At 46.1% G+C, this 71,202-nt stretch overlaps 2 protein-coding genes and 1 long non-coding RNA gene across 6 annotated transcripts in view; 1 reads left to right on the forward strand and 2 right to left on the reverse strand.

The window, feature by feature from the left end:
* Nucleotides 1-8,244: 8,244 nt before the first annotated feature.
* CD58 (CD58 molecule) lies at nt 8,245-58,026 on the reverse strand. 3 transcript variants are annotated; one of them, XM_052794240.1, is made up of 11 exons: nt 57,971-58,026; nt 44,818-45,117; nt 43,922-44,176; nt 41,653-41,748; nt 39,291-39,350; nt 37,432-37,479; nt 37,003-37,074; nt 32,655-32,723; nt 32,408-32,476; nt 31,997-32,065; nt 8,245-8,649 (listed from the first exon to the last, which is right to left on the reverse strand). In XM_052794240.1, the coding sequence occupies exons 1-11, from the start codon at nt 58,020-58,022 to the stop codon at nt 8,603-8,605; spliced, it is 1,137 nt and encodes a 378-aa protein (XP_052650200.1). In that variant the 5' UTR covers nt 58,023-58,026; the 3' UTR covers nt 8,245-8,602. The 3 variants fall into 3 exon arrangements, with proteins under 3 accessions (XP_052650200.1, XP_052650201.1, XP_052650199.1); XM_052794241.1 differs by lacking the exon at nt 8,245-8,649 and adding an exon at nt 26,802-27,143; XM_052794239.1 differs by lacking the exon at nt 8,245-8,649 and adding an exon at nt 29,868-31,500.
* Nucleotides 58,027-63,788: 5,762 nt separating this feature from the next.
* The window catches only part of PLA1A (phospholipase A1 member A), a 17,909-nt gene continuing 10,495 nt past the window's right edge, over nt 63,789-71,202 (forward strand). Inside the window, exons 1-4 of one of the 2 annotated variants that reach the window (XM_052793993.1) lie at nt 63,789-64,040; nt 65,874-66,075; nt 67,377-67,554; nt 69,026-69,134. In XM_052793993.1, the coding sequence (XP_052649953.1) occupies nt 63,968-64,040; nt 65,874-66,075; nt 67,377-67,554; nt 69,026-69,134 (562 nt within the window). In that variant the 5' untranslated portion in view covers nt 63,789-63,967. The remainder of the gene's footprint in view (nt 64,041-65,873; nt 66,076-67,376; nt 67,555-69,025; nt 69,135-71,202) is intronic. The other variant, XM_052793992.1, reaches the window with a different exon arrangement.
* LOC128144767 (uncharacterized) lies at nt 63,972-70,549 on the reverse strand. The gene is made up of 3 exons (XR_008236204.1): nt 69,610-70,549; nt 64,241-64,359; nt 63,972-64,059 (listed from the first exon to the last, which is right to left on the reverse strand). It is a non-coding gene; the product is annotated as an uncharacterized LOC128144767 (long non-coding RNA).

Consider the following 71,202-nt stretch of genomic DNA (forward strand, 5'->3'; position numbering starts at 1 on the left):
CCCTTACTTACAAACACCCGTAGGGCCAACGTGCGCTCAGAAAATGCACCTGATCCTGCCGGCAGCAGATCCGAACACAAAGGCATCGGCGCAACAGCTAAACTCTCCCTTTGAAAGGACTACAGAAGCCAGAACAGGGTTTTCTCACAGTTTAAAAGCATCTCTGGACAGGAAAGGCTTAATTGCATTGGCAAAGATGTGCTCCGTGCAAAAACAGTCTGTGGCAGCAACACACAGAGTGCTGTGATGGCAACAGCCCAAGGCACGGTGTCTGGATAGTATGGCCCTCCGTAAGACAGGACCAGCCTCCCCTGCTGCCCTGTCCCCCATACACAGAATATATGAAACGTGGTGGATGATCATTAACAGCTCTTAAAATCTGTGGCTTTTAGGCTATGCTTACAGAAAATGCGTGCAAGTATAGACATATATACGTGCATGCACACACCATTGTTCCTATACTCATGCCCATGCAACCCGCAGTCGTTGCCTCGGGTCCTGCCAATGACTGATGAGATCTTGCCAAAAAGTGCTCTAAGCCTGCCTGCGCTCAGGTTTAACTTTGTGCTAGCCTTTCCCAGCTGAGTCCACAGAGAACGCCGCTATTGTGAGGGCCAGAGCCTTTCTGCCGTGCCAGCGCACGCAAAGGCTGGCGTTTCGTAAGCTGCCTGCCATCAGGAGGACAAAGTCCCGTTGAGTGGGCATTGGCTCTGCCTTCCCTCGCAGATAGCGAGGGATCAGCTGAACGCAAGGCTGGCAGCCTCCCAGGGCATGGCACAAGGCTGGCCAAGCGCGTGAGGCAGAGTCATTATCAGTGCCCTGTTCCTAACGAAGTGAAGACATTCACTTTCATCTCAATCTAATATTTGTCCCTGCTCTTTCCAACCAGAGGAAGAAAGAGGTACACCGTGCCAGATCCCCTGCTGCGATACGTACCTTGAGATCTGTAGCTTGTACGCTTACAGGGAGGCTGCAGGCATGGGAAAACACTTTAACATCTGAATTCAGGAATAACATCCAGTCAAGGTGTAAAGTAGAAACAATAAATAAAAGCTCCTTGGGAAGGAGGGATGACAAAATGACTTAATTCCGTGTGTCTTCCCATCACGACGGGCAAGGAAGCTAAGGTTTGCATGGGGCAAGTGAAGAAGGCTTGTCCATTCCCCTTTAGGAGAAAGAAGGTGCTGGGTGCCCAGAGCCAGTATCCAGAGCCCTGGTATCTCCTCAGTCACATTTAACATCAGAGGCAAGAAAGACGAAGCTCTAGGACCTCTCTCAGCATTTTAGTCCTGGTTTAGGGCACAGACCAGTCAGCCTCACGAGTTAGCCAAGGTCCTCAGCACCTGAAGGGACTTCTTTCTGCTGAGAGCAATCCTAATTCGGCATGACATTTGTACATTTTCTTTATAACTTGACTCTATCCGTGAACCAGATTCACTTGCATTTTGCATAAACAAAATCCATCTGTAAACAGTGATTTATGGCTAAGCTGAGCCTAAGTGATATGACACATACTGGAGACACCCTGCTCCTGCTGGGACGCTGAATATTTTACACAGAGCTCTCCTGGGAAACCGCTTGCACGCCTATTGCCCATGAAGTAGTGGAGATGCTGAGAGTCCTCAAAGCACTGAGTTGCAAGGTCCTGGTTACAGAGGGGTGTCTGTTCCTCTGCGAGGGTTAGACTGAGACTCTGACAATCATAGAATCATAGAATCATAGAAGCAGGGAGGCAGGAGCAGAGGGGAGAGGTGCAGCTTGGGGGGTCGCTGTGAACCAGTCCAGAATGATCTGAGAGCTACCAGCTTGCCCCCGTATCCTCACGCAGCTGAACTCTCAAGAAACCCCAATGGCGAAGGCACCAGAGGGGACTTTGCCACGTGTACTCGAAGCTTTTACCGTCAGCCAATTTTGGAACTAGAGGACCAACGTTCAGTTAACATATTTTGCAGTTAGCTCCTGTCCAGAGCCGGTTGCTCACACACAGCCTCTGAGCTGCTCAGAGAGAGACAGAGAGGAAAAAGAGAGGAAAGCTCCCTTACAGCTCATGGCAGCAGTAAACATTTGGAAGCAGAAAGCACGCGGACTACCGACACCGAGAGGCAGGGTACAACAACTCAGCCACGGGTCTCATGCACCTATGTCTCCCCTGAACCGGAGCTATTTCACATCCAGCCAACTCAGAGCACCGGCAGGGAGATGGGCTTTGTCCCCGCTCCCTGTGGAGATGTGCCCTTGCTTGCTTCCATGAGGAACAAAACAGTGCAGCGACCCTGAAGCAGGTCAGCCTTTCAGCCGTGCCTTTTATTCACGTCCAGGCTTTCCCCAGTCTTTGCAGATATGGGCCCCTTCGTACCATCTCCCCATGATGCTGGCTGGAGAAGGGGATGGGGGAGTGAAGGAGAGTCGGTGATAAAATGCACAACACAGCCTTGGAGCGCCAGGTATCAAACCCCTTTTCTCACCAGCTTTCCTTTCCTTTAGCAGCCCGTTGAACGCTCTTTGCAGGTTCCTCCAGACCTCTCACACAGCATCTGCGTCCCTAAAGCAAAAGCGGCGGACGGCCGGGTGGCTCCGGCGGCGTGAGCCGTCGGTGAAGCACGTGCCTCATGGAAGGGGCTGCGTTGGGCGTGCAAGCTATACCCAGCACCACGCAGGGGATGATGCCCAACATCGCAGCCAAGAGGCTCCAGCGCAGGCTGAGCAGCCACGCGCAGCCCGTGGGGTCACAGGCGAGGAAGGTGGCCGCAGCACGGCACTGGTAAGGGGTGCGATACCTGCAAGGAGGGGGACAGGACCTCACCGTGTGCCTCACGTTCAGCCGTGGCTGAGCGTTAGCAGGCCTGCAAGTGCAGCTAGCTAGCCTGTAGCCAGCCCTGGAGCGTGCACGTTTCTTGACTGCTCGGTCTGCTCCAGACGATCCTGCGTCCAGGGGATGACGAGGGTCGCTGCAGTCCTTTCACAGGGTGCCAGTGAAGCAACGGGGCAAGAGCCAAGGTAAGCTCTTGAAGAAAAGCAAAAGCCACCACAAACGCACCTGACTGAGCCCAGCAGGAGCAAGCGTGTGCTCTGCGTTGTCCCTTTAAACAACATTCAGAGAAGTCATATAAGCCAGTGGCTGGCTCCCAGGAGCCACGAGTCCTGGGTCCCACGGCCAGCCTTGCCAGTCACCTTGCTTTTTGGCTTTGCCTGGGCCACAGGACCTCTGTGTTTCTGTTTCCCTGCTATTACAGCACGTGGCAAAGAGGAGGGACTCCTTCCACGAGACGTCTGCCCTCCTTGAGAAGAGCAGCAAAGGACCAACTCAGCTCTGCACAAGACAGGGCGAGCATAACGCCTGTGTCACGTAGAGAGGCTGCCTGCAAAAGTGCTTGGAGCACAGATCCTCAGGAATTAAATCCCCAGGGAAACAGCCAGTGTTGCCCATCTGATTCCTTCCAGCTACCCTGCAGTGCTCTCCACAGGGCCGCTCTGCTGGGTCGCGAAAGGCAGAGGCTCAGGCACCTGGCTCCGCACAGTACCTGAATGCCACATCATGGATGCGAGCCAAACATCTAAGCAACGCCCAAGTCCCTCGATCTGACAACCCCCCCGCCAGCATCTCAGCTGCCTAACCCTCAGCCAGGGCCCTCCTGCAGCCTGGGGGCACGCCGGACCACCGCAGGGGTCTCAGCCCATGCTTCCCTCCTTCCACAGCACGTGCCTTTCCCAGACCTCCCACCCCTGTCAGGTTTAGCAGCCGTAGAGGAGAGAACCTTCCCCCTCTGAGTGAGAGAAGGGGCTTCAGAGAGGCTTTGAAGCCGAGAAACCAGACCAGTTCTCTGCTATCCCCTCCCAGAGCTAAGGTGACCAGCTATTTTGGCAAAGGGGACCCCTTCCTGAGTGGCTGACATCTGTGGACCTCGCCTGCAAGCCTTTGGTTTTTCTTGTATGTCGGTCAAGTGAAACTAGTCACAGATGGATTTTAAAGTACTGGATGCTATCTCACCACCTCTGTCCCAGAGCCTGTCTCCTCATTTGTGCCGCTGCTTGACAGCCAGCTGGGGCCTCTGCACCTTGTCCAGGAGTTAATATTTTATCTAGAGGTCCAGGGAAGCTCGGTGGAAATTGTGCTGGCCTTGAAATGCCAAAGGTAACTTTGAAGTATTTCCTTCCAGACTCCGAAATGTTGCTAGTAGAAATGTATTCTCTGATAAGGAAATGGCTCTGGACCCAGGCTAACAGCTGGGGAGATTATTCATGGAAATCAGTGCCGCGAGTCTCTGTGTCACTTTCATCTGTCTTTCCCAAACCCCATCTTTATGGAGACCAAGTCCATCACTCTTCTAGCTCCAGGGAGGTGAAGTGAGAGCAGCTCTCCGGCAGAAGAAAGTCTGCTCATCCCGAAAAGGTTTCTTTGTTCTTATTGCACAGGATCATTTTTCTACCGTGCAGTAGATTTATGAGAGGAACAGCAGTGGCACAGGGAATAATGATTCCATTTTGTTTAATAATTAACTCACACGGTCGCCTGGTGCCACACATTCCAGCAGACGCTGCAAGGCAGTCAGGCTGTGCTGGCTGGAGAGCTAGGCACGAGGTGGGCAGCAAGGAAAAACCGATTCTCCTTCTTCTGCTCACTGATGTTGTGCCCTGACCGGCCGGTGCTTGGGTTTTCCTACCTGCAGCGCACTGTCCCAACAGCTCTTCGAACTCTGCAGACTCCGAGTATTTTACAGAAACTACTGACACTGTGGTGTATTATTTCGATGGGAGGGGGTGTATAACAACTATTTCAAAGAGCAAAGCCAAACTATTGAGCAAGAGTAAGAAAGGAAGGCAAAAGAAATTGATCTTGTTGAATTCTCCAGCTGCCATCAAGAAGCTCTGTCTTGCAACCCGTCACTGCTTGGTTTGCAAACGGCTTTACAGCACAAAGATACAGGTTTCAGGAGAATTTGCTGGAAACCTTTCGCCAAACTTTTCTCAAATTTTAATGCCAGTTCCTCACAACCAAATCATTTCTGGGGAAGAGCTTCTTTCAAAGAACTTGTCAGTTTGAAATATTGCTGAGGGGTTCCCTTTTCTAAGTAACATAACATTTAGACATTTTTTAAAGAAAAAAAAAAAAAACCCAAACAGATTTACAATACTTAGTTGTTAAAAACCAGAAGGCTAAATATATTTAAATGGTTCTAAAAAAACATTTTAAGGTTACTGAAATAAAATATTTCAAAAAGAGCTTTTATTTCCCTAGCAAAAGATCAATTCTTTGAAAAGTTAAGAGATTTTAACTTTTTCCCCCAGTTCAAGATACATCTTTTTCCACAATACCTCGAAGCTTTGGGAGAGAGGGAATCTATTTCCCACCCAGCTTGGCTTTTAAGAGAAGCAGAAAGCAATAAAGCAGAAAGGAATGTGGCTGGGAAAAAAAAAAAAATCTCAACCAGAACCCTTTCCTTGAGTGAAAAAATGACCCTAGGGTTACCAGTGACACTTGCAGCCAAGGCTGAGGCAGCTGTACTTTTAGCAGCACTTTCCTTTGTGAACAAACGCCCGAGATGCCAGCAAGTCCATGCTGCCTGGGACCTGAACTCTGTTCCTATATCTCTGTCTATTTTAAGGTATATTCCATATGCGGTCCTTTCAGCTCCTCACGGTCAGGAATGTGGCTCCTCCTGGAAACCATCTGCTCAGGGAGACAGCTGGGCTTTTACTGAGGGCTGAATCTGCACCCTGCAATGCAGCCCCTCCTGGGTGGGTTAGGATGTCCCCAGCATCGCTGTCAGGGCGAGCACCTCCTGGCAGCAGGTTTCCAGGCTTTCACAACCTCAGGACGCGGGGCAGACCAGCGAACACGGGAAGGACTTTGGTTTACACGATTCCCGCTTATTCCCAGTCCCCAGGCATCAAACTACGCTTCGGATACACCCTGACACCCACACCCTCCCTACCTGCTCCACGTGAATTTCCTTTCCAGGGTTCCTCCGTCCTCATCAGGACGCAAGTCCTGCTGATAGCGTGGGCCAGGTGACTGCTGCTTCACGTTCCGCGGAGGCTGCCAGCCAAGCTTTGCTGCTCCGCTAGGCCAACGGTCTGAAACGACCTTCAAGAGATCGGCTGCGAGGTGAAAGTACAGAAGCAGATTGGAGCTGGTTATTTAGCATCCAAGGGTTAGAGCAAACGAGAGAAAACAAAGCTGGTTTGATTGGCTTCGGCGAGGCATCGTTGTCTAAAATTCAGATCTGCGAGCCCCAAAGTAGAAGCTAAGAAGAGCCAAGGCAACTCAAACTCAGGGGACTGGAAGACTCCTGGCTGGGCTACCAGGGGAGAGGACGAGAGCCAGTGAGAAGTGGGAGAATACTATTCCAGACCACATCTAACTGGGTACGGAAGTGTGGATCCCAATCAGTGCCCCATCTCCTCTCCTACAGTCAGTCCCGGGGAAATTCTGCGTGCTGGCATCATCTTTGATTCAAAGTGGGAGAGACAACAGCCCAAACCAGGAACAAACTTTGGTAACGGGCAAGTTTCAGAAGAGATCCTTGAAAATCCTCTCCCAGCTGAATGTCCTAGTAATGTTCTAGTGGTTCCTGAAAGCCCTAATGCAGATTTTATCTGCCCTGTGACCACTGAATCGTACTACGTTCTTCTACTTAGCCCCTGAGTGCTTCCAGAGCAGGCTGGCTGGGGACACACACAACAGCAAATTTGCCCCCCCAGAATCATCTGGTGGTTGCTCAAGTCCTTCAGAGGAGGGGTGAGTGATCTGGGACGAGGAAGGTGGGGAGGATCTCAACAGATCTCAACTCCTTGCTTTTTGCTTGGCACCACCACATGCCTCCCGCAACGCCTAGTCTGCAAAGGTGGTGCCCAAGCTCAGGGGGTAATGAGGATTTATGGCTAAAATTCTCCCTCTTCAGTCCTTGAACAAGCAAAGGGTGGCTCCACATTTCCCCCCCAGCCCCTTCAAGCTCGATGATGTGTGACTAACTCTTTCATTGACCAAAGCCCAACCACTTCCCTCACGTGATCTTACATAACTGCTCATCTATTTCGTTAATGAATGGAGCTTGAGAAAATTTCCATTGCCCAAAGCCCTCAGGGGAAAACGAGTGAGCACTGTCTCCACCTTTTGTATGCCGATGTGGGATTTTCCTATGGATTAACTGAGCACAGTGGTATTATTTTTTGGTTGCCGTCATTGGTGCCTGAAACGGTAAGCGAACAGCTGGGTGCCAAGGAGATGGGGAAAAAAAAAAAAAAAAGGAGTCCCTGCTTGAGCCAGAGGAAACAGGAGACTCCCTCTGCCAGGAGGAGCGGCAGGGACGTCACTGCCGTGGCCAGGGACTGCATCTATTCCCAGGCAAAAGCTGCTGTGTTTGCTCAGCCCTGCACACTTCACTGTGATGCTGCCTAAGATAGAAATTACTTTTACCGTAAAAAGGCTGGGCAGGGGGGAGCTCTACTTTTCCCAAAGCAATGTCATGCAAAGGCGTTTGTAAGTGCTAGAGACACGTGATTTTTCAGAAACGCAATTCGTGCTGTTCTCTGAGGATGTACTTTGGAACTGAGGTATTTGTTGGGTGTGCAATGTGGGCTCCCCATGGCATGAGCTACAAATCTCATGGCCATAAGGTTTAGGAATGCTTCTGAAGATAACAGGATAGCTAGGTTGAACTGGGCATGACTGGACTACCATGAAGGATGGAAGTGGCAGCACTGACATACTGGAGGATGCTCCTTTCTCTTTCAATTTATGATGGGGAGAAAATGCAAATGCAGCCCTAGCCTCTGTAATGCCTGGTCCATGTGCAACGATGAGTAAATATTTAACGGCAGGAAGAACATTCCCTTCCAGAGATTGAAGCAGCTGAGTTAATCAGTTCCAGACTATATTCAAGTCATGGGTGTCAAGAGGACAATACAAGTTCAAAACCTTGAGGATGTTCAAAGTCTTCTACTACGCCTAGGCAGTTGCCATGTCTCCCCTGGGATGCTAAAAAGGAGGATCTTTTCACCTCCTGAGAAAGCAGGATGATTAACTCACTCAAGGACATGCTTCACAGAGAGGGGGAAGGGCTGGAGATGTGGCAAACAGGGAGTTTGAAGATTTTCCTGTTGCATCTGGGTGGTGCTTCAAAAGCTTGGGAGCAGAGGCTGCTGCAGGAGCTGGGCTGGGCTGGGAAAGCCCTCAGGCAGGTCTGGAGATGTTTCCTGGCCTGGCAGCACACTGGATGTTCACCTGCACGGCTGATGACAGAAGTTGTCACTGGTAGTAGTTCTCAGGCTTTGGAAGGTGTTCAGTTTCTGCTGGACCCTCCTCTTACACAACAACACACCTCCAGTTATTCTTTTGCCCCAGTATAGTTCACTTGCCCTCATCTGCCTCTCCCTCACAAAGCCAGTCTGTTCCCATCAGAGCTTATGCAGTGCAGACAAGGTTGTTAGAACTCGTCTCTATAATAAAACAAGCTCCTCCAGACATGATGTAGTTCATATTTTCTTATAATGTCTGTAGCACTCACCTTACAGAGCCTTGGAAAGAGACTTAACCATCAGCGCATACTTTCTCCCACCCACATCACTGGCTGACCGGCTGATGAGCTGGGGTCTTGGCTGCTCATTCATCTCTGGCTTTTGCTGGTGCTTCAGAGTAGAGATGTCTCTCTGTGGAGAAAAAAAAAACCACTCCAAGAATATGTTTATCTTTAGGCCATCTCTCCTCTGGTGTGTCCCCCATAAAACCCCCTGAGGTTCAAGGCAAATGTTTCCAGTCCTCTGCACCAAACACTATTCTTTTCTCCAGAGCCCATTTTGCTTGAAAGGACATCGTTTAAAGCTGGGAGGAGAAAGGAGAGAAGTGATTCAGTGTCCAAGTCCATTTGGATGACTGAGCATCTCTTAAGTACTTCAGCCAAAGCACTCAACATTTACTATTTGGGATATTTTTTGTTAACAGTCAAAAGAGTCAAATGTTTTACCATGCAGCTGAAAGCTTTGTGTATTACTCAAAGCTCAACTCCTCCTAGAGGAATGACAAATCAGAAGCTGTAATAGTAAACTGAATTCTGGCTACAAAATAAAAAAGCAAAAGTCTCTGTTGCTATTTTTCACTTTGGATATAAATCCTCTGGACTGAACAGCCCTCGCCAGGCACTGTGTAAAGTTTTTTCCTAAAATAAGTTGACAGGGGTCAGGGGCCCAAGCTAAGCTGATTAGCGCAGCTAAAGCCGTATCACATTGCCACAGCGGGGTCATATGATTGATCACTGGGGTAAATATTTAGGAAGCTTCCCAGGGAAGGGGAGTAGAGGGGACAGACCATAGAAGCCAGGGAAAACGGGCAACTGGGGTGTCGCTAAGGGAGGGTCTGATACCATCCGCCTGCCGTAACGCAGATCAAAAAAGCAGGGGTAGCTTTGCTTTGACTTCCATCTCCCATCGCCTTCCCCTTTGAACACGCGTTCCGCTCCGCCGGCCCAGGATCACCTTCACCGCGAGGCAGCGTTTTCGACATCAAGGCAGTCCCTGTCACTCTGCAACCACGTCCCACCAGACCTCGCCGGCGCTGGTCAGCCCTTCTCCCGGCAGCTCGGGACAGCCCGGTGCCCGCTGCAGAAGGGCAGCACGCTCATCAGCCGGTCAAACGGGCTCTCCTCCGCGGGCTTTGACTTTCCCGTAGGCAGCACGGGACCCCTGGGAAGTTTTGCAGTCCCTAAACCTTGCCGGCATGGGAGCGGCGTGCAAGGGAGCGATACCAGCCACGTTCCCCGACCCTTCCCTCCGCCGCCGGGGAATAAAGGTGGAGAGAAAACAAGCTGTGCTGAAGTAGATGCTCACGTCCATCTACAGCGGGCACCTCCTGGTGTAACCTGGGGGAGTTTTCTTCCTCTCCCACCTCCGGCATTGGCGCTTGAGGAGCTAGACCCTGTTCTCAGAGCGGTACCCAGCTCGACTCAGCCCCCGAGTCCTCCCCTGGGGCTCCGACTGGCCTCAGGGGCTTTGCCCCATCCACAGCCGCCTTCCCCCACCGGTGGGGTCTGCGAGACGGCCGCCCTTCTTCACGGGCAGACCACAAAGCTGGCGGAGACCCCCCCCCGGAGACGCCATCTCAGGCCCAAGGGGAACACCCCAAGATGGTGCCTGCCCTGAAACGGCACCCAATCCTCCTCCTCTGCCGCCCGACAGTTCGGCGGGGACCAGAGAGGCGTCTGGGCCCCCCTTTCTCCCAAAAATGAGGGGCAACATCCCGGGCTTGAATCCATCCCTTCGTAAGCACAGCCAGGGCCTGGCTCAGCCGCCAACCCGCTCGCTACGAGGCGCCCATGATGCGAAGGGTTTCCCGAGCTCCCTCCGTAATTAACGGCAGCCAAAACGGTAGCTGGGAGGGCTGAGGGGCAGGCATTGCCCCAGGGACCATCTTGGGGCCCCGCTGCAGCACCCCGGGGGGACAACTCCTTCGTCCCGGTGGGTCCTGGGCACCCGAAAGGCACCGGAGCAAAGGCAAGGGCCGGGGATTTAAAAAGATAAACACGAAGGCAAGGAGGCTGCGAGTGATGGAAAGCGAGCGTGCGGCCGTCCTGCAGAACCTGTATTATTAAACAGATGCGAGTGCCAGCTGCCACCCGCCCTGGTGGGGGGGTTAGGGGGGCTTTCCACACATGCAGCGCTTTTACAAACCTTTCCCCCTGTCAAACTCGGCGGTTGAAAAAGAAGCCACCAGAAGTTAACCTTTTTCCTTAACCACGGTTTTAGCAGCTCTCATTTCTTCACTGTTTGTCTTTCCTGCCTTGTTGCAGACCGAGGTTGTTTGCCAGAAAATAAGACAAAGGCTCGTTGCTGCCAGAATCTGCCCTCCAACAACAAGGAACAGCAGTAAGTGGGCAAGTAGGGACACACAGAGCTGCACAGAGAGCAGAAGAGAATAGCTCCTATTATTTTGGTAAGTTGCTGTTGACTTTGAGGCAGGACTCTCAGGGAAAGGTAACAGCTGGTGTTAGACAAATGATACAGCTAGAAAAAACAGAGGAGCTTTTAGACACACAAATCCTTCTTCCAAGCTGAAGCAAAACGCTGTAAAGGTCAGCCTAAGCACAGACTGGAAAAGTTTCCTCTGAGCGTCTCTCTTTCTTTGGGGAAAAATGAGGCTCCACGGGGTAAGAACTGGCCCCTTGGCACACAGCAAAAGAGAGGCATGACTGGATCCCCGATCCCAGCTCTTCTGCGGTGAGATGGTGCTTCCCCACCCGTAGAAGCCATTGCTGGGTCCATCAAACACAACCTGTTATGGTACTGCAATAGCCCCTCTAGTACTTGGGAAGCACCGGCAGATGCTTTGCCCCAGTACGTCGCTGCACAGGAGCAGTTTGTAAGTGCCACTCAGACCCAGCCTTGGAATGTTGAGCTGTGATTTACACTGACTCCAGAGATTTCAGGTCACCTCGTGCAACTGCTCAACTCAGTCTTCACTGCAAACGTTTATTGTATCTTACAAAAAAAGGAGCAGTTTGCAGGCCCTGGGGAGGGGTACCAGCGTTGAGCAGAGCTCAGGAACTGCATCAGCACTAAAAGAAGCCGGTGAGTTCGAGGAGGCACAGCACAAAGACACTGTTGAGCTGCAACTTGACAATGACCAGTGAAGCAAATTATGCTCTGCCAGGTTACAGGGTCAAGCAGCAATAGTATACCGACTAATGGTGCCAAAGTCACCAGAGGACCTATCTCAGATGTAGCAGACAGTTCATATTGCATTCTGGGATCTGCATATCTGCTTTAGGCCAGCACTCTCCATTTGAACTGCAGAACCATTCGTCCTTGGGCAGATACCTTAGCTTCAATATTGCACAATGGGATTTGCACAGCAGAGTCCATGCAAGTATAATCGCCTTGAGTGTCCCAGGAGAAACCCAGCCCATAGGCGGCAAACTGTCCCTGTGACCTGGTGCTCAGCTACGCAATTTCCTATTGCACAGCACGGACGTTTTCCGACTTGCTGTCTCAGGCCTGCCTGCCTCACCCTCTGCTTTCCCTCTGTTATGAAACTCTAGAGATGCTTCCCCAGCAACAACGCTATTTTGTTCTAGAAGAGAAAAATCTAGGACTGATCAACCCTGCTATCAACAAGCAGGTGTCTCCGATAGCAACAAAAGAACCAGCATTGATAGCGGAGAGGGTAGAGAGAGACAGATGCAATGAAGTGGAGAGAGGGAAGCCAATCAACTTAATGAAATAAGGCGCAAGGTTAGTGAAGGGCTATTTATAGACTCCAACTGGTTCAGCCCTGTGCACTTAGAGGCTGGCTCAAACTGGCTCCTTAACAGCAGCAATAATCATTACAGAGAAGAAAGAGAAAAAAAGTGAAAGCTTGGAAAATTCACTGCCGGAGGTAAAGCTTTAGAGCCGGGGCTGGCTGGAGTCAGAAGTAACTGCATTACTGAGAGATTGAAAGGTTAATAGGAAACCAGCTGACACTGAAAGGGAACAATTAGAGAGGTTAAGGGGCTTAATATTAGATTAATGGTTGCCTGGAGGAGCAAAAGCAGACATTTCGGGAAAATGGGAGAACGGTGCGCAGAAGGCTGTTTTTTTCATGGACGGAGAGCCCCAGGTCTGCTCCTGCCACTCCCTGGATACAGTGGAAGAAGGTGGCTCTGCCATTCCTCACCGGTCTTGCTCAGTCTCCTGTTTTCATCTCTCTTCCTCCACTCCCATCTTGTTTGTCTCTTGAAGTCCCTTTGGGTTTGCTCTCCCCCCTTAAGCGCTGTCTGTGTGGTCTTGTCTTAGCGTCTTCCTTGTGTTCCTCCTCCATCCTCCCACTGTCTCCTTAAAGGTCATAATAATAAAATGATGCTTAGCATTCCCATGGCCCTTTCATTCCTCTTCAGTGTGCTACTCTCCAGAGGCAGGGGTGGTGAGGATGGACGCTTTTATCCGCATTACCCGTAACCACGAGTCAAAGCTTCAAAGAGGAAAAAAAGAAAGAGTTGACAAAGATCAGATGACAGGTCTGTTCCCCAGCAAATTCTCCCCAACTAGATGGACAATACTGACAGTGGTGAGGTCCCTGACTACCAGCAGCCATTTTAAAAGACTTTTTAAGAGGAAGATGTTGGACACACTGCAGAGAGTACTGATTCAGCAAGGTAGGAACTGGCATGGATCGATGGCATCTCCACACCCGAAAGGGGGGTTGAAGATACTAAGGAGAGGACATTGAGCACTAGGAACGCAGTCCTACCAGATGAAGGGCCATGTGTATGATGCTGCTGCGTGGTGGGCTGAGCCCTGAACAGACAGCAGGTTAAAACACGCCTCTTACAGGAGGACAACAAAAGCAAGGAGGATGTTCTGCAGCTCAGAGGTGCTGGATGTTCTCCTGAAACCTTGTGCTGCAGAGCGGAGATAAGCTGTTCTCCCTCGCCCCGGAGTACGAGATGGGTAGCAAAGGATTTGGGATGGACTCGCTGCATCTGTACGGTGCAGACTCCCCAGCCATAACCTGACCTGTCCCATTTCCCCACGGTCCCTGCAGTTGCTAACATAGTCAGTCCCCTGAGAGTCCCTGTACCTCGGTGCCGGGAAAGCCTTGTCTCATAGCTGCTTAGGACAATGCTGGGAGCATTGAACTGCTCCCTGCACCACCCTGAGGGACTCCTGAGACCCAGGGAGAAGTTCTCCCCTCCTGCACCACCCGCAGCTGCTGCCCTCAAGGATCTTTCCAAAGGCACGTGCTCCTCCCACGGGACAGGGAGAACTTTCCCCGAGTGCCTAGCCCTTGGCAGTTGCTCGTGGACTCAAACGAGCGCAAGCTGGCTGGATCCATCCGTATCTTACGCGGCTTCCCACAGCACAGCCTCCCCTCTGAAAATCTCCCTGGCAAGATTAGAAAGCAATGCACTCAGCACTCCCTTCTAGGGCTGTAAAAGCCAGGCTGGGACTCCGACACTGCGCAGGCACCTGACAGAAAAGTTTCCTCACTTGTGATAACGACAGTGAATGTCCCAGCCTAGATGAGTTGTGGTCATTTGCGGCGTATGAGCTCCAAAACACTTGAAATGCAGTGCTCTGGCTTAATGCAACCTATGGAGGTCACCCATGGGTTCCCAAGGAGGCTCTGGCTGGCATCAGAAGGCAACTCAAGCTGTTTTCTTCTTATATCCATGACAGCTGAGCACTGACTTCCTTTTACTAGCCGGGACACTGCTGATAGAAAGATGAGAAAGATGGCTAGAGAAGCATTTGCTGGATGTATTATTCCTCAGGTCTCTCTTCCATGCAGCCACATCTGCTTAAAAGCAACGAGCCTGAAGGGACAGGCTCTCTCTCCCACATTCCCATCCTACTTGGGAGCATTTCCCAGGTCTAACATAAACCTCCTCCCTGCGCCTGGATGGCCACATCCCTGGAGCTGCATCTCTGCTTCAAAAGATCTGATATTCTGCCAGTGCTGACCTCTGCCAGAGCCTGGGGGTACCCATCACCTCCGGCCCGCAGTGCCCGGGAGTTTAAAGCACATTTCAGCTAAGGATCTCAAAGTGCTTTACAAACAGCCATTAATCCTCAAGCCACCCCTAGGAGTCAGGCCTGTAATTATTTGGTTCACCATTTATCTCTGGAACTCACTGTGCCCGTTCCCCCAGCCTGGGGATGAAGGAAGGTAGAACAATACCTACCATTTCGTAACAAATTGCAAATTAAATTGACTGAAGCTCAGCCATTAAGGGAAACGTTACCTTTTCCATAATCACCTCCTGCAGGCAAGAGCCTGAGAAAACGTAGCAACAGCTATTCTTTAACAGCTAGGTAAACTTTGACACAAAATTTAAGTGACAAGCTCCGAGTGAGACAGCCAACGAGCGGCAGATTTCCGAGAGCAGAAATCAGGAATGCTACCGCTTGGTTTCTTCTTTTATCGACCGAATTGTCTTTACTCCATGCCCCGCCCCCTCTTAATGATGACCGTCAAAGGAAAAGAAATGCCGCTTATGCCCTTTATGTGCCTTTCTAATAGATTAAGGAGCCTGTAGGATTTCGGTCCAAGGGAAAAAGATTAAGTGTTTTTCCGCTTGTTTTCTTACATTAGAAATGCAGGTCTTCGGGAGCCTAAAAGTCTCCAGTCTGTCTAGCCTAGATCATGACAAAACCAGAAACAAATGAAAGACAAGAGGGCAAGAACGGGGCAGAGGAGTGGAGAGGGGAGGGGAAATCGAGCCAAAGTCACAAAGTGCTGTTTGCAAGCAACAATTGCACAAACACCGTAACACAATGACGCACAAAATATCAGTAAGAAATGATGTGCTGTTCAAGGGTTGACTCTCCCGCAGCTCCAGCCAGGGTGTGAGAACCCACAGAGGTCAAACTCTGAGTACCCCAGGAGATCTGCATGGAAAGAAGAAAAGGAAAAAAGAGAAGGATCCTCATACCTTTTTCTTCTTCTCAAACGGAAACCACAAGTGGCATGAGGTCTCAAATAAGACAGACCCAACCTACAGAAACGGGAAGGACTGAGCAACAAAAGCAGAGCAAGGGCTGTCCTTTTTGTGCCTCCAGTGTTGGCCAGGTTCATGCAGAGGAATCCCTGGAGAGGAGATGCTGAAGGGAAGAAGCATGGGGATGGGTGGGGTAAACCAACAATACAAAAGGCAATTACAAAGTGAAGCGGAGGTGAAGAAAGCGGCAGAAGGACAGGGCTGGAGCAAATGTCAGCACACAGAGGAAATGGTCCCACTTCAGTCCAGAGAGCAGAAAGGTCACTCCATCGGTTTCCAGCTGATAAAGCTGTCCCTTCTCTGCCCTCTTCCTACAACTCCCTCCCCTACCTGTTCCAGGGAGGCAGCAGAACCCCTGCTTTGCTCTAAGCCCAGAAGGCAGTAAAGAAAAATTTCAGTCAGTTCCAGCTGTACCTGTTCAAACTACTTCTGTGGCTGGGAGATTTAATTACCAGCTAGTCTGCAATATGCAGGCTTTGCACTGCTTTAATAGTCTGGGATCGAAACCTGTATGACCAGAGGGTGGAGGGAAGGGCAGCGGGGGGGTTGCAGCTGTATTGAAAGAAGCGCATTAGAACAGGTCGTGTCTGGATGTGGCTGAGGGGTACGCAAACTGTGTTTGCACAAGGGCACTTGGTTCTAAGTCACCGGATATTCTGAGGGCTAAAATCCAATGCACTAAGCAAAAGCCTTTCCTTAGGAAATATATTTGAAAATCCACCCGGGTAGCTCCTCCAGAAACCTCCAAGCACAGCGCATTAAATAATAATCTGTTAAAATTACCTCCCTCCTGACCAACTACCTGCCGGTAACACTTCATTGCTATATCTAGGTGTACCCAAACCCAGGAGAAGTCCAAAAACTGCCCACAGTAACCAAGCGCAAATCTTGTGGAAACCTGTGTCGGTATGCGAGTAAATACATTGACTCCCCAGCTCACAGCCCCCTCGGGCCATGCCTGAGCCTTCCAGGCCAAACTGGTGCCTTGAGCTGTAAAAAAGGGAGCTGGAAGGGACCATGAGAAGCTCTTTGCCAAAACAGATGCCCCAGCAGGCAAGCAATTGCTGATGCTAGAGCGGTGCCTGCTGGCCAGTCCTATCAGAAGCACTTGGAAATATTTCTACAGAGGACGAACTTGCAGTCAAGTTCAGGAAAATATTTCTAGGGAAGAGCTGCGTGTCCAGCTCCACTGGCATCCAAGTTCCCACCCTCTGCTAACGAGATGTCCCAGTTTTGTGAATCAGTCTGGTATTTCTTTCTATCGGGCCTCTAGCCCCATGCTGTTTCTCGTCTTTCTTTACTCTTTAAGGTTTTATGATTTTTAAGCCAATCCCAAGGTAATCGATGAGTTTATTAGCTTGGTACAACTGATGCAGTTTCAATAACGTAACTCCCTGTGAAAGTTCAGATTCTGGATCGTGTCATCCCAGCAAGCTCTTTAACCTGTCTAATGTTGGATGCTAAGAATGTAAGGCACCCCCAAATCACTGAGAGCTTTTGAAAGCTCTGACATTTTACATACCGAAACATGCTCAAAATGCCAGTAATGTCACTGTTATGCAAACTGGGTGGAACAGCTGCCAAAACCGCTGTCCTTTTACTGTCCTTATGATGTGTTGGGAGAGAGAAATGGTGCTGTGGGTGAAACAGCTCTCATCACAGAGGCAGTGTCTTGGATGCTCGCAAAATGATGAATACAAAAAAGATTAAATCCCAAAGAAATAATCTTCAGAGATATAATGTAGGACTGTTATGCTACCTCCACAGATTTATAACAATGTATTATACTAGACTTTGTCCTCAGGCTGAGGATCTGGAGACAATGTGGGTATGAACAAAAGAAAACAGGTTGCGTATCATGTAATTCCTAAATTTATAGTATGAAAGAAAATAGAATTCTAGCAGAAGATTGGGATTATGTCCCCCTGAGCCTACAGCTCTTCTAGGTAACAACACACACCTATCCGTAAACATACACAAATACACACACGAAGCCCTGCTTTAAAAGCCTTGGAGTTTAACTGGGTAAGACTGGTACTAGCAAAAGGGATGCACCCATCTCCACGGGTCTCCCAGGGCCTGAAACAGTACAGTAAACTCTTGGACACCCACAGACCCACGTTTTCTCACTGATGGCAAGTGGTGCCATGTCAGGCAGCCTCAGCTAGAGGCTTCCCATTATTTACATTTGTTTGCTATTTTGCCACACTTGAACTGTCAGGCTGACATTTTACATCCTCAGCAAAAATAGGGCAGACGGAGGTGGGAGGTGGGCAGGCAGACAAAAACAACGGTAAGGCTGTTACATGCCTTTCTGAAGAACTGGATGTTATCTGTACTGCTGTTTGAGCTCCCCCATGCTCTGCATAAACCAAAACATTCAGTTCAACACATGTTTAAGGTAGACACTGGCCAAATGCCTGTGTTGCACCAGCAGCTGCACAGATTTTAACCATTCTACTGTTTCAGCAGATGAAAGCACCCCTCTCCTGACAGCCACTCCAGCACAATTCAGTGGGAACTGCTACATCTAGACAAAATGGATCCCAAACCGTTCACAGCCCCGCACAAGCACTGATCTACTGGCAAATACAGTAGTAACTTAAACGCTTTCTACTCTAAAAGCTCCAGTGCACTAAGAGGCTAATAATTTACCTCTCCAGCATACTTCCCTCCCCTGTACAAGCAGCGCACAATATACAGATGCACACACTTTCATGCACATATACAGAACATAAACATTTGCACACACGCGAAGCACAAGATTTCCACACATCGTTGGTCTTTACTTAACAAGTCAAAGCACCAGCTTGTACAGCTCATTTATAAAGAACTGTTGTCCTGAATGCCCTGTTACTTTTCCTAGCAGAAGGGGAGGACAAGAGCACAGGGAACACCATCTTCTCTGCTGCCTAAACACACGGAGTTTCACCCAAACAGAATTCATACATGGATTGCCATGCTGAAGCTTTTTGTGTGTTCCCTGTGTCCCCATGTGTGCAACAAAAGATCTCGCTAGTAGCTTGTAGCTGCAACAGAAGGTGAACAGGGCTCTACCTTTACCGTACGAAGGCCCCAAGACAACACAAGCATGCAGGAAAGCCAAGACTTAAGTCGTGTAGGCTCTGTAATCCGCGGACACATCTGACAGACTTGGTTGTAATCTCACTGTGCGTCAGTTTGTCCATCTGTAAAATGGGGACCGTACCACCCTCTGTCTTGGAGGGCAGAAAATTTGTTTGTGAAATGGTCAGATGCTATGGTGTGAACGCATAACTCAAAAACATCTGAAAGTGAATTACTTTAAAGTACATCTTGGATTATGCCTAAAAGAGAACACCAGGGGGCTATACAAAGTTAATGCAAAAAAATTAAATGAAATGTGGAAGCAGGATTCATTTACTACCAGTGACAGAAATCTCCTGAAAACACCAGTCTATTTTCAGAATGCATTAAGTACAGGAGGAATAAGGGAAGATTGTGCAGAAAATCTTGAATCCAGCATTCTCTGATCTTTCAGTGTTTGATTTTGCCACTACAATGAACTTCTGTCATAATTTATTTGGCTCCAGAAATAGAGAATTGAAAACCAACCAGATGATAAATAATTATTAATATGGAGCACATTACTAATTATTATAATGCTTCAGTTCACCATATACTTGTTACCACTGTGATACCATAGCTATTAGAAAAAGCGTATTAAATGAGTTCTGGCTGATATACTGCAGGGTTGAACCAGAGGACTTTACATTTAACTGGTGCTGTTGAGCAAAACTCACGATTCAGAACCACGACGGAGCCAAAGAATAGTAAATAGTCTGGCTGCATTCCACGCACTGACATATTTGGGGATCATATAACAGTGGTCCCAAATTAGGTATTATTTCACTTGACCTTTTTTTTTTCCCTGCTAGATTGGCCGCAGCAACCAACCAGGTCCACACTCACTGGAAGGCAGCGAAGCTTTTCTCAGGATGCTGGCATGCTTCAGAGCAGATGTAATTTAGCAACCATGCAAGGACATTGAGCAATAAAACTCTGCACAGAACTCGCTCCACTCCTCAGTGGTAAAATTCTGCTACCCTGGTAAAATTTTTCTCTTCTTGTTGTTGAGGGAGAAAAGAAAAGCGGTGGAGATGGGAAGTAAAAGGGTCTTCAGAGCCCACCACACAAGCACAGGATACCAGCAGTCTACGTGTAATGGAAAATGTGATCCACAGCATCCCTGGGTCACAACATTTTTTTACAAGGAACAAGTCCCCCACCCCCATGGGGTGGCCCTCAGCCAAAGAGGCCTCTAACCTCAAAGTCCCACAGCCAGCTCCTTATAGTTTCCTACTTCTCAAATCCAAACTTTGGCCCACCCTGCCTGTTGGCCTTGCATTACCCTAAATCACGATGCTACTGCTGAGATCATTTCCCCCACGGGTCCAGGCCCCTCTTTCTGATGTTCTGAAGAGAACAGAAAACGTTGCATGTCTTTGTCAATTTCTAATTCCTCTAGAAAGAAAAAAAAAAAAAAAAGAAATACTGGCCCTTGAAAACACCTGCAAGAAACCATCCCACAGGGTAAGCCACCCCCCCCCTCACCAAACGCCCTTTGAGTAAGTGGACAGCAACCTGCCTCCTACAGCTCTTAATGCAAAACAGCTAATCCACAGGTGATTCATCTTCAGGAGCCTTTTTCTCTCCCTCCAAATCAATGGCCTTCCTTAGAAAACTTCCCTCTCCACACAGCAGAGGGAACTTGGGAATAATCCCCTACACTGCCGGGTCCTGCCCCAGAGCAAGTCCTGCCCCAGCAGAGGAACAGCACCCAGACACATGGAGCTTCAGGCTGCCACTCTGGCACCTAAAGCTTCTCGCCTTTTTCTTAAACGTTGTCTCACCAGGGCACTCCTCTGGTTTGAGTGACAGACATCATCACCACCAAGGACTTTCCTTGATTAGTTAAATTATTTAGGTTAGCTTAACATTCACTTAAAACTGAGAACTTGCAACTGGAACAGAAACTTCTGAATATGAAAACTCTCAACCAGAACTAGGGGGGAAATGCTGATATCAATGGAAAGGCATGGGTCTTCTGTTGCCAGGACTGCAAGACACAGACTATTGCAGCACAAGGCAAGCACTTCAAGGGATCATTCTGGGATGAATTTACCCTTGGACCCCTAAAACTCAGTCTGTTTTGCAGTACCGTACACAGAATTTCTGGACCTTATTTGCACTTACCTCCACCTACCATTCATCGCTCAGTTCCCCTCTGCTCCATCTTCCTGGTCCACCTCTCCACTCTCTTCTCCCCGCTCTCCCCCAGGAACCAAAGAAAGATCAAAAATGCATACTCAAAGAGCACGGAATCCCCCAGTGAAGCGGAATGCCAAACAAGCACAACAGGATATGACAGAAGAGGAAAACACAGTCTAAATGGGAAACTTGAGATTTATAAGGCTAGGAATGAATTTTTCTAAGCAGAGAGGCACAGTTTCTCTCTAGCTGCTAGAAAAAATTGGCAAGTTTTGGGACTCACAGGCCCGTCCTCAGATATCCAACAGGGATGAAGCAGAAGTTCCATTATACCCAAGTTTTGACCCAAGTTTTATATTTGAGTCATACAAAACTTGGCAAAGTAGGAACTTAGATACATCCCTGGGCATAGGATACACTGATTTCTCCCATGACTGCACTAGTTAAGACACAGGGGCTCACATGGTGCCCCACGGTCAACTGTACTCCCCACCTTTTAAGGAGGAAAGTCTCCTTGAGGTCAACCCTACGGCAAAGCTCCTCAGAATTTTGTTCACGCGCTCATTAGGGTCTATAGAAACGTTTCATGTCCTTGTACCTATGCCACAGCCCAAACTGCACCTAGAGACAGCAAGAGCACACAAGCTCACCTCCCCCTTGCTGCTTTGGGTGTTAGTAAATTAACCTGCTACTGCTTGAAGACCATTGCAAACTTGTGTTCCAGCAGCAGCATGCCACATAGGGTGTGCATCACCTCCTTGCAGTCTGCCAGGTGTTATCAGCCCCTGATTTTAAGGTATAGACACAAGTCTGCCCAAAAGACAACCGTGTTGCCTGTTGGCGTTCCTGCTGTCCCTGCCTTTTGCTGCAGTCCTGCTCCTGGAGGCCAGTCCTCACAACGATGCCTGTGGAGCTCCATATGAAGTTAGATCTTGGGCATCAACGAAGGCTCTTTCAACTCACACAACTGCTTTCACACTGTAATCTATTAGAGATTGTTCCCAACAGTTGCACAGCCAATGATAAAGTGAGGATGGTGTAACTTTTCAACCAGCACAGCTAGATCCAGGACAGGGTGTTTGCAAACTGAAAGCTTGCCTGTGCATGTCAGCCCAACACAAAGCTGCCTTGACAACTGTGGTTTGAGTTTGATGCCCAAAATCCATCAGATCAGTTCTACACCAGCACTTGAGCTCTGATCTCATTTATTCCGGGATAAACGAGGAGCAGGATTTCCTGCAGGCACTGCTTCCGTAGGATAAAGCTAATACAAAGAAAAGGAGTCAGGACCAAGGAATCAATTGGGATGTGTCCTGTGAGCACAAGTACTTAACAGCAGCTTGTACTCACTGTGAGTTTCTGTTATTAGCAACAATCAGGTCTCAACATCAACATGAGCTGGGACTTCAGGGTGTCGGAGGGCAGGCTCGCTTCCTGGAATACAATCAGCATCTCCTGGACTCAAGTTGTACACAAGCCAGAAGTAACTGTGCATCTCGAGTAAGCTTCTACTCTTTGCTATTGAAAACTGCCTATTTTTGCATTCACTACAAAATAAGATTGAACACAAATTTTCACAGAAAAAAATGTTTATTCTTTTTTAGTTATTGCACAGGAGACGTTTGGAGAGAGGGACATGGGGAATGGCACTGCAAGTGCTGTCACCAAAACTGGCAGGAAGTCAGGCCAATTTGTTTTCCCAAATGTCTGGCTTCACATCCCTACAGGGAAAAAAAAAAAAAAAAATCTACCCATCATAAAAAACAAAGAAAACAACAATACTGATAAAAAAAAGCCCTGAGCTTCACTCTTGCTTTGAAAACTGCAAAGTCTATACTTCTACCAGTGGGCAGAAGTTTCTCATGCACAGCAGACACTTTGCAAAGCGAGTGGGCGAAAGCAAGCAGCAAGACACCGTAGAGCCTGTAGTTCTTGGTCTTACGTCAGCCTGCCATATATGTGGGTTTTTCTACTTCTGATAAAGCTCCAAAATTCCACGAATTATGCTGAAGACTTCCAGCAACTGTTGTTAATTAACCACAACTGCTTACTATATTTAAAGGCTGTTGCTTTTTGCTTTGGAAACAAAGTCAGTATCAGCTGTCAAGGAATTTTCGAAACCACACCCTATGTGAGACTTTTGCTTGCTGTTCAGTATTAAATTGCACAGGATGAATGCAGTGTATTAGATGAACCGGTATAGCTTCTGGGAGCAATTTCAGCCAGTTCCTCCAAACAATCATTTTTTTGACCATTATTTCTTATATCAATAACAGAAAGCAAGCCTTTGTCCAAGCAGGAGAAGAAGCTACAGGTTTACCCTTACCACAGTACATGACAAAGGACATCTTTGTGTGGAAACTTGTTAAAAAGTTACTAAGAAGTAGACAGAAAAAAAAAAAAAAATTGGCAGGAGGAGGCATGAAAGTACATGCACAAATGCATGCAGCATGGAAAGCAAGCAGGAAGAATTTCAGTTCTCCATGAGTTCCCAGAAGTACAACATTGTTGGAGTAACAGACATGGCAAGCCAGCTTGCATGACTGAAGCACTGGAGTGGATGTGTAGAAGCTCTACAGGAAAGTCATGGAGGTAGGAGGAGAAGAGAGGCTGCCCTCTCTGTGAAAGAGTGGGTTGAATGTATGGAGCTCTGATCCAGAGCAGGTGACAGGCTGGCTGCGAGCTCGTGGGTCATGATCCCAGGAAAGGCTAGTAAGGATGTAAGGATGACCAACATGGTTGGAGCATGCTATAGCACCACCAGATCAGGGTAAGGAAGGAGGTAGAGGCTTCTCTAAACAGCTCGAGGAAGTCTCTGACTCACAGACTCTGGCACATATGAGAGAACTTCTGACATCTGCTGGAAAAGCAACGCAACAGTTCAAGCAGTCAGGAAGATTTCTGGACAGTGTCAGGGACAACTTCTTCACACAGACTACCAGATGCTCCAGCAAGGAGTTATGTGTGGCTGTATCTGCTGCTCACTAACAGAGGAGGACTGGATGGGGATGTGGTCACGAATGGCTGCCTTGGCTGTAGTGCCCAAGAAACAGCTCCAGATCCTGAGAAGAGTGAGGAAGGTAAGCATCAGAGTACAGGCCCTGCACTTTCAGAGAGCAAGTTTTCACTTATTCAGGAAGATGGTAGGCAGGATCTCATGGGAGACAGTTCTGAAGAGCAAAGGAGCTCAAGAGAGCCATCAGGCCTCTAAGGAGGACTTTCTCCAAGCATGAGCACAGGCCATCCCCACAGTCAAGAAAACAGGCAGGCAAATCAGGAGATCAGCTTGGCTAAGCAGGGAGCTCCTGACAGGGCTCCAGGGCAAAAATTGCTTATATTAGACGTGGAGGCAGGGGCGGGCAGGCTACAATGGAGGAATTTAGGAACACTGCCAGGGCTGATAAGGATGGTGTCAGGAAAGCCAAGGCTCAGCTATACTTAGACTTGCAAAGGACATCAAGAGCAACCAGAGCTGCATCTGCTGCTACTTCAACTGTAAAGGAATAAAGGAGGAAAATACAGGCCCATTCCTGAACTGGGGGGGTGGGTTAAGGATATCAGACAGAGAAGGCTTAGTTACTTGATGTGTTCCTTGCCTCAGTGTTCATTAACAAGGTCTCACAGGCTCTGTGCTTAGTCAAAGGGCTCAAGAAAAACTACCAGAAGTCAGGGATTACTTGAGAAAACTTGATCCACACCAGTCCACAGGACTTGATCAGATGTATTCAAGTGTGCTATGAGAGCTGGCTGATATCACTGTGAGTGCAGGTAACCTTTAAAAAGTCATGGAGATTGAGGAAGTCCCTGACTAGAAAAACTAGAAAAGGTTCATCCATTTTAAAAAAGCACCAAAAGGTCAACCCAGAGATCTACAGGCTGGTCAGTCTCACTTTCGTCCCTGGGAGAATCATGCAGCATGACCACTTAAGACACATTTCTGGGCTCATGAAGGAGAAAATGGTTGGGAACAGTTAGCATACATTTAACTAAGGGTAAATCATGCCTAATCAACCCAACTGCCTTCTATAATGATGAAATAACTAGATTTATGGATGAATCGAAAGTAGTATTTTTATACCTTGTCTTTAGCAAGGCTTTTGACACCATCTCCCACAGTATTTCTGTATCCAAGTTAGAACATTATGGCTTGAATGGGCAAACTACACGGACTGTTGGATGGATAAGGAATTGGCTGGATGGTCATGTCCCAAGAATTACAGTCGATGGCTCAATGTCCAAGTGGAAACCAGTAATGAGTGGTGTCCCTCAAGGATCTGCACTGGGAGCAATATTATTTAATATCTTCATCAATGGCATAGATAGTGGGATTGAGTGCACCCTCAGCAAGTTTGCAGATGACACCAAACTGAGTGGTGCTGTTGATACACTTGAGGGAAGGGATGCCATCCAGAAGGACCTTGACAGGCTTGAAAAGCAAGCCCACGTGTACCTTATGAAGTTCAACAAGGCCAAGTGCAAGGTCTTGCTCGTCGGTCAGGACAATCCCTAATATCAATACAGGGTGAGGGATGAATAGATTGAGAGCAGCACTGTGGAAAAGAACTTGGATATACCAGTGGACAAAAAATTAGATATGATCTGGCAATGTGCCCTTGCAGACCAGAAACCCAATTGTATCCTGGGCTGCATCAAAAGAAGCATGGCCAGCAGGTCAAGGGAGGCAATTATCTCCCCTGACTCTGCTCTTGTGAGATTCCACCCGAAGTATTGTCCCCAGCACAAGAAAGACATGGACCTGTTAGAGTGGGTCCAGAGGAGAGCCATGAAGATGATCAGAGGGATGGAACACCTCTCCTGTGAAGAAAGGCTGAGAGTTGGGGTTGTTCAGCCTGGAGAAAAGGTGGCTTCAGGGAGACCTTATTGCAGCCTTTCAATACCTAGAGGGGGCTTATAAGAAAGACAGAGAAAGACTTTTTACCAAGGCCTGTAGTGACAGAACAAGGGGCAACAGTTTAAAACTGAAAGAGGATAGATTTAGGTTGGACATAAGGACAACATTTTCTACGATGAGGGTGGTGAGACACTGGAACAGATTGCCCAGAGAAGCTGGGGATCCCCCATCATCAGCAGTGTTCAAGGTCAGGCTGGACGGAGCTTTGAGCAACCTGATCTAGTGAAAGATGTCCTTGCCCACAGCAGGGGGCGTTGGACTAGAGAATTTTTAAAGGTCCCTTCCAACCCAAAGTGTTCTATGATTCTATGGTAGAGAACTGGTTGGATAATTGGGCTTAGATGGTAGTGGCTAACAGGTCGTACTCTTCCTGGATGGCTGAGACAAGTAGAGTACTACAAGGGTCTGTGCAGGAACTGGTCCCGTTTAACATCTCCATCAGCGGTCTGGAGGAGGGGATAAAAGTGCAGTCTTGTCAAGTTTGCAGATGACACCAAGCTGGGGAGAATCAGTCAACGTGCTAAAGGGCTGGGCTGTCAGAGAGACCTACACAGGTTAAAATTAAAAAAGGACAAATGCAAAGCTCTGGGAGAGAGGAACCACTTGCAATGATACAAGCCAGGGTCTGGCTGACAGGGGAGCAGTTCTTCTGAAAAGAAGCAGGGGGATCTCAGTAAGCAGCAAGCCAAATGCGAGCCAGCAGTGTCCCCTGGCAGCAAAGGTGGCTAACAGCATCCTGGGCTGTATTAACAGGAGCTTAGCCAGTAGGTTGAGGGTAGTGATTATCCCTCTCTACTCAGCACACATTAGAACACATTTAGAACACTGCATCCAGTTTTGGACTCCTTCAAGAAGACAGACATCAATAAAATTGGAGCAAGTTCAGTGGAGGGCTACCAAGATGGTCAGAGCACTTGCACTGTGAGGAAAAGCTGAAGGCACTGTACTTGTTCAAGCCTGGAGAAGAGTAGGCTTTGGGGGTGTGCCTAACAGCAGTGTTCTACCAACTCCAGGAGATAGCTATCTTGGAGAATATTTGTCTGGAGCATTGAGCTCCAGCTGGAGAACTGAGACTAGCAAATGCAAACTTCCATCCATCTGGAATGGCTGAAGCATGAGCCGTCTTTCTTCTGACTGTAAAAACGTACTGATCCAAAATTGCACAGAAAGCTGGTTAGGTTTTGATTTATCCACGTTCACGTCAATGAATATGACTTTTTTAATTTCCAAATATCATTTATAAAAAAGACCTTAGCCCTGCAATTTGTGTAAGTAGAACACTGTTTGCTAAAACCAGATACAAAACAATACCAAAGATTTTGTCCATTATTCGACCTATTTCCCTTCTAAGAAAAGAAGAATAGGCACTGGAAACAGCTCGTCTAGTCTTCAAAGCACTTCTTCATGGATGACTTCAGTGCTCATGGAAAACCTCCAAGAGAAAAAGATAGCATCTCCTTCGCCGTTGAATTCTACCACTTCTCTTCCATTGTTTGTTTATGATTTAAGATCTGAAGCAAAAGCAAAAGAAAAGCACACAAGTAAATTATTATGTCTTCTCTTCTAGAAATTGAACTAGTTATACAAGAATACTGCGGGCTTTAAATACTAATAAAGTGTGAAGATGAATTAAGACATTGTCACATGATCCAAAACAATCCAATTACAGCAGCTATGCAACCTGTGGTATATGATAGCCACTAGCTGTTTTACCCAAATTATCTGTTTATGGCTAGACACATTCTTCTGCAACTGGAGCAGGTTAAGAACATTTATCACTTACTGCCAGCCACCGGCTAAGCAGCTGGTAATCAATGAGGCTGTTCTGACTCCATGACTTTAGATCACATAACTAGGCAAAGATACCACTTTCATGCAAAGGTTCAAGTCTATAATCTTAGTATCAGCTGTGCACCACACATGCATGTCATGCTGCTGCTATTTCTCCCACACAGTAATGCCAGGTGCTTTTGGAGCTTTCTCTTTTGACAATTGCAGACAGAGCTCTTATTTGACAAGCAAGGAAACTGAAGGCAAAGGGAAGTTACAGCGCAGGAAGTTAGAACCCATCAAGTTCAAGATTATGTGCACAACTTAACTCACTGCATGCAACATGCATTAACCGCTAACCGGGCTGATTTCCAATAAAGCATACACAAGGTCCACTTACATCAGTGTTTCCATCTTGGTGCACACAGAGCAATAGTATAAGGTGAACCAACAGGACACTGTGTCATTCAGTCTTTGCTCCTATTTTGATAGCACTGCCACTCCCTTTCACTAGTCTCTAGCTCAGCATCACTCCAACCTAGGATAAGACACCGAGGCAGTCTAGGAGAGCAGCATATGGTGACACATGGTACTCATCTCTGTAGACAATGAGAAAGATGTCCCTAGTCTGGTTCTCACAAGATTCCTGGATAGGCCTGAAGTATTTTTATGATTTGTATCCTTAAAATCCAAGCAGGTTTACTGCTTCGCCTACGGCTGACTTACGCCAGCTTGATGACAAGACTCAAGAACGTGATTGAGAAGCCAGTCGGCGGTTTGCCTGTGTCTATGCAGTGAGAAGACCTGAATAGGAAATTAGTGTTCTCCTCTCATTTTAGAGCTATGGCGATAGGCATCAGGTTTCACACTCCCCACAACATGCCAAAAGTTCTGTCCACACACAGCTCGCAAACAGCACCAAGGAAAGCACAGCTATATCTGATGTCTTGACATGATGTAACTACATAATTATTTCAGATGCTAAACCCTTAAGCATGACGTAGGAGCACAGTTTAGCCAAGTGACCAACCCTTGCAAAGCAGCATGTCATGTAGGCCAGGAATCATACGCTGACTTACTTCATTTGATCGTCAGTATTTCTCCTTGGCAACTAACAGGATCTGACTCAGTTATTACAAATTACCACAGCTTCCTCCCCAGCTATACAGCCCTGTTTTAAGTCTGTTTCCCTGTTTCATGACAGTTTCACTGGCAGTTTTCATCTGCATCACAGAGTCATCACAGTTTCTTATACTCAGTCCTAACTCCTTCCCACTGTTTCACTCATCCATGTTTTCTCACATTCGGAGACTTCCCGCCCCCCTCCCTCTTTTCCACATTGTCTTCAGCAAATATCTGAATGTGATTGCTTGGCTGGTAATTCAACAGAAGAATCAAGCCTGGCAGAACAGAAAACTCTGCAGCGGTAAGGTGCCACTAGCTTACACGTTCCTGTGCATTTTGAGAATCTTTAAATGGATTATCTGCATCAGTGGTCTCCGAAGTGGGGTATGCGCAAGGCAATCTGTTGCCGTACAGGAAGAAAACATGTTTGCACCATTAAAAATGCTGTTTACATCATCCCTACCTCACCCTTTTTTAATTTCTATTTTTATGCGTATTTTATAATGTACATAATACTTGAGTGCAGTAGCACATGCATATAATTTATAAATAAACATACATAAATTGGGTGTGTATGTTCAAAATATTTTACTGATGTGGTGCATAATCAAAAAAGTTTGGAGAACACTGATCTACAACACAAGAAGCAGAAACCAGTATGAAATGCCCATATTTACAGCACTTAACTAAGGGCTATATGACAGACAAAACAACATTTTTCCTTTTCTTTTGAGGAAAAGAAAATTGTTTTCCGTCAATCTGCAACCTTCTTTTCTTACCAAACAAAAATGCTTTGATATACATTGGCTTATACTACAAATTTTCTTTTTAAACATTTAAGTCAGACAAAACATTTCAAACCAAGAAGTTTCTGGTGACTCAGTTAATAAATTTGAAAACAAAACCTTTCATAGAATATCTCAAGTTGGAAGGGACCTATAAGGATCATCAAGTCCAAATCCCTGCTCCTCTCAGGACTACCTGAAACTAAACCATATGACTAAGAGCATCGTCCAGAACTCCTTGAACACAGATGTTTTATTTGTCAAATACTTTTAAATTAGCTATGTTCTATTGTAGAACAGCCAGTACAGTCAAAGGCTTCAGCTCTGGGAAACCAGCTCATGCCCTGTACCACCAGACTCATTCTCAGTTAAACTACGGCTGTTCTACAGCATGCTGAAAGCGCAGCAAAGCTTTACGGTGTGAGAAAGTAACAGCTTCATGCAACACATATTTCATATGCACACCTCAGCCTGTCCTGCTATCACCGTGACAGCCCCCCCCAGCCCTTTTCCCTGTCTCCTGCCCTTCCTTCTCCCTTTGAATCCACCACTGACCAGCATCCCACCTCCTCCGGTATGTCAGCCCAGTACTTATCAAAGCCCTTAGTGATCAGATTTAATCTATTAGTCCAGCAGAAGACCACCCAGATTTTTCTGCTGGGTCAGTTTCCTGCTAACATGAGGTAGTTAAACTGGCTCACAGAGGGGTGTGATGAACATCAGAGCCGGTCCAAAGAGCAAGACCTCCACTTTCAGTGATAGTAAGTGACCAGATTGGCTCAAGCCATCCCACAAGTTACAGTCGACACAGAACAATTTTCACCCATCCACAGGAAAGATAATGCTCCCTAGAGTCAGAGTAAAGCATCCTTGAACTACGGTAAATTACAGCAAGTCTCTCAAACCCAGATAAGTTGATTGCTGTCATTAGATGGATTCAAAGTTCAGCAACGGTTCTCAGTATCATCTTAGTCTGTGTAAGCTTTGCAGACACACCAGCAATGAGAAAGTTTTATTACATATTTACCTACAGTCTTAATTCTGAAACTCTTACACAACTCCAGTGAAATTCTTTCTAAGCAGGTTGTGCACTTCAACTATATTCCTTGGGAACTGAGAAAGTCACGATTATTGATGACAGCTGATTTCACTTCTCCACGCTGCCACTGAATCTGCTAGGTTGGGGAAATTACTTCTACCTCCACCACCGGGCTGTCATGAAGACCAGAGACTTTGAGATCTAGCACTATGCTGCAGCTTCAACTATTCTGCCTGGAACCTTCCTGTTGCACAGATAGGAACTTTGGATTTTTCTACAGATAAGTGTTCAGCAGGGTTTTCTGCAATACTACCATGTGCTTTGGAAGCCAAACTTAAGAGTGTAGTAATTGCTCTCTTGGCAAGGGTGTGGCCCTTCTGTGTTCTTTGCCACATTTAGATGCTTCAGTAAGACTTTTCACTATAAACTAGAAGTCAATGATCTCAGCTCCAAACCTTTGACCTTTAACACTTCTTGGGAATCACTGTGTGAAATTAATTAGTAACCAGAGTGAAACCAGGTAGCATTCTATAGGCTTCCTCTACTCTAGAAAAATTCTACAGAAACTGTATTCTGGTCTGGATGGATGACAGACCAATGTAAGCCTTTGCCTGTGCAATTTATTAAAGGATAGCCCTTATATTCTTCTGTTACCAGATTTGGGACAGGACTAATCTGAGTTTTGATATTCTCCATGTTGATGTACTCCAAGAAGCAGCTGTGTGACCTCACAGATGCACTGGTCTGCACACATACCATAGAAAATAGACTGAGAGGGCAAAACAGCTTTGGAGACACATGAATGGAGGCCTGCTATGCCCTCATAGTAAATGCAGCATACAGAACTGATGACTGCGTAAAGGTTCTAACTAATTCATGGAATATGAAACAATTGTTGCAAAACATTGTATCTTTGCAGCCTGAATTTCACTAATAACCATAAGATGTAGTGTTGATCAACTATTCTCCCATACAGGGTAATAATCAGATTTCTCATTCCACGTGTCAGCCCTCAGGCCCACTGGTCTGTTTATTTAGAAGAGCTTTCCCACCATGTCCATATAGGTTTAAAAAACAACAAACCACAAAAAAACCACAAATTAAGTAAACTCTCCATTCTTAGTGACCAAAGAAAACACAGCTGCACACCTAAGCAATAAAAAAACCCAACTTCAGTGTTACACAGTATCTCTCTACTTTGATAGGATGTTCAACAGCATTCATAATTTATAAGGTAGAACTGCAGTTCAGAAATCTACTGACACAAAAACATACTGCCTTACTGACACCTCAACCACTACAAGCCTTTATCACTTGTTAAGGCATGAAATAAAGTGAAAGTGCAAGCATGAGCAAGAGGTGTGTTATTAATGAATGTTAGTAAACTTTAATCCTACAGTTTTAAGCTGGCTAAATCAGTCTTCTGAACACTTCCATCACAAACATCTGATTCCCTAGCGCACATCACACACACATGTGCCCACCACACACACACCCCTTCCCACCTAATAATTCCCACTCTATTTTCTACTTGAGCAAAAGGGTGAGGGTCATACACAGCCTGGCCCAGCACTACAACTCCCAGCCCCCATGCCAGTCTGCACACTCTCCCAAGACACGGAGAACTTGCTTCACCCTCACATACCTTCTTTACTGAAGCTGGGAGAGTTGCTCAGGTGCTCCCCATTTCCACCTTCCGCATCCTGGGTCACTTCTGCAAGGAAAACAGGCAATACTCAGACAATCCTGGAACTCACAACACTCCCCATCTCTGGCCCAGATGAATCAAGAGTAATCTGACTGAGAGCTGGGCCATTTGTTTGGCATCAATAATAGCCCTGACCAACATCCCCCACCCCCATGGGGCCATCATACAACACCTCCCCTCTCTCCTCCATACCCAACTCCGCACTGGCCTCATGATCCCTTCCCACACCCTGCAAAGGCCAAGCACAGATGGTACTCAGCGCCCATGGTGCCGCCCGTAACTTCACATCAAGAAACGTTAGCCAAAAGTCACAATGAACAAAGACCTCTCCACAGCACGGGCACTCACCTCCTTCATTTACACCATGGTCACCTGCATGCTTGGCCAGCAAGCTGCTGTTCTCCTTCTTAAAGGTGTCTGAAGAGAGATCAGAAGACAACTACAGTCCCCTGCCTTGCTCAGATTCAAGTTACTGGCTATTGCTTAAGAGTGAGTTACTAGCTACAACTCCACATGTAGCCAACATCATCAGCTAACACCAGAAAGCCAACACCTTTCCCCCAGGACAGCTCCCCACCACAGAACAGGCACTCACCTCCCTCAGTTACACCATGGTTAACTGCACACTCAGATGTCAGGGTGCTGTTCTGCATGGCAGAGGCTTCTGAAAGAGATCACAGGAGAGCTGCAGTGCTCCAGAGTGTATCTCACTGCTTAACTTCACAGTGGTATCAGTAACTGCTTAGAAATGAGTCACCAGCTACAATTCATAAGACACACAGAATCACTCGGGTTCACTTGGCGAGGAAGCCCAGGAGGTCTCTAACCCAACACCCTCCTCAAGGAAAGGTCAACATTCAGTTCTAGACAGTTTGCTCAGGACTTTCTCCAGTCAGGTCTTAAAAACCTCCAAGGGTAGAAACTCCATGATGATTCCATGCAGCCCGTCCTAGGGATTAGTTATGCTTAAAGGCAGAAATCTTTTTCCTCATAGCCACACAGAATCTCCCCCGCTTCAATTTAGGACCATCACCTTGATATCATGCTAATACACCTCAGTAAACATCCTGGCTCAGCCTTCTTATCAATATCCCCATAGATATTGGCAGCTGCTGTTAGGTACCCTGAAAGCCTGTTCTTCTCTGGGGTTGAACAAGCCCAGTTTCTTCAGCCTCTTCCTCAGAGGAATTGTGCTCCAGTCCCTGACCGCATTGGTGGCATTCTACTGAACTTGCTCAAATTTATCAGCATTTTTCTAGCACTGGGTGGGCCACAAACTAGATGTAATACTCCACGTGTCATTTAACAAGTGCCAAGTAACGGAAAATAACCACTTGTTCAATCCACTGGCTTAAGCACACCTTAAAACAGCCTAGGATGCTATCAGCTGCCTTGGCTGCCAGGGAGCACTGTTGACCCATAGCGTCCTGTCCATAAGGATTCCCAGGTACCTCTCAGCAGAGCTGCCCCCCTGCCAGTCAGGGCCCAGCTTGCACAAGTGCAGGGCACTGGTCCATCCAGGTGCAGGACCCTGCATAGCCCCTGCAGAATTTCACGAGGTTCGTGCAGGCCTCTATCCCTCCAGTTCCCTCCAAATGACAATCCTGCTCTCACACTGATTTGACTGCACTCCACATTTTGCTGTCATCTATAAACTCAGTGGCACTCTTTTCTCTACCTTGTCCAGATCACCAAAAAAATAGACCTCTGCAGTACTCCACTTGCCACTGGCATCCATGTGGAGTACAACCCATTAACCACTACCTGCAGGCTTGACAGTCTAGCAAGTTTTCTACCCATGTAGACAGACATTCACCCATACTAGGACATCCCAACTTAGGACTCCAACAATGCTGAGGGACACTGCATAAAAAACCTTGCTATAGTCAAGGTATATGACACCCGTTGCTCTCCCCTGATCTGCAGATCTAGTCATTTCATCCAAAAAAGCTTGTCAACTTGGTCAACTGCCATTTACACTTACTCCCAGTCACCATCTTTCTTCTGTGACCAAAAACATGTTCCAGGAAGACTTGCCCCATGATTCTCCCAGGGATGAAAGTGAGCCTGACTGACCTGCAGTTCCACAGATGGACCTGTTAGCCTTTTTGGAAGATAGCTGCAATGTTTCCCTTCTTCCAGTTGTCACAGATCTTCCCCAACATGACTTTTGAAGTTGATGAAGAACATCCTCACAATGACATCTGCCAGCTCTTATAGCAACCCTTGTATCAGGTCCCATGGACTAGTTTGGGCCAAGATTTCTCCAGAAATCCCTGATCTGACCCTCTCCAATTACTAGCAGATCCTCTCCTCCTTGAACCTACCTCTAGGTAAAAACACCACAGAGACTGTAAAAAATGGAGGCAAAGGTAGCACTCGGTATCTCAGCCTTATCTATATCTGGTATCAGAGAATCAGATGATGGTTGACATTGGAAGGAGCCTCTGGAAGTCATCTTGTCCAACCCCCCCTGCTCAAGCAGATGAGCCTAGAGAAGGCTGTGCAGGATCACGTCCAGACAGCTTTTGAATATCTCCAAGGATGGAGACTCTACAGCCTCTCTGGGCAATGTGTTCCAGAGCTCAGTCACCCTGGCAGCAAAAAAGCGTTTCCTGATGTTCAGATGGATCCTCTTACATTTTAGATGGTGTCCACTGCCTCTTGTCCTGTCGCTGGGCAACCACTGAGACGAGCCTGGCTCCCTCTTCTTCATTTGTTCCCATCAGGTATTTATACACATTGACAAGACCCCCCCTTGAGTCCCCTCTTCTCCAGACTGAACAGTTCCAGCTCTCTCAGCGTTTCCTTGTATGAGAGATGACATCACAAAATCACACAGTGGTTGGAAGGGAACCTTAGAAGTCATCTTGTCCTATGCCCCTGCTCAAGCAGGCTCAACTACAGCAGGCTGCCCAGGACCACAACCAGTCCCTTAATCATCCTCATGGCCTTTGCTGGATTCTCTCCAGTAGCTCCATACCTCCCTTGTACTGAGGAGCCCAGAACAGGACTCCAGGTGTGGCCTCACCAGTGCTGAGTAGAGGAGAAGGATCACCTCCCTCACGCTGCTGGCAACATTCCTTCTAATGCAACCCAGGATACTGATACCCTTCTTTGCTGCAAGGGCACATTGTTGGCTTATGCTCATCTTCTTGTCCTCCAGGACCCCCAGGTCCTTCACTGAAAAGCTGCCTTTCTGGCTGATGGGCCCCCAGCATATACCAGCACATGGGGTTATTCCTCCCCAGGTGCAGGATTTTGCATTTCCTTTCGTTGACCTGCATGACATTTGTGCCAGCATGGTTCTCCAGCCTGTCGAGGTCCCTCTGGATGGCAACACATCCCCACATCCCTTTGGTGTGTCAGCCATTCCTCCCGGTTTTGTATCATCAGCAAACTTGCTGAAGGCATACTCTGCCCCATCATTCAGATCATTAATGAAGACGTTCAAGAGGACTGGACCCAGTATTGACCCCTGGGGTACAACACTAGATACTGGCCTCCAACTAGCATTCATACCAGTGATCATAACCCTCTGATCTCAGCAATTCAGACAGTTTTCAGTCCACCTCACTGTCTGCTCATCCAGCCTATACTTCATGAGCATCAGATATCACTAAATCAATCCCCTGTTCAGCAACAGGCCCACGTTTTCCTCATTTATTCTTTCACAGATAACCTAGCAGTAGAAGCTGCTGTCATTGTCCTTGTCATCCCACAATGGTTTCAAGCCTCCCTGAGCCTTGGCTTTCCTGACACCATCCTTATTGGCCCTGGCAGCGTTCCTAAATTCCTCCATTGTAGCCTGCCCGCCCCTGCCTCCACGTCTAATATAAGCAATTTTTGCACTGGAGCCCTGTCAGGAGCTCCCTGCTTAGCCAAGCTGATCTCCTGATTTGCCTGCCTGTTTTCTTGACTGTGGGGATGGCCTGTGCTCATGCTTGGAGAAAGTCCTCCTTAGAGGCCTGATGGCTCTCTTGAGCTCCTTTGCTCTTCAGAACTGTCTCCCATGAGATCCTGCCTACCATCTTCCTGAATAAGTGAAAACTTGCTCTCTGAAAGTGCAGGGCCTGTACTCTGATGCTTACCTTCCTCACTCTTCTCAGGATCTGGAGCTGTTTCTTGGGCACTACAGCCAAGGCAGCCATTCGTGACCACATCCCCATCCAGTCCTCCTCTGTTAGTGAGCAGCAGATACAGCCACACATAACTCCTTGCTGGAGCATCTGGTAGTCTGTGTGAAGAAGTTGTCCCTGACACTGCCCAGAAATCTTCCTGACTGCTTGAATTGTTGCGTTGCTTTTCCAGCAGATGGCAGGGAGATTTAAGACAGACACACATGCACACAGAGTACCGTCTTCCACCAGAGACAATGAAGGACAGCCTGACTCCATTTCACAGAGCAGCAATCTCTCCAAACCAAGCTTCCTCTTGGCAAAGCTTCCTTTTGGTCACATCAACTCTTCCTCCTCACTTAAGTGCTTCATGTAAACACACTGGGGGACTGGAGGCCCCCTTGCAGAGATCTCCCAACAGGCAGCATTAACCAGAAGACCAGAAGCCAGCACTTCAGCAGCGACTGCTACTTGACCAGTATTCTCATCTCACTCTGACTGGATTTTTTTTTTTTTTTTTTTTAAACCAAATGATCTCCAAAACACACATCCTTCAAGTCCGTATGCTCTGCTGGGGTTATTTCCAAGGGTAGTAAAACCACAAGACTCACTCTACCCTTAACTACAGCCTGAAAGCTGGTTTACTTTGCTCCTGAAACTCCTGCACAGAGAACAGGTGTTCAGGATTCATGGCACAATCCCCCCCCAATACCTCCATTGAGAAGCATTACACAGAAGTTGCTCTGAGCCTTCAACTCCAAGGGATCCTGGCTAGTTTTCCCACTGGGTCATTAGCACTGACTGCTCCACAGAACAGGCACTTACCTTCCTGATTTACACCCCTGTTAACTGTCTGCTTGTCTTTCAGGGCACTGTTCTCCTTGTTCAATTCTTCATCTGAAAAGAGATCAGAGAAGAGCTACAGTCCCTCAGGAGCACATTCCATCGCTTCTTCCCCACACCAGCATATGTCATTGCTCTGTGCTGTCCAGAGCTCAGCAGCACACCTTCTCCTCTGCAATTGTTACGTACTGTTCAACAAACAGAAGGAACCAGGTCTTTTTGACTTCTCATCTAGTGATCTACCCATCAACATTTACTGTTCCTAAGGCAATAGGTCTTTCTATACCAACAGGGGAATGGTAAACTCTGCACTGAGAACATGCTAATAAGTTTTGGACTGCGGAAGGCCATGGGCAAAATTAATTCCTCCCTTCATGTTCCCCTGTTTTAGGGCACCATTTCACTTGTTACCTGCTTCAGACTTTTCATTCTCACAATCAACAGCTTGTGAAGACGTAGCTGCAAGTAAACAGAAATCCTTTTTAGAAATGTGTATGGAGGTAGCACAATAGTCTGCAAAATACGCAACTCAGCCTTAAAGTGACAGTTTAATTATAACACTTTTAGCAGATACTCCTGATAACTAGTAAGTTATGACACTTTATTGAAGAACTCACTATTAATTTCAACTTCAACTTCCCTCCAGCAACCACTTAAGGTACCAGACCATAACCAACATTATGCATACTTATGCTTACAGCTTTACAAAATCTTTCTGAAGTGGGTTTACTTAAGGAGATAAAGCTGCAGAGATTTGCCATAAAAAGCCAGAGACAGCTGAGAAGAGAATCCACATCTCCTTTTTTTACTTCACCTATGTGTTGCACTAACACTGTGACTTTAAACCCCTTCTCTTTGTAGACCTTAAAGAAACTCTAATAGAAGCGTGGGCCATTCTAAAGTAAATTTAAGTGCAGTACCAAAAGGAGGAGGTTTTTGTTCTTTTTATTTTCTTCCCATCCTTCTCCTTTTTTCACCTTCAAATCCATCCGTAGTCTCTAGACTTCAGTGATCTCTGAACCATGGGCTAGAACTACAGCTTTAACAAATGTATGAAAATATCAGAAGAAAAATGAAGTTCTTTATGCAAAATCCTGCTAAAAAGCTTGTAAGGCTTTGATATGCTGGGGCATGGGGGTAGAAAGGGAGAAAAAAACCCCAAACAAACCCCAAACCCTGCTTTCATAGCGCTGTCTCCCTATGTGTGGCATCTCTTCCAGGCCCATAACCAAGGACCATGTTTTATAACCTCCAAACCCATAAAAACATTAAGAAACTTCAGAAATTAAATTAAAGAACAACTTAAGAAATTAAACATACAGAAAGTCTCTGCAAAGGTTACATAGTAGTTTGCAATTCAAGAAACATCCTGCTCCAGCTTTATGCTAACTCCAGCAGCTCATCTAAGATACCAGACTGGAGTATCCCGCATGGAGCCACATTAGTTCAACACCAGAACACTCCAACAGGGCACTGAGGTTGTATCTGATGGCGGGAGCTTTGGCCATTCCCCACCAAAACAGTATTTGGTCTGGTGACCTTCACAACAAAGTAGTTTTTAAGTCTTCCCCTATTCTCCCTAATCTGCTTGACTGCCTAGGGGCTGATTTAGTTTGGTTTGTAAGAACAGACCACAGTGGTCGTGGCAACAAGATGCATACACGTTAAAGCTGAAACACGTTAGCCTCATTCACCCTTGTGAAAGGAGCACAGACTAAAGGAGTTGTCCCCTTCCTTAGCTGCTCACTGTATAGAGTGATTCCCAGACCCCAACACACAGACCCAGAAGCCAGAGAATTGAACAATCTTGCTGCAAATTAAAGAAGTAAAAAAAAAACAAAACAAACAAAAAACAAAAACCCACATCCCAGGAAAACAATGCAGGATTAGAATGGACAGCAGAAGCACAAGTGGAGATCTGGACAGGAAGACAAGAATGCAGACAACGCTGAGAATCTGTACTGCCTGCAGAACAGCATCACGTAAAGAAATAATGGGTGGGAAGCAGACTGGTAACTAATGGAGAGGTGAGAAGTTCCTCCACTGACAGTCTCCTTCCCTCATCTTGACAGTTACAAGGAGAAGGCAGGCCTGCAATGATGTGGAAAAAATAACTACACTATGTAAAACAACTAAGGCCTGAAACAAAACTTACTCCTTTACCTCTCAAATGAAAGACTATACTGCTACAGAGAAAAAATTTAGAAGCCTAGACCAAATTAAAGCAATAGTCTGAATTCCACACGTTTGTGACACTCTAGCTTTCTTACCTGAGCCATGCAGCAGACTGCTCTTCAGAGCAGCTCTTCCTGTTCCAAGTTTAATTCTACCTGCACCAAAACAAATGGAATACCTGGAGAAATTACTCAGAAATAAAGTTTTGTGCCTTTGGAAACTAGTTGACAGCCTCCATCCATTCTGTACACACACCACCCCCCCAAATTAAAAAAAATTAACTGAGGACATGCAACTGAACACTTGACTTGAAGAAAGAAGAAAGAAGAAAGAGTGAAATATTGTTTTGGGGCAAAGACAACCAGTAAGAGATCAACAAAATGGGCCTCTTGCAACAACAACAAGTCAGAGCACATTTCACCAAATCTAAAGCAGAGCTTAGCAACTTAGGATTCTGTGTCTTGTACTTAAATCAGCAAATCACATCTTCTGTTTGATTATACCTGTGCAGTGCTTATCCTACCAAGGTATAACAAGTTTATTTTCCAGCATGGTCAAACCTTCGCTGTTTCAAGGGAAGTAGCTGAATTGTTTTAGGTCTAACTGATGGCCAGTTATGAGTGACATTCTTCCTGTGTTGATACCAAGCACAGTGTTGTTCAACATCACCAACACGGACAAGGGCACAGAAGGCACCCTCAGAAAGTCTGCAGATGACATCAAACTGGGGAGAATAGGTGTGGAAGGCAGGGCTGCCACTCAGAGGAACTTCAACAACCTGGAGGAATGTGCTGGCAGAAAAGATGTGATGTTCAAAGGCAAATGTAAAGTCCTGCACCTCTTGAAATCACCCCGTGTAACAGTACAGGCTGAGCTCTGCCTGGCTAGAAAACAGCTCTGCAGAAAAGGACCTGGAAGCCCTGGTGGACCACGAGTTGAACATTAGTCAGAAACGTGCCCTTGCAGTAGAAGCCTACCAGATACTGAGCTGTGTTAGTAGAAGTGTAGTCAGCCCATCAACAGAAATAATTCTTCCCCTTTATTCAGTATTTGTGACACCACATGTGGAGTACTGTGTCTAGTTTTAGGCTCCCAATTCATGAAAAAACACTGACATTCTGAAGCTACTCCAGCAAGTGTCCGCCAAGATGTTTAGAGGGCAGGAGCTGTGCAAGGAGGTACTGAGAGAATTGCGTTTGTTCAACCTGAAGAAAAAGAAGGCTAGGGGAATGGCTAATTGCAGTCTACAACTAATTTACATAGAAAACAAAGGAAACTCCTCTCAGAAGTACAGAACAAAAAGACAGGAGGCAATGGCTGCAAGTTGCAAAAGGCAAAAGCCTAAGAGAAATAAGGAAAATATCCTTCCCCACAAGGGTGATTCAGCACTTGAATACATGCTGAAAGAAGCGGAGGAATTTCCATCCTTAGAGTTATTTAAAGTTTGACTGGACAAGGCTCTGAGCAACCTGATCTAGCTTTGAAGTCGGTCCTGCTTTGAGCAGCAAGTTGAATGAAACCTCCAGAGATTCCTTCCCACCTAGTTTATTTTATGATTCCATGCCAACAGAAACTAAACAGAGAATGATCAGGAAAGGTCCACATGCAATATACATCTATGTATGGTCTGATCAGAGCCTCCCTCCAGAACACCATCAATCAGTCCTTCCCAGACAGGAGATGTATCCCATGCTCTTCACCCTGCAGCCACCCCCAAGTATTGACCCCACCTGGAAACCAACAGAAATTTTCCACGTAGAGCACTCTTAGGATGAGGCAATGTATTCCTGGTTGGGACTCTCTCAAACACAAAGAGAACAGATGGTGTGTACCTCTTTTTCAAGCCAGAATACAATCTGACATATTAACCTAAAAAGGTGGCAGCAAGAGATACGCAATGACAGCCTACAATTACCATTTCTGAATAAGCTGTCAGATTTACAAAAAAAGATACTCCAATTCAGCGTAGGGATGAACCAAGAAACAAATCTAGAACTCCAAAATGATGGCAATACAGGCTGACAGGAGGCACAGAAGTCCCTACGTATCAGTTGAGCACACTGAGTTCTCAGATTAGACTCGGGTATTCAACAACCCTGGTAAGAGCCTGTCCCAACAAGAAATCTGACCTTGATAGCATCTTCATGATGCTCTCAAAAAAGGCAGTGAAAGCACTCTCAGGTAGGAATGGGAGAAGCCATAGATACACACAGTAAATGAAACAGTCTGAGGGAGAAACATGCAAATACAAACTACAGTGTTTCCCAGTACACAGAGCCCAGTGTCCAAGTGCAAGAAAGTTCCTTCAAATCTATTAGCCTTTGCCTAAGTGGTACTTGTTTCTACTACTGTATTTACAATACATCCCACAATCAGAAACTTTCATACATTCTACAGAACCTTAGATCAGCATAATCTTGAAGCATGTCAAGCTCAATTAGGTAATGCTACACATACCTCTTCTGTATAGGAATCCTAGTACTCCTACAACTGGAATTAGGAGAATAAAAGCTGCAATAAGACCACCTCTGTTTCTTTTGCCATAGCTGTCCCCTTTAAAAAAAAATAAAATAAATAATGATTGGTTAGTTAAAAAGCAACTGTGTGATAGACTACTTCAGTAGAAATACAACCCTGAGTATGTTTTATAGCTATCCATTTTTAAAAAAGTAACCTCAAGAAATTGATGCACCAGAGTCAGTTACTAGCAAAACCCTAAGCCAGCTCCAGGAAAGTTACAAGGTAAGTACCTTAGTTCAGCAAAGGCACATCACCACTTGAAAAGCAATGGCTCTTCCATTTTTTGGCCTATGAAAGGCCGAGCCAGATCTCAGCCAAATGAAATTTCAGCAAGTGTCTTGTATTGGGTGTGCATGGCAAGGTTGTGGTAGCAAGGGGGCTGCAGGGGTGGCTTCGATGAGAAGATGCCAGAAGCTGCCCCCATGCTGGATGGGGCTAGTGCCAGCTGGCTCCAAGCCAGACCCGCCAGTCGCCAAAGCTGAGCCCATCAGTGACACTGGTAACGCCTCTGCAATAACATATTTAAGAAAGGGTAAAAAACGCTGCATAACAGCAGCTGGGAGAGAGGAGTGAGAATATGTGAGAAAAACAACTCTGCAGACACCAAGGTCAGTGAAGGAGGGGGAGGAGGTGCTCCAGGTGCCAGAGCAAAGATTCTCCTGCAGCCCGTGGGGAAGACCACGGTGAGGCAGGCTGTCCCCCTACAGCCCATGGAGGTCCTCAGTGGAGCAGATCTCCACCTGCAGCCCAGGGAGGACCCCACGCCGGAGCAGGTGGATGCCCGAAGGAGGCTGTGACCCCGTGGGAAGCCCACGCTGGAGCAGGCTCCTGGCAGGACCTGTGACCCCGTGGAGAGAGGAGCCCACGCTGGAGCAGGTTTGCTGGCAAAACCTGCAACCCCATGGGGGACCCAGGCTGGAGCAGTCCATTCCTGAAGGACTGCACCCCGTGGAAAAGGCCCACACTGGAGCAGTTCGTGAAGAATCGCAGCCCATGGGAAGGAGCCATGTTGGAGAATTTCACGGAGGACTGTCTCCCATGGGTGGGACCCCACACTGGAGCAGGGGAAGAGTATGAAGAAGAAGGAGCAGCAGAGATAATGCGTAATGAACTGACTGCAACCTCCAATCCCCATCCCCTTGCACTGCTGCGGGGGAGGACGTAGAGAAATCAGGAGTGAAGTTGAGCCTCGGAAGAAGGAAGGTGTGGGGGGAAGGTGTTTTATATTTGTTCTTGTTTCTCATTATCCTACTCCGATTTTGACTGACAATAAATTAAATTAGTGTTCCCCAAGTCAAGTCAAGCCTGTTTTGCCTGTGACGGTAAGTGCCGAGTGATCTCCCTGTCCTTACCTCGACCCACGAGGCTTTTGTTGTATTTTCTCCCCCCTGTCCCATTGAGGAGGGGGAGTGATAGAGCGGCTTTGGTCGGCACCTGGCAGCCAGCCAAGGTCAACCCACCACATGCCTCATTTCTAACAAGTCTCTAACACATAATTCCAATGAAGGAGGAAGAATTCTATACTGGTAAACCATGAAAATTACTTTTGCAGAGAAGTGGGAAATTTTGTCAGTTAGGGACTGCCTTACACATCCTACAAACCAGATGGTTCCAAACAAGTTCTCATGCTATGTTAAAAAAAAAAAAAAAAAAAAACACGCAAGCAAGCCTGAAGCTCAGCTGAGGCTGTCCCAAAGCAATAAGCAACAGTGGGAAAACTCTCTTTTCTCCTTTTTATATCTGCCTGTGAAGGAGGAAAAGACGTATGCACATGCTAGATGAGAAATTATTTCATCTAATGACTGCTAGATGACTCACTTAAAGTGACTGAATAGTTTCATTCCAGTTCCTGGAAAGTAGCACAAAGAGCCTAACAGTCATTAGCATTAATTACACAACGCCAAAAGGTTCAGAAGAGATCTTCTAAGTGTGTCTCCTTCTTTATTATTACTCATTTCAAGTCACAGCAGAAGGCTTTATCCTGGTGAGATCCCTGCAAAAAGTATCTTTCCAGGGGGGATCAAACTGTCAAACTCATACCTTTCAGCAACCTTAAACACACTTTTAGCAGACAAATGACTTCTGATGCTTTTTACTCTTTAAATTCAACTTCCTGAGAAGTCAGTAGAAACCTTACAGACAAAGTCCATGCTGCTTCCCAGCCTAGCCTCTCAGACTTGCATAAACAACCTGACCCATTCATTACCTTTTTTATCTGGAAAGCATTGAGTCAAAGAGATTTCACAGCTCTTTTCCATTTGAGAGACTTTAATGAAACATGCAGCTTTCTCAGAAGCAGGAACATTCTTCTTAGGGATGACAATTTCCTGGGTCTGATGAGTGAATGGTAAGCTACTGAACTTCCAAGAGTAATTCAGAGGCTTCGGGAAATCTGCTGTACATTTTAACGCCATGTCATTACCACTGATGTTGCAACTTATTTCAGGTTCTGATGGAGGAGCTAAAAGGAGAGAAAACATTCTGTATTACTTTGATTACACACTGCCTGGAATTTTAGCACACAACAAGGGCTGGAGCAACAAGAGCAGCAGGAGAGTGTAGAGGTAGAAGTGTATGTGTAAGGTGTGCACATGTGCATGTGCGTGAGAAAAATGTATTTCTAAAAGTGGCCCAGTTTGTGGTTCTTCAGTGCCTCATAGTTCATTGTCAATAGGACTAATATACACACTGGTCAAATACATTTCCCAAAGACTACTAGTGAAGCTGCACAGATCTGCACAGAATGATGCCACAGATATTCAAGCATGTATAATATGCCTGCAGGAGCATCTTTAGTAGATACATACTGCCTAGGATAACTTGGTCAGCTTGCTCAAAGAGTTTGGTTATCTACCTGAAAATACACAGTGTGCCATCTACACACATTCTAGAAGCCATTCCAAGGTGGGTAATGATGGGCACACAAATTAGATGTCACCTTTGAAAATTTATTTAAAGTGCCTAAGCAACTTAACAACAGAGCCAAAGAACAGCCCCCGTCTGTTTCTGTTTGCTTCCCTGACAAATAAACAATCCCCCTTCTAGACTTCTTAAAGTGAATAAAGTGGTGCAAATTCTTTGTGCAGTTCTTCCACTACTTACCTAACACAGCAAGTATGAAGGTTAAGACATAATTTTTTTCCCCAGAATTCAAGCAGTCTAACACATATGTGCCAGCATCATTGTTTTCCAAGTTAAATATAGTCAATTGCCCATTCTCCTTGTTAAGCAAGCTTCTGTTCTGGAGAGAAGTAAAATAAGTCGGGTTGGTTTGCCCTTCCCATTCAGCCACTTTGTCCTTGTTTTTTGTCCAAATAATTTCCACTATGTTTTGGTCTATTTTTACTGGAAAAGTAAAATTTTCTCCCAAGATGCCAAACACGTCCTCACAGCAGATGTGTGCTACAGGGGAAAAAAAGAAAAAAGTTACTTTAACAATTGTTTTATAAACTATTGCTTGACTAATGCTGTATGCACTATCAGATACATTCAAATTTAGGTTAGAAGCACATCACAATGTTACAAAGTAAGGCATGTGTCAGTTAAGAATTGCCCAAACCCAGCCTGTCTGCACTACATTGTGACAGGGGATCCACAAGGGGATCCAATTTCCCCATTCTGGTCCCAGGTAGAATCATTGTCCTGATGATCTTCCCTATCCTAAGCTCCTCTATCTTCAGTACTTCCCCTGTTCACTTGAATTAGGTCTCCTGCCCATGGTCTGGTGAAAAAGATGCAATGAAGAATTGTTACCACCAGCAAAATCTATCTCAGCATCTTGTTGCAGAATGCCCAGACTGAAGCTCCTGCTGAGCGAATAAATTGCAATTTTCCCAGCACAAATATTCACAGAGTTGCTAAGAAGCACACTTCTGACACAAAACTGCTACTTGGTTCAAAGCAACTGCTCTGAAATCATGGGCATACTAGGGATTTCCTTTGGAAACATCACTTAAGCAAGTTTATTTCACAACCAATGTATGTGAAATAGCATCCCAACCTCTGAGATCTAGCAGAGCTGCAAGCCAGAAATGGGAGCTGTCCAGAAACCTTAACTGCTCTCAGTTTTGAATCAATCATATTCTGCTAAAAAAGGATGAAACATTCAATACAAACAACTAAACAACAACAAAAAAAGAAGAGGGATGAGAGATTCTCCCTAGTTTTTATTAAAACCAGCTGTATGTGCAAAAAAAATCCACTGATCTAAGGTGAGACCAAATTCTGCTGTGGGGAAGGGATACTGTAAACCATTAGCATCTCTGTGTCCCTGCTTCAGTCTTCAGCAATCACCTCCTACTTCTGAATATCTCTGAATGACTCAAAAAAAAACCAACAAAAAAACCCCCAAACAAACAAAAAAAAACAAAACACAAGCCTACTGCCATGGCAGACATGTATGTAGACACCGACAAAAACATGCCAATACTGAGTTCAAGTTACACTTGCATTAAGGACTTGATTCCGCTCCATGGTAGCCGGTAACTTTTTACTACTAAGTTGAAGGAAGGGCATGATTAAGATATAAATGAGGTCTCATATTAAGGCAAGATTTCCAATATGCACCATGGAAAACTTCCCTTTAAACAGTAACTGTGCACGGTGAAAGAGAAATATTTCAAAAGCCTCCTCAAGACAACTGCTCCCAAGTGACAGCTACCATTTTGGGCTTGTTTTGGTTTTGATTCTTTTTTTTTTTTTTTTTTTTTTTTGATTCCTAAACGGCATCAAGTCAAGAATCTACCACTCTATATCATTCTATGTCTCCCTTGCTTCTCATGTCATCATCGTGTGAAAACTTACTACTGTTCATAAATCAATGCAGATACTACAGCTTTATCACATCAAAACAAAGTCACTTCCCTTCACTGTATATGAGTCCAGAAAACAAACTATAACCCATCTTGCTCCACATCCTATCTCCTTTACACATGAAAGCAGTCAGGAGGTCAGCAAGGCCAGTCATTAAGTAGATTAGGTTCCCCATCAGCAAAGAACAATGCTTGCCAACATACTAAGTGTCCTGCTCTTCTGCCTGGTGCCACACCATAGAAGCAAAGACTTTCTCAGACAGGACGCTAAAGGCAAGCACTGGGAAACACAGTTCTGTGTGCTTGGGTACAGAACTGCACACACACAAGGTCTCCTCCATGCCTTACTTCTCATGGACTATCCAATTTCTTTGCAATTTACCCATGAAAGTACTCTTCTCATGCCATTACAGTTTCTACTTCTTGTTGTCTGCACTTATGCTGTGACCTTCTCCAGGCACAGGAACTGGACAAGCAAACGGGGTAAAGAGGGCTCAGCTACCACTCCCACATCTTTTCAACACAACCCACCCACCTTTTTTTGTCTCCTATCCTGTTCAGACTCATTTAAACAGGCTCCAGTATGAGCATCTCTTTCTACCCATCTCAATTAACAATTTCCAGAAAAGAGAAGAACCCAGGAGCTCCAACGTATTTGGAGACCACAAGAAGGCAGGATGCTGGGCAAGATGAAATACTGGTTTGATCTGATGAAGCTTCGAGGCTTGTTAAAGACTTTTGTTTCGTAAACACAATTTTTAGGAGTGCGTTTTCCTCAAGAAGTCATCTCTCACTGCCTAGGGACCTATAGTATTCCTAGCATGGAGAAAAACTCCCTGCTCTACCCACTGTGAAATTCTACGTCTCGGCAACTTCGGCTCACAGACACAACCAAGCTGTGGTGGCTTAACGTCAGCATGCATAAGTCAAGCCACAGTGGCTGTTGACAAGAGCAAGGTAACACGACTCTCTTCTGGGAGGAAAGCAGACATTTGCTCAGGACTAAGAACATGAGCAAGGACAGCCACTGCTCCTCAGCCAACCACTAATAAATTCCTAAGCCTGGGTATTGACGCATGTAAACTCTCCACGTCTTTGCTCTCTTTCAGTTAGTCATAAGAGCTAGGCCAGAGTTACGAGGGTAAGATTGTTTCTTCTTCAAGCCCAGAAATGAGACTGGAGAAAAGCAGAGCTGAATAGAAAACTCATTTTACCTCCATAGCTTCTGCTTGGCTTGGGGGAGCGCTGCCCTCTTGAGCGCATTCTCTTCTTGCTGGCTGCTAAAACAAAGGCTTGGCAGCAAGGAGCTGAAGAGTTCCTGCCCGAGGACAATCAGGGCTCCCAGGAGCAAGACAGGGGAAAGGTTACCCTTTCAGGATAACCACCATCTCCTCCTGTCTAAAAATCAGGGATTGGACACTTTTACTTGCTTCACTACTCTAGTGAAAACATGAAGAAACCCCCCACTCAACGCTATCAGCTTCCTTTTTTCAAGGAAATTATACATCATACAGAAACATTGCACAAGATCTCCACCACGTATCTTGGAGCTTCTAAACAAAGCATGTGTCATCATACATTTTCTAAACTTCCAAGGAACTCCTCCCCCTCTTTTCTACTTCATATTATACACAGATTTCCCACTCCACACCAGTTAACTTCTCTGCTGTGAGCAAAGAGGGAGAAGTAACAGCCAAACACTCTCTCATACACTCTTTTTGGAAGGCTAGAAATAAGAATGATATTTCTCTGCTTTCTCCCTCTCTCCTTATTGTACCCTATTATTCCAAGATAAGTTCACACAACAAAGTAGCGCTGCGCTAAGGCCTCCAGTAGCTTCTATAGAAGCTGTCAGACTACCTGCTCCTGTATGTCCTTCAACCCACTCCAAATTCTTTCTTATTCCATGTCTTTGTGTTCTATCCTTCCAAAGAAATCACATAATGAAAGTGTTACTGATAAAGAGAAGCTAACATTGTGCAAGCAAAGCCTCTCCTACAAACCCACCACCTCATCTCATCTACGTCTTCTGTTCCCACTTCTCCAGCAGCCAGATACCTTTGCCTACACAGACTTCTCATCCTACCCAGGACTTAGAGCCACAGTCAAGCGTTCTTCCTACCACGCATCATTTGAACCACTACAACAGCATGGGTACATAGATTTGGCCTGCAGCAAACAGCAAGCCATGAACCTTCGCCCGGTTTGCAGTACATGAAAACATTTCAGATTTTCTCATGTTTGACAATGAGTCGGCTAATGCACGTAACCTGGAACTCCATGCTAACCAAATTATGTCTCTGAATGCAGAGCTTGGATTGCAGCCTATGCGAGACAAGGCAACAGCCCTTCACTCACAGAGTAACAGGGCACCCATACAACATAGTGTGCTATACTTGAGTTTTGATATTCACCTGAATAATTCTGACTCTTTAAGCATTTAAGCAAGCTAAAGGTATCCATGTATTCTGTTCAGACTAAGTGGAATCTAATATTCCATTTATCAGCAATAAATGCTTCATTACTACATTTGTCTATGTGATTTTATTTTCTTCACTGCTTTTCTTGGAGCTGATGTAAGGCTTAGTTATTCCAGAGAACTTCTGTAAGCTAATTCCCTTCTTATTTTTAATGCTATCACTATCATCTTTTTTGGTCTCAAGTACCTATCTGAAATGTATATATGCATATATTAGGTCTATACAAGCAGTAGTTAGGCTCCCGTATTACTATTAAGACTTTAACGTTCCACCTGCTGAAGCTGGGTGGAAAAGTCCTTACTGATTGGCTTATAGCAAGAAACTGCCTGTCTCAGGAGTTGGGCTTTCTAAATAGTGGATTTTTGTTCTATTTTTTGTAACTTCCCAACTACCCCTTTTTCAGTTGGGGTTTTTTTTTTTTAAATTGTGAATTCCCCCAGCAACTGAGAGTTACATTCCCTCCTAACCCTCAGAACCACCAGTTGCAGAGAACACTGAAATAAATGTTCAGTCCAGAAGGACTATCAGAATATTTACCCATAGGCTGCTTAATTCCCCCACAGGCCACAAACACGACCCACTTCCCAAACTCCAGTAAAAAAGCACTTAGATCCGTGGTATAAAAGCACAGGCAAAAGCTACAGCCAGGAAAGAGACAACACAGGTGACAGTAAGCTGTAGCAGCATCCCAGGCTGTTGCAAGAGAAAATCAGATTCGTGCAGGAATGACTGCAAATCTTACATGTAACATCGAAAGCGGAGTTTTTCACTTGCATACTGCGGCAAGTTCACAGAGGTATGTGTTGCTACTCCCGGACAATACAGGGCTGCCTGCATCTACAGAGCTCCACGTATCAGCAAAGGCAGGACCTAAGGGTGGCACCCACCGACAAGGGTGGGTCCCTCCCCACCACAAAATCCATATCTTCAGTTATATCCCTCAGCACGGGCCTAAAAACTAGCAGCATCCCCGTGCAAAGGTTACCCAGTCATTTTAAAACTATGCTGCTGACCAGAAAAGGTGGGGAAGACCTACCCATTCCTCCCTCTCCTTTGTTTTTGTCTGCTTGTTCCCCCAATGTAATAGTCGCACAGAGAGTACAATCTGCTGGAATTCAAGTTGACACACACCCCCACTCCAAAAAAAACAACCTCCAACACACCCACAGAAGGACTGTAATCCCCAGGTGTGACTCGCTGTGGGAACACCAGTGTTTGTGCATGCAACGGAGCGGAAACAAGTGAATCTGGGAAGTACATGAGTAAGACTGTCCCTTTGGCCAGCAGCACAGGCCCTGCTCGGAGCGCAGTGACGGCGCCTGTGCCCTGGAGCAGGCTTCCTAAAATAGCTACCAGGAAATGATGACGATCGAGCTGCATCTTACATCCAACCCCTCGTATTTACCCACTTCATTGAGGGCGCTTGCCTCTCTCCACTCTGGGTTCACAGCCCTATGCCTTCCTGGGACAGAGGTAAAGCCTTCCAAAATGCTGTCGGAGGTGGAGACGCTGCCTCCCTTTTCTCCAGTAATTCACTAGTCAAACCACAGGTTCAAGACACTTTCCTGTGTTAAAGAGAGAAAATGCACAGTCAACTGAAGGAGAGCCTAAAAACTTCTCACTTGTGTCCTGACCAGACCAGACCCTCTTGGGCCCAGCTGCATTGCAATTCCCTTGCGGGCACTGGCACAGCCTGAAAAAGGAGGAATAAAGAGCACGTTCCACTGCACAGCTCAGGGAAGCCTATGGTAGGGTTATCAGAGCCTCGGTATGTGGCTCAGAAGGACTCGGTAGGTCCTAGCAGAGCTTAGGTACAAGCAAGATGCAGAAAAGCTTGGCTATGACAAGGACTAGGCAATCCTGGATACTTGCAGGGAAAGAAGTTGAGGTATGGGGAAAACAGAGGACCAAAACTTCAGCTCTGCAGGAATAAAGCTACCACCAGGGTCAGACACCGGCTGACTTTGACACCAGAATGGAGAGGAAGGTGCAAATCTCCAACAACTTTTGTAAGTTTAGTTCCAAAGTTGGGGGTTTGGGGGGTCTTTTTGTTTGTTGGGTTTTTTTTACAATAGCCAGAATTTTCAGTTCTTGGGCCTTGTTCCCACTTACATCTCTTCCATTTGCTGAACCTCGCAGATCTCTCTAGCTCCCTCCACCCTGCTCCCTCTCCTGCCCAAGCCTCTTCCACTCCCCTTGTCCTCCGATCACTTGCCCAGTCTTATTCTTCCTACTAATTGCCATGTTCACTGCTACCGTGCACTTGTGTACTAGGTCTGCTTGGGATGGAGTTAATTTTCTTCACAGCAGCCCATATGGTGCTGTGTTTTAGATCTGACCAAACAGCATTGGTAACACATCAATGTCCTAGCTATTGCTGAACATTGCTTGCACAGCACCAAGACCTTCTCTCTTTCTCACTCTGCCCAATCGTAGGAGTAGGCTGAGGATGGGCAAGAGGTTGGGAGTAGACACAGCCGTGACAGCTGACCCCAACTGACCAAAGAGATATTCCTTACCATGTGTCATGCTCAGGAATAAAAATGAGGCGGGGGGAGAGAGTTTTTCCAAAGTAGCCATTGTTCAAAGAAGTCCGCTGGTGGGAAGGAGCGAGTGATTGCCTTTGCACCACTTGGTTCCCCTCCGGCTTTGTTTCCCCCCCTTCATTTATTAAATTGTCTTTAATCTCACCCCATGAGTTTTTCTTGGTTTTGCCCTCCTGATTCTCTACCCCATCCTGTTGAGGGGGAGTGAGCAAGTGACTGGGTTGGGCTTTACAACTTGCTTCCAGATCTCTACCCACCTCTGACTCTCCTGTGAGCCAGGAGGATCTGGTTCACAACAAGGCACCTGAAACCCTGGCATCTTTGCCTTCGAATTAAGGACAGAATCTGTCCAATCCAAAATTCTGCAGCTCAGCTTTGTTTCTTCAAAGATCCAAAATGGAAGCTCTGAGCCCAGTGCAGTGCACATCTCAACATGGATACTGACTGCAGCTCTGGCAAGTTTTCTTAAGCTTTAAAACTTTTGATATAAAAGCAACTCTGAGGAGATGCCTCTAAATAAACTTCATATTAGAAGTATCCACTGGGCTATATTTCCAAGCTGGAAAGGATACTCCTCTCTCTGAATGTAAACGTGTGGGCACTTATTCTTGTGCCACCTTCTTGATTTTTTTTTTTGCCAAAGCATTGCTTTAGGTTAGTTCTCTGCAAGTCTATTCATTTCATACTAAACAAACATCAACAAAAATATTCTATCTCTAGCAAGTCTGCCTGTTCATACATCAGGATAAAGGTATGTGTACAGCATCACCAGGGCCACGCTAAAGGTAGCAGCAAAAGAAAAAGCTTCACAGAGTTAGTGGTATTTTAGCTAGCGTAGCATCTCTACCTTTCTAGCACTGTGGTACAGTAGCTAACACGTTGATCAATCTGTACTCACACCTCTCTCATACTTGGTTATGTTGCCCTCTATTAACAGCAAGGGGAAATTTCTGATGTAACAGTCTTGATACAACATTATTAGCAAACTTCACCTACTCGCAGCTCTCATCATCACCCCTGGTTAAGTAGAGCGCTTTCGATTCTGCTAAGCAAACCACATCAGTTTGTCATGCTGCTTCTTACTACCCGTCTAGCAGAGACCTGAATTCACCTCCATCATTCCTATCACTCGGATAGTAACAAAGCCTTACAACCCTAGGATTTTAGCTTTGTATAGTCCTTCTACCTCCCAAGCCTCAGTCCCCAGAAATTACCTCTGAGCAGCATTATGACTTTATTAATAATTATTCAGTCACAGTTATTCTGATGACTGATTTAACCTGTCTTACTATAAAAGACTATGGTAGTGCAAGACATTCCCTAGGAGGCAAAGACAGACTGATCCCTGCCTTACAAGAATCTTTCTTACATGCTGTTCTAGAGCAGGGAAACTTCATCCATTCTGCTGAAGTCAAAGTCCACTAACAGAACAGTACTCCAGGGAACTCACCGTACAGAGGAGGGGTTACTGCAGGACCATGGTTTCTAAACCTTCTTTTGCTGTGAGAGGCACTACATGGGACAATGGTGGGAAGAGAGCACATAAAATCATACTTGTATGCTCTGTAGTTACAGCATGAGGTGCTCTGCGTATACAAACTTAGGATAACCTAATCACTTAACTCTAGCTTCAGAAGGTTTATATAGTAAAGTATTACTGCCTGTACTTTGAGGCAACCTAGATTCAGCTAGCTCTCCTGTCGAGTACATAACCAAGGAGGCCCTTCTTCAGGTCACACATAATAGCAAGCTGCAGTGTGAGAACTCCTATTCTAAAAATCTTGTGCCCCCTGCCCTGGACAATTGATTAGCTCAGGGCAGTTAAGCAAACACCTGAGCCCACTCATGGGGGATGAGTGTGTGTGGCCACCCCACTCTCCCTCCCCTCCTGCTTTTGCCCTCCTTTTTGCAGTCTCAAGGTCCTGCTCTGTCGGCATGCTCCCTGGACCGAGCCAACACCATTCATTAAGTTTGTAGGTTTTTTTGACAAATTACATTGCCATTAACACAATGAGTTAAATAAATCCACTGAATGCATATGGCAGCATGAGGCAAAGGAGGGAGGGGGAGAACTGGGAATCTGTATATTGGCAATGGTGAACTATTAGAGAGGATCATTGTGTCTTGTAGGATACTGATTATTTTTGATCTCTGGGCTTTGCTTAGGGACAGACCTGACTTGCGTTTAAGCCTAGCCTGAACTGCCAGAAAAAAAAGCAGTTCAAATCCTCTGGCCACTTACTTTCTCCCAGCATCTGGATAGCACTTCCTATGCTGTATTAGCACAGTCTTTATGTAGTTATATGATCAACAGGACTGAGAAATCTGTCTCAGTAACTTTTTTCCTTCAACTGAGTTCATTTTTCAGCCAGATCATCTTTGTAGTTCTGTTTTCAAAGAACAGCACAAACGGATGGCATAGAGAGGAACTCTTCTCATCCTGTGACCACAGCAGCTTAAATGTACTCCGAACTACAACCTATGTCTCTTACAAACCCCGTATCACCCAGGTAGCCTACAGCCACACCACCCTGAACACGGCCAATATGGTCTCAAGAGGCTGTAAACTGATAGGAGGACCATTAAAAAAAGACAGACAAATCCACATACATGATCAATTTTTTTTTTTTTTGACAAACACCTTTAACCACACTATCAACTCTCAAGATCAAAGGAGTCTGTGCATGTAATCCACAGACGATCCTGGCTTTCTAAGGACTAAGACCATTAGTCACATTAAGCCAAGAAACTATCAGTAACATTTTTCACTCTGTGTTCATCCTGTAGTGTTAAATATCAATGGCAAAAAAAAAATATTTATTTCTTTTTGTTTTTAATATGATATAACAGCCACAGCTCTGGAGGCAAAGATTTATCAAGAGTTTTTAAGCAGGGGGCAGGCAGAGGATGTTTTCTTTTTTCTTTTTCGTTTCTTTTTTCTTTTTCGTTTCTTTTTTCCTCCTTTATGAGAAATTCAGAACTTCCTCTCTTTATTCAGGAAAATTCAAGAGTAAGGTAACAGGACAACACAATCAGGTGTCAGCTTCACACAGCTGACAACTGATTCTTCCATTCATACTATTTAAAACTGTGTTTAACATTTCTACTAGCAACCTATGGAACTAACCACATTCTACAAGCAACCTAAATTTGTTAGGAGTCCAGATTTTCTCCCATTCAACCCAACACCTTGTGATGTAGTTCCCATGACATCTCTCATGGAGTGCAAAGACACAGGAAAAAACATTGAGAAACCCTGGTATTTTTATGAGCAACGAAAACATGAAAAGGAGCATGTACTTCTCTGCGTAGAGAAAGAAACAGAGGAAGTTTTAAAACAAAAACAAAAACAAAAACCTGCCCAAACCTGTCAAACTGCCTAATGGGAAAGAAACAGCCACATTTAAGGTAAGTGTGGTTTCTGTGTTGGTCACTTTCAGAAGTCAGAAAACATGAGAGCTTCTACCAAGTATCTTTCTGTCAGCCCCAGCAAAATATGTGAGAAGTAGAAGACAGTAATACTGCTTAAGAATGAGTTGATGCTCAGACCACTGAAGGAGCTCTCTGGCTTTCAGATGACCCTCACTACAGACACAGAATGCTTCTAGGTGCTCTAGTTCACTGACGTGGCTTACCTCCCTTAGCCCCTCTGCTTTTGGGGACTCTGCTAAAGTCACTAGAAGTTTGGCTGCCATCTGCAGTGCAGCAGAACATCCCCACCAGTGTGGTTGGCACTGCAATCCTCCTGCTGGTGCGGTAGCCAACAATTTATTCACCTCATACAGGGAGGGCACAAAGACCTCTCTGTGGATTCCTTCAACAAACGGGGCCACAGATACTGCATTGACTTCTTTTCCACCCACATACAAGCTCCAGGATCCCCCAAATGAACACAGTTTTGGCTCGAATTTCCAATGACTGAAGGAGCATGGTCTTGGTAGGTCTAAAAATCAAAATCCAATGTACCCTTTACACTTTATGCATTGTATCTGCAAGTCTGAGGTTTTATCACATAAAAAAACGACCTGGCAGGACATTGTGAAAAGCAGTAATCCCTATGTGGTGATTGGGGATTCTCAAGATGCCAAAGCTACACTGCAGCTGCTGTGCGTCACAGGTTCCCGTAGGAGAATGAAGGAGCATGTCTTCAGGATGGATTAAGCTATGTGCTTCTCTCCCCCCCATTTCCAGATGTTCAGCGACACGAGACTGGGATAGGTACAGTGCTTTGCATTTGGGTAGAGAAGCAGGGAGGCTGGGGAGGCAGGGATTCAAGAAGGGAAGCCTGACAGAGGATGAGGATCTACCAACAGTGTCCTGGTGTTTACAACAGGCATTTGCAAGGCTAGAAACTTGCATGCCAAGTCAAACTGCTACTGATTTACTTTATGCACTTGGGCAGATCAGTCTGACTTTCAGAGTCTTGATTTTCTCATATGGAGATGACAGATTTTTTTACCTTGATAAACTTAACGTAAGAACATTTACACATAAGCAACCACACACATAATAGCAATAACACAAGCATACAAACAAAAAGATGATGTGAAACCTTGCTGATTTAGTTTAGTGAACAACAGTGAAGAGTTTGTATTCCTGATGTCCTACCCTAATCAACCATTGCAGAATCAAAGTTTTACAGAGAGGAAAAGACAACAGAGCTAGTTAATTTTTTCGTTACAGGAAGATATTATGATACTTGCAGCCACAATTAGCCTCTCCAGTTGCCCAATCACCATCGTCTCTCCTTTTCATCTGCATGTTTGGAACCTGAAATCTTGTTTTATGGTCAAGTCTACAGCAGCTGGACTCAGATGCTCAGAGTAGCAACAGCATGCCAACTTAGGTAATGTAAGGTAACAACGTGCCTTCACACACACAAAAAGTTACAAGAGGACACTCAATTAATCAGGCATTACTAACACTCATTTCGAACTATCTGCAAAAGCACTGCAGGTGAGACAAACAAACTGCATCTAGGGCTGAACAGGGGCAGACTGATCACACAGGTATGCAGAGTCCTAGCTTCTCCACTGGACCTCTCGCACACCTGGTCCCAATGCTCTCTTACAGTCTTGGCTGCAGAACAGGATCTCACAATCTTAATTAAACAAAACAAGCTGAAGACTCCTGGAATAGTACGGGAGGAAATCTCAGGGAGCTGTTCTGAACACTCAGTAGCAGAACCAGCTGCTTAAAGCCTTCAGGAAAAGCAAGAGGAGATTGCTCTTTTTTAAAAAGGGGATGCAATAGGTCCTGTTTTAGGCACACCCAGGAAACTCCCAAAGCAACAAAGTCACCAAGAAATTCCTTAAACTAGAAGAATGATAAGAATGTCTATATTCAGCAAGCCACGCTGCCTGGCCCATCTAGCAAAAGCAGCTACTTCTGATGACAATGACGAAGTTTGTACATCTGCCTTCAATTTCAAAAATGAGCAAGTTTTGTTTGTACTTCTCAAGTTCATAGCCCTGTGCAATGGCTATGGACATGAGGACTATGCTCCTCAGGCACACAGGTAGAATTTGGATTAAGAAGGCCTTTGTTTAGTATTTCACCAGAAGTTAATAGCAATAATTTACTTCTACAAAAAAAGCCCCAACAACTATTTAAAAAAAAAAAAAAAAGAACTACAAAACAAAACCACTGAGAACAACTTTGATGATTTCTCCTGGAGCAAGAAGGAACACAGAATACAAAATAAACAGCATTTTCATATACGGGGATGACAAGAATACAAACTTTTTTACAGTAAAAGCTAGTTTCCTAAATTCCTTAACACCTCAGGAACCGAGGGGAGTAGGAGGCTCTACTCCTGCAGCAATGCTTCCCACCCAGCACACAGAATAATTAACTCCACTTGGTCAGGAAACTAACCCACCCATAAGAACCACACCCATTTCCCACCGCAACCTTCCCATTCACACGCATCTGAGACAAAAGGTGTCCAAGCATTGCGGGGGCAGATCCTAAACATACCGATGGGTGATATTATGAATTTTTCGTGCAGAATGCGGCGGGGGGGGGAGGCAGCCGCTTGCTTCTGCCTTGTACCGTTCAGAAGGACAGAAAACAAACGGCCCCGCTTCAGCACGGCGCGGGGGAACGCCGGGTCCGCCCGCGGTCAGGCGGGGGCGGCCGCGGGTGAAAGCAGCTCCCCAAGGCGGGAACCCCCCGCCCTCGGCGACCAAACACGAACGGCGATTGCCAGACCGCCGCCCTCGCCGCTTTTCCCTTCTCCTCAGCGCCAGGCCGGCCCAAGCCCGCCCGGCCGGCTGCGGAGGGGACGGTTGGAGGTGACCTGCTCCCCACAGCGCCGTCGTTCCCGCTCGCTTCCCGCCCTGCTGCCGCTTCCCGCCCTCCTGCCGCCCGCGACGCCGGTGAGGGGAGAATCCCCGCCGCCTCACGGCTGACTTACCCAGCAGGGACACAAAGAAGAGGAGCCAGCCCAGGCAAACCGGCAGCCTCATGGCTGCTTCTATCTCACCAGTTCACCCCGCTCGACCCAAAACAGAAACTAAACACAAGGCGTGGCCCACCTCGCCGCTCCCTCAGGCGGCCCGCCCGCCTTCTCTGACGGGGCCCGGCTGAAGGAGGCGTCTGCGCCGCGCTGAGTAACGGGGGTTCCTCTGGAAACTCCCGGGTCTCCGCTAGAAAAGGGGATTTCAGGCTTCGCGGTCGTCTCGGTGGGTTGCGGCTGCCGGAGAGGAGCTGGGGGGCGAGGGGATGCTGCGAAGGGGGTTTCTGGTTCATGGGGCGCATCCCCGGCAAGAGCTGGCAGCAGAAACGGTCGTGTTGCTCTCACAGCGGGGAAGTTTCAGCTCTGCTCGTTGAAAAGCTGAAATTAAATCAGTCTGACGTGGAGCGGGAGCCCCACAGGTGAGGGGGAGAACAGATTTCGGCAGGTAACGTGCAGCTCGCCGCCTCAGAAAACGGTGGTCATCTAAACCTAGTACTCCCTGGTGTTTGACACCAACGCTCCCCAAAATGCCCACTGTTCTCTTCAGGGGACACCTGGCAATATCTGCATTTGAGGGGTGGGCTCGAGGCTAAAGCTGGGCATGCTCACCCGTTTCACCCAAGGCTGGGTTGGCCTCTGGGCGGGGGGGGGGGTGACCCTTCTGCCTGAGTGAAGGGGAGAAAAAAAACCAAACCACAACAAAAAAAACCCAGAAACCAGCTCTGACTTCTAGGGGTTTCCTTCAACGCCAGCTGCTCAGAAGCCCATTCACAAAACTAAAACAAACTTACATTCCCTTTTGTGGATAACTAACTGGCTTCTTGACAGAGTGTTTTTGAGGAAGAAAGGGAAAATACCGCAAGAGTTTGGGAAACATAAACACTCACCAACTATTGAAAAATTGCTGCTCTGCCAAATACTCCAGCGGCAAGCCAGCTTTCCTCCCAGGGTGGTGAGTTGCTGCAAGTGGATACATCATCCTTCACCTGCATCCCACTCGCAGTGCGTTATCCCGGCTGAGAGGAATCCAGCTGCTGGCAGGTCCAGCGGCAGACCTTACGGCCTCAAAGCATGCTCAGTTCCCAGGAATTCGACTGCTTGACCCAGGGGAGACCAGCACAGCACCAGTGCTGGATGGGAGGGCTCTCACCACAGGTTCAGCCCTTGGCTGGCTCTCTCCTGGTGCACTCGACCCTGCGCTGGTTTTGGCTGGGATAGACTTAATTTTCTTCATAGTAGCTAGTATGGGGCTATGCTTTGGATTTGTGCTGAAAACAGTGTTGATGATGCAGAGATGTTTTCGTTACTGCTGAGCAGTGCTTACACAGAGCCAAGGCCTTTTCTGCTTCTCACCCCACCCCACCAGTGAGGAGGCTGGGGGAGCACAAGGAGTTGGGGGGGGACACAGCCGGGACAGCTGACCCCAACTGACCAGAGGGATATTCCAGACCATATGATGTCATGCTCAGTATATAAAACTGGGGGAAGAAGAAGGAAGGGGGGAATGTTTGGAGTTATGGCATTTTGTCTTCCCAAGTAACAGTTACGTGTGATGGAGCCCTGCTTTCCTGGAGATGGCTGAACACCTGCCTGCCGATGGGAAGTGGTGAATGAATTCCTGGGTTTGCTTTGCTTGTGTGTGCAGCTTTTGCTTTACCTATTAAACTGTCTTTATCTCAGCCCACAAGTTTTTTTCAATTTTACCCTTCTGATTCTCTCCCCCATCCCACTGTGAGGGAGGCGAGCGAGCAACTGCGTGGTGCTTAGTTACTGGCTGGGGTTCAACCACGACCACACGCTCACTGCCAAGAAGCTGTGTTGGACTATTCACCACCACTTGGAGTGACCTCAGCTCTGTTTTTCACACAACAGTGCCCATAAGCAGTTCAGGAAAAAAAAAAATATTGGCAACCGTGGAGACTTCTAACCAGAAGACCTTCCAAAAATCAACACTGAAGATGTTCCAAGGCTGAGTGGGTTTTTTTCCTCCTTCTAGGAGTCCCTGTAAGCTCCCTTACCTCATCACTGCAGGCTGTAGCATGAGCTAAGAATGACACTGCACTTTGGGCTGAGCAATGCTGTCACATTCAGTTCTTACAAAATCACAATAATACTGATCCATTCTCCATAGCTATGTTGGAATGACATGGCACATAACTGGCTTCCAGATGGACTCAGGCTCATCCCATAAATTCCTTTTGCTCAGTGACAGAAACACCTAACAAGCCTTTCTGTCCTCTGTTCCCTTTTCCCCTCTGTTCTTAGTCTCTGTCAAGCGTCAAAGGGAGCTCCCTACCCTGTGAAGACTCCAAGTCACAGTGTTCACACTAGAAATGTAATGTGGCCATCTTCCTGCTGTATCCTGGTGGCAGGAGCAGCTGTTCTCTGCCGCTGACTAGTCCTCTTGTCAGGTAAAATGTCCTCCCAAGAGGTCAGAGACTTTGGATTGAACTTGTTGCTGAGAGGATGGCACCTCCCACCTTGCACACTACAGCTTTCCTGTAGGTTATGAGATCTTTGGGGTTAGCAGAAAGAAACGTGAAGCAGGGACTGATACTTTCACTTAGATTATTTTAGGGTGGAAGGAACCACAGGAGGTCACCCATACGCCCTCAAAACAGGGCTAAGTTCTTTCTACCAAGCTGCTCCACATTGTAGAGGATGATTAGAGCTTCACAGAGCAGAGAAAGTGAGAAACTTGAGCCTGGTGGCTGGTGCCCTCACCTAGGCTCCTCTATTTTGGGGAGACTACAGGGATACGTGGCAAGGATGCATTCTCCCTTCTTGTGCATGCTTGTACAGTCATACTAGGTGGAAGGTCCAGAAAGGACTCATGAAAGACTCAAGAAAATGACTGGTTTTCCTCCTTTCCTGACTGAGTACCCAATCAGACTTGCCCGTGTTTTCCCTTCCTCAGCTGCCAAGTCAATCTTTAATGTTTTCTTCCCACTGTCTCATAGTTAGGACAATCTTCTGAAAGTCAGGAGTTTGAATCGCTTTTTGTTGAGGTGAGAACTAAACCCAGTTCCTTTGTCAATCCTGGGAACAATACACAGGAGCCGAAGTGCTTAACATAAAGCCATGATTTCTACTCCAGGGGCAAGGGACAGAAAATACAGGAGCTGTGATACCAAGTATTCCAGCAGTAGGGTGGATCCAGGCCTTAATGTACAGTGAACTACGCTCTGCATATATTTCATGCCCCCCCTCGAATGCAAAGACCTCAGGGAGTGGTTTTAAATAGTCATTATTTGCTTAACTCACCCTTGGTTTCCCTCAACGTCCTGCACTGCTACCTCGACTGCATTGTTTCTAGTATCAATGAACAGTTTTCCAGTCTAAGTGAATTTCCTATGATCAGATTTCCACTTGACTACTGGGCATTTGCAGTGCTTATATGCCTCTGCAAGCTGTTGCTTTGTGGGTGGGGAGATGACATTTTCAGCGGAGTTGGGCATTTCAGCATTTGCTTGAATGTGCAGACTGTGGGTTTTTTTTCAATTTTTTTAATGAAAAGAATTTGTGCGAAGAATTGAGTTTGTTTGCTTTCATTATCACTGACTCATTCTCAAATGAATCACACAGTGCTTTGTGATCGTAGGCTGTAGGAACTGTTAAAAGAAATCTAATGTGGTTTGAAAGTCTTTGCAAAAGTGTTCCTATTGCTATTATAATCACTCATTGGGAAGTAAAATAAGTGGCACCAACATTAAGTTTCTGAACTAACATAACTGTAGTTGCTGAGTAATTAAGTTCACAAACAGAAAAAGAAAACCCTTCTTACCAAAATAGTTTTACTGGTAAGAGCATTTTAAGCACAGAGGAACTGAGTGGCTTTCACTGTTTGCATGAGGGACCACCATAGTGTGCTGATGTAATAAAAAATTTCCTGGAATTACTAAATCTGAGATTACAGAAAAAAAAAACTGCTCAGGAAACAGAATTTCCAATTTCATGACGACTTTTTTTTTTAGCAGCATCCCAGGATGTTGTTTAACAACTCTGCAAATACACATAGCAGTGCAAAACTAAATCAGACCTGCACATCTTGGCCACAAGTTTGTTTTACTCTAAGGCTGTAATACCAGTGCCTGCCTTATATTACATGGATTTCAAAATTTCCATAGAACTTGGCAAAGAGTAACAGTTGCATCCTGCTACAAAGAGTAGAGCTTATTACCATAATTTTAAATAAAAAATGGAAAGAGGTGTTTGCTGGTTTTCTTTAGGTGCTCCAATTTGTCTATAGTCTAAGAAATTTGTCATTTTCACAATTACGCTGTTGCTCTGGAGGCTTGCATGGAAATGTCACTGCCTATCGCTACAATTTCACAGGTTTATTTCCTATTTTCTTGATTGAGAGATTATCCAGATCAGTGGAATTTGTGGGTGTAATGAAGAAGGAGGGGGTCCGTTGCAGTCTATGGGCTTTTGTCTTACAACCTGTGAATCAACATGAGTCTACTGCTGGGGTTGGAAAGATGAAGAGTGGGACAGAAGCCAGGAGTTGGCTATTTGTATCGTGGCTTTCAATCCTGGAAAATTGATTGGGTTGACAAACTCAATCACATATTTGAAGAGACACTAAGAACCTACTTCTTTGACAATAAGCCAGCTTGATCATGGAGCCAAGTATTTCAGGATCAGAATGTATCTGTCTATGTGTCTCTGGGAGGATGCAGATGGGGCAGGGCTGCAGTAGCCCTCCAGGCCAGGCAGCTGATGCTGCCTAACTTCCCTGTGAGAACTGGAGAAATTTCTCTCTGGAGTCACTTGGAAATAAAAGAGATCTTCTGCCTGAAACAGCCCCAAAGCCTTTGGCTGGAGCAAACTGGGGTAAGGAAATGATGGCTGTTACCAATAAACGTAAAGGAAAATAATGTCTGATGCTTTTGGAAAGGTCTTTGGTCATCTTTCTGATCAGACTGAAGCAATTTCTTCATTTTGTTGTTCAAATAAAGCAGCTGTAAAATAGTGCCTGGACAGGGAATGCTCTTTCGCTCGTTACCTTTCTTGCCATTTAACAGTCAAGGGTAAGGCTGCCTTGTTCTTTTGCAAAAAGGACCAGCACGCACCAATGAGACTTAGGAAACAGGTGTGCCCTTACCTGAAAGCCTAACGCAGCCGGGGAGATGGTACCACCATCTCATGAACGTCGTGTGGCAGACTCGGCGTTACACGTTTGGTTGCGCGCTTATGCTTCTCCATCTGTTTACACCAAAGCAGTAAAGTTTTTTCTTCAAAGATCTGTTTGAAGTATTTGCATGCTTGTGATACTGGTGCATTACTGGCATCATCCTTTTATTTCTGTAGTATCTGAAATGCAGTCTCTAAAGGAAAAGTGGAGAGTGTGCCCACGCTAAGAAATGTACAATCTGAGCATATTACAGTGATATGGCCACCAGTTACATTTTAGCCTGTCTTTCCCCTCACTCTTCAGAAGTAATCCATTGCTTTGCCTTCTTTTGGCAGCTACAGGAATCCGACCAAAAGTAGAAATACAGGAAAAAGACAGCAATGCAATAGGAAAATACACAGACGCAAGGCTGGCATGAATCTTCCTGGCATGGACTTACTGCGAAGCCTTGTGACAAATCAGTGTCCACAGTCAGAACTTGACAGACAGGTCTAGGTGGCAAGGATAAAGCACTGTAACTCTGTCACTTGCTGGGACTGGTTTCACTAGCTGATTTCTGAAGTCAGAAGTTTTCCTTGAGGAAAGGGAGGTAAGGAGGAAAGGAATGTCAGGATCTTTTAAAACCAAAAAGTCAGTGAAGCCCTCTGCTGTCACAGACTTTGGCTAATGGTCAAATAAGAGCAGAGGTAATTGCCCTTACCCTTTTTTTCCCAAAAGAGCACAAGCTGGTTGATCATTAACAGTCAAGCTGATAGAGAAACCCACCACGGCTATTTTTCCCTGTACAATCCTTGTACTTGTAGTGGACTAACAGGAAGATGGTTGATGATCCAAAGAGAAAGCCCCTCGTTGTTCTTGCTGTCCTCTTGCTGTTCAGCTCAGCAGAAGCAGGTAAGAAAAACGCGAGTGCCTGGCAAGGGATTGAAGGTTTTACATAGAAGGATCTGAATTCAATTCTCCCTAAACAACCTGTGTGTCAAGAGGCCCTTGCTATAATCTAGTTAGGTGCCAGGAGAAAGGGTAGTGCAAGAATGGTCCTTTCTTCTCCCATGCTTTGATTCAATCAGTCTCAGTGATTTAATTCCACTAACCTGATTTAAAAGAATGATCCAGGTTTACTCTGAAGTGTAAGGAAGCAGAAGAGCGACGACTTGACCTCCGGCACTGGCATCTCCTGCTTTGAAAGCTTAGCAAGTGTAATCTGCAGTAGCTGAGGGAAAATAAACAGACACCACACTTACATGTCTTTCTTTAATTGTACTGTCAGTGAAACTGCTTTTGTGGTCATCCCTACAGTCCCACATCAGCTGCAGCTTCACAGCAGTGCACCTCCTGCCTTATCTTTACTCACGATCCCCCTCGTCTTACACCATTTCTGACATGCACCGCGTTTGCATGGAACCCGCCCTTGCTAGTTAAGCTGCCTCACGAGCTCTGTTTTTTCCAAATTGAGCTCAGAGAACATCTTCTCTCTTGCCTTCAGTACACAGGAAGACCAAAATAAACAACAGTGAGGGATAGTCACATCCCACAAGGGGGAATCTGAATGTTGAATCTCACTCCTTTGTGCTGACCCTTAGGCCATGTTCAGCCTAGCTAGTGTAAAGTATCTTCTATGGGAACAGCCAGCACTTAGGAAGCTGGTTGTTTGATTTAAAAAAAAAAAAAAATTATTTTTATTTTATTGTACGTGCAGATTCAGGGCCGTTTCACTTCCTCCAGTCCAGAAAAGGGAAGGTGCATGCATTGTGATTGCAGCAGGATGCAACTATGCCAGTTCATAAAGTAACACTTTTTAGGTCAGAAGGGCTCATTTAATCAATTATTTGGCTTCCTGCTCATCGCAGGTCAATAAATTTCACCCCATTACTCCTTCAGTAAATCCAGCATCTTACCTTCAACAAGCCTTCCAAAATAGCAGCCAGTCCTCTGAAATGACAAAAGATGGAGAACCCAACTCTTCTGTGGGTAACCTAGCTATACATACTGCTAGCCATATATACATACTGCTAGCCATACATACATACTGCTAAACGTCTATGCTTGCTTTTTAGCCTAAATTTGCTCAGTTTTTTACTAGCTACAGGTTTGATGTTTTGGGTTGTTTTTTTCTGTCTAGATCAAAGTGCCTTCCAGTAGCTGCGTTTTCTTTCCCATAAAGCATTTTCATCCAGGAAATGAATCAATCAGGAAGTTATCATTGATGCACTTTGTCATCAGCCTTCTTATATTTTAACATCAGCATTCTCATATTTATTTCTGGATTTTTGATACAATTGTCAATTAAACTTGTACCTTCTACTAAGCCTAATAGAAATATCCCCATTCAGTGGTGACTACCTGTTGGCAATCATTTTTTTAAAGATCTAATAGCTGGCTCATAAATGTACTTAGTAGCTGGTGTGTGTGGCCAATTTGGAACAAAAACCCAACAGAATGTCATTCATGTCTCAGTAAAACAACTTTCAGAAGTCAAAGATACCATGACATCCACAGTTATCTTCCCCAGCCAGCGTGAATTCCACCAAAGGACAGAAACAACTTTATCAGACAGATAAAGTTTCCAGAATAGGCTGATTTTAATTTATGTTCTATCCTTTTAATCTTTACCAATAGAAGCAAGATTGCTACCTTCATTTTCCTAATGAATTAGAATGAGCTTTTTTTTTTTTTTCTATCGCACAGATGCAGACTAAATATGCTATTCACTCCCTCTCATTGCAGGGAGTACAGACAGACTCTCAAGGCATCACTGCACTGACTTCCAGACAGCAAATTTCCTACGGGGCAGTAAGCTTAAAGTCCAGTTTCTTCTGTTTACCTCCTCAAGACCCAGCTGTGGCGAGCTGATTTTAGCTGATGATAGCATCGAGAACTACAGCTTCAACAGCAGCCTGGAAACCAAGATCATAATCCATGGCTTCAGGTGAAAAAAAGAAGAGCACTGTGACTAGGTTTTTATTGGTAAATAAAACACTGCTGGGGTATTCCCAAGCACTGAGTGGGGCTGGCAGGGAAACCTCCTGCTTGTGTGACCTTCTTGGTCTCCCCAGCAGAGTGCCTGCATGCAAAACAGCTGCCAAGAAGAGTCTGGAGTGCTCAGCTCCAAGCTGGACCTGGGAATTGTCTGGGAGACTGTTGGTGGGCCAGGGCCAGAGGCATGGAAAATGCTACTGACAACCCTCATTATAACACAACTTTATGTCCTTTAGTTTGGGACCAGCTGCCTATTTTATGTGTGTTTCACGTTTTTTTGGAGCCTAAAAAAAGTTAGGAAATTAGAATCAATCTTTCTCTCTCTCACTCTCTTGCTTCTCTCACTCTGTCCTCTTTTACCCCTTTCCTTTTCTTTCCTTCTTTCGACCTTTTTATTTAAGAAGTCTTTCCTTCAAGATTCTTGTCCCTTTAAATTGTCTTCTTGGAGCTCATGTCCTGATTTATCAACAGTCTGGATTAGTCAGCCATTTAGGAGCCTTACCAGACACATTAGACTTCTATTCTTGAAACTGTAGGGATTTGAGCTGGGTTTTTTTAAGCTGTCACCATTCTGCAAGCTTATTTTACTGTGCCATTTTTCAGCCAGGTGTGACCATATAACATTATTTGTTTTGATGTGCAAAAGCCTGAACAGAAAGTGCATAGAAGACCAGGACAAAACCACAGAAGATGTTGCAGGGTCTTTTCAGAAAACCAGCTGTTGCCCTTATGTGACATAGCACACCCCTCACCAGGTGGTATTAGGGAGAGTGGGTAGAACATAGCCTCCTCAGTTTTCCTTGAATTTTGGGGTATAGAATTTTTTTTTAAATTGTCTACAAATGAGGAAATATAGCAGTGAAAGGCCAGGTGATTTGGCCAAGGACTTCCTGCCAGTTGGTAGCAGAGCAGAATCCAGGTGTTTCTGGTCAGCTAACTTACCCTAGGTGGGCTCTGGGGGGGGGCTAACTGAAGCACCACAGCAACACTGAGATCTCAGCCTGAGCCCTGCAAATGTTATCTCATTCATTAAAATATCTGGTTCCATTCTGAATCAGCCCATTCTGGAAAGTGTTATTACACCATCGCAAAGAAATGCCACGTGTTTGTATCTGGCACCAGACAAATCTTTCAGAAACTGACTGGCAGCCTCCTCTAAGACACATGAAGCTCCAGCACCAGTCAACAACATACTGGCACATGGCCTATTTTGGAAGACACCTAACATACTTGTTTCTGATGACTCCACAGGGCTTTGGGTACCAAACCTTCCTGGATTGAAGGGCTTGTCCATGCCATACTGCACACAAGCCAGGTGAACGTGATCGCAGTAGACTGGGTTTATGGGTCTACAGGAGCCTATCCCTCTGCAGTGGAAAATGTCACACAGCTGGCCCTCTCCATCTCACAATTCATCAGCAAGCTCCTGGTAAGCTACTGTGCATTTCCAGTGGAGGGGGAGCATGGCCAGAGAACATCATTCATGCAAACAATGCAGAAAACTGCTCCAAATCTGCTGTCTCCAAGAGCTGGACCAGTGGGCTCTTTATTCCAGAGTGTAGCACTGAAGAAATTTCTTTTTTCCATCTCAGTCCAGGCTTGAGCATGCCACTGTTTTTCTTCTTTCTCTTGAGTTTTGACATTTTTGGGAAAAACATCCCAGTTGTCAGCTGCCTCTCCAGCCCAGGACAAACCTGAAGGATGCCGTGGGTTTTCTCAGGTCTATGCTTCACTGGACAGTCGTCTTCTGCCCAGAAATTTTGTCCAGGGAGTTGGAGGGGGTGGGATTTGAGGGTATTTTATATTTGCTTTGGGTTTCAGATACACTTCTCAGTAGCTGGAAATCCCCAGATGTGTCCTGGTTTGTTTGTGCACAGTGCAGCTGAACAACACTTACGCAATGAGGGTGACACACCTTCATGTTAACCAGCTATGCGTAAACTCTCCATGTAATATTTGCACTGCAGACCCAGGCTGCACAGCATGGGAGTCCCTGGGTATGCACCACATTGTGCACAGTCACACATTTGTATCCAGAAATACAGCAACCCTTGGAGCTGCTGAGTCATTAGAAGGATGGGGGCTGGGGTGGAGAGGGAGAGGACTGTCATCCCTTGTTACTGATTAGCCCACACTGTGAACAAATGACTGAGCTGGACAGTGTCCCCACCACTCATCAGCTACTTAAGGACTTTTTCTGTCCAGCCTCTCCTGCAACACTACACCACAGAAGACTATATTCTCTTCTCATAAGCCTCAGTAGTGCTCCAGGATATGGCCTCATACGTTTCAAAGTCAAGATTTTTCATCTTGCCCCCACGCTCTCTTGCACTATATGCTCTCCCATTGTATGGTACTGCATCATGCAGACCAGCCTGCAGGCAGCTGAACTCCTGTGGATGGGGTCATCTCACATCAGGTCTAAATGGCTGTGCTTTATCTGGCAGTTCAGCCCGTGGATAAATCCTTAATCTCTGAAAATATAATCTTAAAATACTAATCAGAGTATTGGTACAATGGTGGTACAAAAGTGAAAAAAAAAAAATTCCTCTGCTTTACTGAGAAAAAGATTATTCACATGGTGAACATGAATCACTCAGCTGAGAGAAGGAAATTCAGTCTGAAGCAAGCTGTGGAAAGAGAAGCTACAGGCTACATAGTTATGAACAAGAGCATTTGACCACCATGGTTAGGGTTGGGTTTGCATCTGTGGACCTGAAGAAAGACGCTGAAAAACAGAAAGGGCAATGCCCATCATTCCCACATCTATTTGGTTCTCCACCATACACCTCAAAAGCAATCCTATATTAGAAGAGATACAGAGCTGCTGTGTGGGCTGGGACAGGGTATTACACCTTTCTGCTACAGAAACATTAATTTGTATTATCATCAATCTGCAGGCCCTGGGAGTCTCAGGGACATCCATCCACATCATTGGGGTAAGCCTTGGTGCGCATGTCGGGGGCCTGGTGGGGCACTTCCATGGCGGTCAGCTGGGACGGATAACAGGTATCATAAAACTGAGTCTTGGGTCCTCACCTGCTCTTCAAGGGAGAGAATGAAAGAGCAAGGAAAGGGAGTCAACTATAGTGGTCTTTAAATTGTATAAGGGCTCATTAGATCCAAGTTTATGGGCTCCTTCCTAGCTTCAGAAGAGCGTGACAGTGCCTTTCCAGACATCAGTCCCCTCCACACTGCCAAAAGAATGCATGTATTTGCAAAAGGGTCCTTCTCCCTCTGCTCCACTCTTCAAATTGGTGCCAGCTTAAAAGAATATGAGGCCTCGTGACTAATGCTTCCACTTTATGTGTACCTCTTCCATGCTTCCAGGTATACCTCTGTAGTTCTTAAAATTAAAGCCCACAACGCATGTCATTGTGGGGGAGCAGCAAGAGCTGCTCTGCAGGAAAATGTGAGCTGAGACCCAAGGGGACAGCAATTCAGGCAGGGACAGTGGCTTCACTGACAAGGGACACGGTCTTACCGTATCTGGGCAAGAAGAGCAGAGCAGGTCCAGTGACAAGAACCAGAGTCATCCACAGTCCAGTGATCGCCAGGCGAGTCTGTAGTGATGAGGCAAGCCCAAGATCGAGCCAGAAAGTCAAGTCAACATGATAAAAGCAAGACACAGGGCTGGGCATGGTATGCCTACGACACAGCTCAGGCATAGACCAAAGGCAAGAGCCTGAGTCAACCTTGGGAGGCCCCAGATGAGGCTTCTTGCTGTTCTCTCCCACAAATCAGCTGTTTTCACAGTAGACTGGTCTAAGGCCACCCAGCTGTACCAAATCAGAGCTAACCTTAAACACAGACAGCCGGACTCCTGGGTGTGAGGAAAAGGTTGTAGTGGGGGAGTCACAGATGAAGATGGTTAGAGGCTGATGATGGCATTTAGAGCTTTTTGATTCACTCAGGGCCTTGTCAGTCTTTAGGTATGGAGCATGAATAGAGTCATGGAATGATTTATGTAAGAAGGGACCTTGGAAGGTATCTAGTTCACCTCCCCTATTCAAAGCAGGGCTGCCTTCTAAGTTAGATCAGGTTTTTGAGGGTCTTGTCAGGTTCTGGGAATCCCCAGGGATGGAGGTTCATTTTGATAGGAGGGGAAATACCACCAAGAAGAAACAGACATAAAGGCTCCAGTAGAGTGACCACAGCTCCCAGTCTGCCTCAGCCCATGCTGGTCTGTCTCTCAGAGGTATCCTCAAGGAGGGTCTCACTGCACACTCAGCAGGGCAGGCCAGAGAAATGCTGGTTCAGCCTTCGCATGTCACAGCTACCCGCACAGCATGAAATACAGGCATTCCTTAAAAGGAGCTGAGTTTGATGCTGGGCCCTTTTTTAAGCTGTGAATTAAAGTTTACATTAGGAGGGACTTGGAGTAATGACTCTCCTGCACCAGGATTTTATAATCAGCAACATCTTCAGAACCAGACACTTTCCTGGGAAACCATGGTAATTAACTTCAGAGTCAGAGACTCCTCCCCTTTATGTTGTCTACATGTAATAAAAGCTCTGTAGGTTTATTTACTCCATTATTTTTTAACTCTGCTAGAAGACACCCTTTTTCTACACTCCTGATTGTGCTATGATTTCATAGGCACGCTGGGCATTGCAGGTTCCAGTTCAGATTTAAGAGCCTGAAGACAGATGGAATTAGACCCAAGATATGTCTGATCTCATCTCCTGCCTCATCTCACACATGCATACATGCACAGAGGAATGTGATCCCAGAGCCATAATTTGCTGAAGTGTTTTCAATCACCTAAAAAGAGCTGTGGAGAAAAACCAGAGTGAGTCTTGGAGATCAGAGCATGCAGTTTATTTTTGTGAAGTGAGTTTCTTCAACCCATGCCTGTTCCTGTGGATATCTCCTTGTGCAGGAAAGCAAATGGTCCAGGAACTGGAATGAACAGCCTGTATCCAAAATTGCTGAAGAGCAATTTGTTTCAATTCTTGCAGAGGAAATGAAAAAGCCCGAGGGAATTCAGCTGCATATACTGGAACTTCAGTGAATAGTTTTCTTAGCTGCTGAGGATGTAAATCTCAGTGGAGTTCATGCAGCTTGTGCTTGGAG

This window comes from Harpia harpyja, chromosome 8 (genome assembly GCF_026419915.1).
Source record: "Harpia harpyja isolate bHarHar1 chromosome 8, bHarHar1 primary haplotype, whole genome shotgun sequence".
NCBI lineage: Eukaryota > Metazoa > Chordata > Aves > Accipitriformes > Accipitridae > Harpia > Harpia harpyja.

What these genes read in the sequence shown, in the direction of transcription:
- CD58 (XM_052794239.1), bottom strand. Translation starts at nt 58,022, where the DNA reads ATGAGGCTGCCGGTTTGCCTGGGCTGGCTCCTCTTCTTTGTGTCCCTG. An exon ending in CTTCATACTTGCTGTGTTAG is followed by an intron (nt 44,177 to 44,817) that starts GTAAGTAGTGGA and finishes CTCTCCTTTTAG; the next exon opens with CTCCTCCATCAGAACCTGAA. An exon ending in AGGATTCCTATACAGAAGAG is followed by an intron (nt 39,351 to 41,652) that starts GTATGTGTAGCA and finishes GTTTTGGTGCAG; the next exon opens with GTAGAATTAAACTTGGAACA.